Source organism: Gavia stellata, chromosome Z, assembly GCF_030936135.1.
Source record: "Gavia stellata isolate bGavSte3 chromosome Z, bGavSte3.hap2, whole genome shotgun sequence".
Lineage (NCBI taxonomy): Eukaryota > Metazoa > Chordata > Aves > Gaviiformes > Gaviidae > Gavia > Gavia stellata.
Window position 1 is genome coordinate 28,480,476 of NC_082637.1, and position 72,089 is coordinate 28,552,564.

The following is a 72,089-nucleotide window of genomic DNA, read 5'->3' on the forward strand; positions in this document are numbered from 1 at the left end:
AGCACTTTTAGACCTTGCAATCTGCAATACTTCATGTCGTAATCAAACAATATTGTAAAAAGAAATAATCTATGAAACAAATTACTCTTTCATCTGCTCCCTGTTCAGCCATGCTCTCCAGGCTTGCGTATGCCCCCAGGCTCTCTGGAATTTCAGATGTGTCCTGCTGTACGCTGACTGTGTGCTTATCTGCAGACTCTGGAGTCCAGCAATAGGAATACAAGCACCCTCTGCATGTTAATGAATTGCTTGCAGGGCTTTTTTTCACAGGAGAAATTTGGGTGACATTTCATTACGAGGAATGAATGAATTCTCCAAACTATTATATGCAGCTAGGAGTTTCCTGCTGGTGGGAGTAAAACAATTGTTCTTATCTTCCTTGAAGCCTCTTTAGACTAATACCGTTGCTTTAAATAGTACTAGCAAAGGGTAAGTTGGCAATACCTACAATGTTTAGTGTGGTAGCCTGTATTTTTCTTGTAGAGAGCTGCACAATACCATTATGTAAACACCGCTGTTATGTCTAGAAGATGTTTATTTCTGAAATCGACCTTTTGCACAAGTACGTTTTTCTCATAATTTGTTAACTGGTAAATAATTAAAGCCAGGCTTTGTGCCGCTGTGGCACTCCAGTGCGCAGCTACGAAGCGGCAGCTCTGTGAAGGCCTCACGAGGAGCGGCCGCGGGGAGGAGCAGCGCCCGGGAGCGGTGCTCGGTCCCCCGCGGTGCCCGGCGCCCCGGGCCCTCCCGGGCGCTCCTCGGGGCGCTGCGGAGGGGCTCCCCAGCGGCTGCTTTCCTCCGCTCCTCCCCGGGCTCCACCGCCGCAGCTGCCGCGGTCGGCGGGGCACGACGTGCGGGCCAGAGGTAGCGCAGCCCGCGGCCCCCTCCGCGCGGAGCGACGCGCGCTCTCCGCGCGGCTCTGCCGCCCCCGTGCAGTTATTTCGGTGTCTGCAAAGCGGAGCGCGCCCCCTCGGTCACTCCGACCGCTGCGGGTGCTGGCAGCTCGGTCCCCCGCGGAAGACCCGCCTGGCCCCGCGGAGTGCCGCCCCGCCGGCAGCGCTCGCCTTACGGCGCGGGGTGTAGGCGCCGGGAGCGCGCAGCTCGGCGCTAGCTCGCGCAGCGGGCGGCTGCCCGGCTAAACCCGCGGGGCCACCGCGCTGCCTCGGCTCGGCCCGTGCGGGACGCCCGCTGCGCGGCCCGCGGGCAGGAGGGCGCGGCGGCACCCGTCCTGCAGCCCCCGGCAGGGCGGCGCGGGGGCACCTTTGCACCTTCCCTGCCGCCGGCCGGGACGGCAACCCATGTGAGAGCGCTGCCCGCGTCCTCCCGTCCCTCCCCCGCCCGTCACTCACCCGCTTTGCATAAACGCTCCCCCCGCCCCCCAGCCCATATACCCCTTCTCCGCGCCGCCGCCGGGGCAGAGCTGCGGCCGGCGGTGCCAGCAGCAGCCGCCGCCTTCTTCCCTTCCTTCCGTCCCTCTTTCCTACCTCCCGCCCTCCTTCCGCGGCCCGCCTCCCGCCAGCGGCACCAGCTCCGCCCGGCGCTGCGCGGCTCCCGGCAGCGCAGCCTGCCCGGCCGCCTCTACGCGGGACCGCCGCGCCGAGCAGGCAGCCGCGCTCCTCTCCCATGCGCGGCGCTGCGCCGCCCGCGGAGGCACACGGACGTCCGCGCTCGCCGGGGAGCCGCTGCTGTAAGTGGGTGCCCGCCGACCTGTTGCGGCGCCGGCCGCGGTGGAGAGGCGGGTGGGCAGCGCGGGTCCGGGGAGCGGCGGGGGGCAGCCCGGCTTGCCGTGCGCCCGGCGGCGAGCCGGGTGGCGGCGGCCGAGCTGGGAGGCGGAGGTGCCGCATGCTCGGAGAGGGCGCTGCATGGGTCTGCGCTGCCGGCAGCGCGGCGAAGTCCGCGGCCGCGCGGCGCTGCGGTGCCGCTCCGGCTGGAGCCGCGCTGCCCTGCCGGTGCCCGGCACAGCCGGAGCCCGGCCGTCCTCCGCTCTGCCTGGAGCGCCAGGGGCCATCGCCCCTTCTGCGGGCAGCGGGGCGCTGCTCGGCCGGTGGGTAGACACCCGCGGTAGCTGTTGAGTATGCGGCTGTCCTCGGAAAGTGCCGGCTCCTCTTAGGAAGGTGCTAGTCTCCCCGGTGGGCTTCAGCTTCCTCCTCGGGGCCCCGGTGGGGCTGGAGCATCCCTCAGTGGGCGTGAGGCAGGGCAGGAGAATGAGCGAGCGCTTCGCTGCTCCCGGAGCTGGCCGCGACACTGCTTTCCCTGCGCTGGTACAGGAACTTTTGCACGTGGTTATTGCTCTGTAAAGGAAACCAAATGCGTTTTAACTTCTCATACTGTTTCTTTATCAGGTTGGGAAGAAACCCAGCAACTTTCTTTTCAGAGATGGGGTTGTTTCGGCGTTATGATGATGGAGTGAACTGGGGGGAATTTGGCGTTGGGTTTCTTTGTCTGCATGTGGCGAGCAGTAGTGCATTCCTAGCACAAGCAGCATGTTCTGCTTTCCATCTCGCTCCTAGGAAGCCACTGAGTTTGTGTTAGAGGACTTTAGGTAGGGTCAGGATTTGGCTCTCCAAAACTGATAGTATCACTGCAGATTTAGCAATTGAAAGCTGTGTTAGTTAAATCGATGGGACGTTTAGCAGATTTCCTCTCCTTCAGCTAGCTGTTTCACTGGTTCTAAACAAAAACACAACCACCACCATGTAATTATGGAGTCGTATTAAAATGACCCTATATCAGGGATGTGATTCGAAAATACTTATTTTTTCATTTGATTTAGGCTGAGACCTGCATGCTGCCGAGCTGTTAAGAAGTAGGGCAGGGAGTCTGTCGCTTAGTCTTAAAGTAGTGTTTACTACTGATTGCTGTGACAAGTAGCCTGTTGAAGTGTAATTATAAATCAAAGTCTTGGTTCAACCTCTCTTCCTAGATAAAAATCTATATCTGTAATTTACTGACCACTTCTTGTCTTTTACATCCATATATTATTTCTAAGGAAAAATTGCCTGAAGGGAGTTGACTCATATTATTCAAGATGAACATTTGCTCACTGACTGTAGATTAGCCCTGCTGAAGTATTAGAGGCTTACATAATTTCTAACACCAAATAGAGAAATCAGAGATGTCATTTATACATTTTAATATTCTTGTAAGATTCTGGCCTGAACTAGTTGTCAGAAGCTGCAACAGGACATGTTTACAGAAACACTGCCTGTTAGTAAATTAAGATAATTGCTTGTAAGGCTGTTTGTTCGACTAAGCCATGTGTGAACTCATCTCAGCAACCACAGCGGAGGAAAAAGCATCGTATAGATATGTATCTTTTTTATGTTTGGGGAAATATGTTAGCTTATCTTAAATGTGAATTGGCATACTTTGAATTCTTCTCAATAGATGACATTGTGGTGATAAAGGCAATGTTACTCGAACAGTTAAAAACCAGCATATGTGAAATCTGCAAGTGCTTCTAAAGAAATGGCATTGCCTACTGAAAGACCAAGTATTCTGTTTTAGTGGGGTGAAACGCTGAGTGCCTTATTCAGTAGCTGTTTGAGAGCAGCTCTTATAATTTTTCTTCTTTACAGTGGTGTTCGGTACTATGGCTGTGGGTGGGCTTGGGTAACACTCAGTGATCTGTCCCTCCCCTCTGCATATGGTCTGTAGCTCGCTAGCCTGCAACATATGCATAATTGCAGGGTGGGTTTTTTATGTTTGCCTCTATTCTGTTGAGGTTATGGGCTCATTCTGAATGATGCTGAGCAAGTGGCCCTCGCAGGAGTACAGAGCCCACCGCAAGATCTGAACGCCCGTTTGTGACGCTTCTGACGTGAACTTTACCTGTCCTATTTCCGAACTTCATGTGCATGATAAAAGAAAGTTTTCAGTATACTCTGAATTCCCCCTATATGTGGGGGGAAAGGAGAGGAACTGTTTTTCCACAGAGATCTTGACATGCCTAGAGTGTGGTGTCTACACATTCACTTAATTGGCATGGAGAGCAGGGGGCCAATACGCATCTTCATATCCTGGTGACTCTATTGTCTCTGATCAGTGGGTGTTTAGCTCCTGTCCTGCTCCCTGGCAAGGAAACCTTGCAGGAGTAAGTCCTCAGTATGAGGAAAGCCAGTCTGTAGAGATCCATTGAATGCTTTGCACTGCATCATAATAGCATTTAAAATGGTAAAGTGCCTGGAAAAGTTTTAAAATTTTGCAGGGGGTGCTTTGCCAGTAAAGGGTTCACCTTCCCATCTGTGTCTCCAAACTGCTTATGTACTAGTATTTCAGGCCATGACCGTATCTATAATCCTTCAGTTCCAGCAGGTTTCAGCCTGTGGTCAGTATAATCTTTTTGGCTATGTGCATATGTGTATATACATATATATATGGTCCGTATAATCTTTTTGGCTATAGATTAAGTGGGTAATTTTAGTCTCAGATTAGTGCTCAGGATCCTTGAATGCCATCTGAGTCTTTATTTGCTAGACAATACAATTGCATTAAAGGTAATTTAATGTTCCTTTTAAAAGGATTTGTGTTGTGAAAACGTACCAACCTCCTTAAGTTGTTCTATGTTAGTGTTAGTGCATTTAATAGGTTGGTCTAGGGAGCATTGATAAAATAACTTTCCAAACTTTCGCATGGTAGAGTGAGACAGATGCTCTGCCCTGTGGCTCTTATGGGAAGGATTCCTCTCTGTTTTGGAGGATTTTGGATTGAGCACTGTATACTAAGCTGTGTTCCTTGTTCTTTTCAATGCCGGTTAAGTTTCATCAGGAAGTCATGTTCCAGATTAAAGGAAATGGGCTATGGTACTTTTGCAGTAGGTTGTCTCTTTTTTCTTTAATAGATGTTGGTTTGAGGGGCTTTTTTGCTGTGACTGAAAGGAAAGGTGTATCACAAACTTGCTGCTTGATCTGACAAATCAATTATTCTGTACGTTAGCACAGCTAGTGAGGAGGATGGTAGTGGCTATGCTGCAGTTAATCTGCAGGTGTTGTATATTCCGTTTACACAAATCAGTTGTTCTGAAATTGAGTCCACTGCCCAAATTAATTGTACATGGTTTTGATTTTCTTGAAGGTTTTGGTCATATGAATCTAGAAAAATACATGCATTTATTTAAAAAGGCTTTTTTTGAGGCTTGTAAAACTCTTGTGTCATCTTGAAGCATGAAATGTGGGAATAGAATTGTACAGTTCTGTACTGCTTAAACATGCTTAGTAATATGAATATGTTAAAGTCTGTGAGAGAGGGAGGTATATCCACATTAAAAACCTACACAAGTGGCCCCAGGTCATGCTGTGACTTTGAGCATTGGGTGCTTCCCAGGTAGGTGTTTGCCTTGTTCCTTATCTGAAGGTACGGTAAAGGGGACTCTGGGCATGTGAATAGCATAGTAATTAGGGAAGTTCTCTTCTTTCTCCAAGCTTTCTCTGCAGTTTGGAGAGAGAGAAGTACGATTATTACAGTAGCAGTCACAGCTACAGCTTGCACTAGGCTCTGTATGCTTCATCTCCTATTACTTGCACTGTGGCTTTTTGGCCATTCGCTTTATACAGCTGTCAGCATCCCTCCCTTTCCCTATACTCCTTCCATTGACATGACTCTCAATTAAATCTGGGAACCTGCTGCTGTAACCATACATAGACCTGCATATCATGGCAGATAACAGTAACATTAACCTCCAAAGAGGGACCGAACAGCATTGTGTTTGTTAGGAATAGGGTAAGATAGGATATCTGTTGTGTTTTTTGTCTCTGCCAAACCTCGGAATGAACCAATGACTTATTCTCTGAGTACTTGACTCTCCAGGTAGCTTCAGAGGCGATGCCTAGGTGACTTCAGTTGATAGTCAAAACACATGATTCTGCTGACTCTGCCCATGTATATGCTGTATCACTATAACAGGCGGCTGCTGGCGGAGTTCAAGATGTAATCTCTAAAATTCACTTGTGATATTTTTTTAAAGGTTTTGCAAGTGTAAATTTATGATAGTTGCTAGGTTTTTGTTTTAAAGTTCCCTTTTTTCATTCTCTGCTGTTGCATATGGAATCATCATGCCAAAGGGAAGCTTTCTAATAGGATAAGTAGGTTTTTGTACCCGTGCAGCTTTTGACATTCCTTAGGTATTCTGTCTGGTAGCTCTTCCTGCTATGATTCAGTACAGGAGAATGTTTCAAGCATGTGCCTGTGTGCATATGTAATGAATCAGCTGGTTTAGGTTGGGGAAGGGTGAGAAAATCAGTCCTGGTTCCTTTTCTTTCTCCTCTGACTTACTTGCTTACTGTATTGCTATGAAAGTTGGAGATCAAGTTTCCCAAGATAAACCTGCTCTTGGGCAACAAATTTAGTGTATGTCATTTATGAAACTCATCTTACAAAAAAATAAACATATGCCAAACGTAGATGCAATTCTTTGTCCACTCATCTATAAATTAAGGCTTTTTTTCCCATCTTATAGTGAATAATAGATACACTTTTTGGTATGTAAACATGATAATGACTTTAACTGTCTCATTAATCTTACTAATTTTTTTTCTTTGTTTATAGGTGTGAAAGAAAATGTCAGTCAGCATGCATGAAAATCGCAAATCTAGGGCCAGTACTGGCTCCATAAACATATACTTGTTCCACAAGTCATCCTATGCTGATAGTGTCCTTACTCACCTGAACCTTCTGCGTCAGCAGCGTCTCTTTACAGATGTACTTCTCCATGCTGGGAACAGGTCATTCCCCTGCCACAGAGCTGTTCTAGCTGCTTGTAGCCGCTATTTCGAAGCAATGTTCAGCGGAGGACTGAAGGAGAGCCAGGACAGTGAAGTCAACTTTCATAATTCGATCCACCCAGAAGTCTTGGAGCTTCTTCTGGACTATGCGTATTCCTCCAGGGTTATCATCAATGAGGAGAATGCAGAGTCGCTGCTGGAGGCCGGCGACATGCTGGAGTTTCAGGACATTCGGGATGCTTGCGCAGAATTTCTGGAGAAAAACCTTCATCCCACCAACTGTCTCGGCATGCTGCTGCTGTCAGATGCTCACCAGTGCACCAAGCTGTATGAACTCTCTTGGAGGATGTGCCTTAGCAACTTCCAAAGTATCAGTAAAAGCGAAGACTTCCTCCAGCTGCCGAAAGACATGGTAGTGCAGCTCCTTTCCAGTGAAGAATTAGAAACTGAAGATGAAAGGCTAGTATATGAATCAGCTATCAACTGGGTCAGCTATGACCTGAGTAAGCGTCACTGTTATCTGCCCGAGCTATTGCAGACGGTGAGATTGGCCCTCTTGCCAGCCATATACCTTATGGAGAATGTGGCCATGGAAGAACTTATCACCAAGCAAAGGAAAAGCAAAGAGATCGTAGAAGAATCGATAAGATGCAAGTTGAAGATCCTACAGAACGATGGAGTGGTCACTAGTTTGTGTGCCAGACCCCGTAAAACTGGCCACTCGCTTTTTCTTTTGGGTGGCCAAACCTTTATGTGTGACAAGCTGTACCTGGTGGACCAAAAGGCAAAGGAGATCATTCCAAAGGCCGACATACCAAGTCCACGGAAAGAGTTCAGCGCTTGTGCCATAGGCTGCAAAGTGTATATTACCGGGGGACGAGGGTCAGAAAATGGAGTCTCCAAAGACGTGTGGGTGTATGACACCCTTCACGAGGAGTGGTCGAAGGCTGCTCCCATGCTGGTAGCTAGGTTTGGGCACGGCTCTGCTGAACTTAAGCACTGTTTGTATGTAGTAGGAGGACACACCGCAGCAACTGGTTGCCTTCCAGCTTCCCCTTCAGTATCCTTAAAGCAAGTAGAACAATATGACCCTGTGACCAACAAATGGACAATGGTTGCTCCACTGCGAGAGGGAGTAAGCAATGCAGCTGTAGTCAGCGCAAAGCTTAAGCTGTTTGCTTTTGGAGGTACCAGTGTTAGCCATGACAAGCTGCCCAAAGTTCAGTGCTACGATCAGTGCGAAAACAGATGGACAGTACCAGCCACCTGTCCCCAGCCCTGGCGCTACACAGCTGCAGCTGTTTTGGGTAACCAGATTTTTATTATGGGCGGAGATACCGAATTCTCTGCGTGCTCCGCTTATAAATTCAACAGTGAGACATACCAGTGGACTAAGGTGGGAGATGTGACAGCTAAGCGAATGAGCTGCCACGCAGTGGCATCTGGAAACAAATTGTACGTGGTTGGAGGCTACTTTGGTATTCAGAGGTGCAAAACATTGGACTGCTACGATCCCACGTTAGATGTATGGAACAGCATAACAACTGTGCCGTATTCGTTAATTCCCACGGCGTTTGTCAGCACATGGAAGCACCTCCCCTCATAATTGTGTGTATGTTGCAATTACAAATTGTCAGGTAAGAAATAGCACCTTTGAGTTCCACTGTAATAATGCTTTTCACAAAGCTTTTCAGCAGCAGCTCTGAGGAGGGTGAGTATATTCAATCCAATTTTATAGCTGGAGCAACTGAGACATACATATTCACAGGCTGTTGTAAGCCAGGCACCACGTCTGTGACAAAGTCAAAGGCTGGAAGTAGTTTGCCACGTATCTTGCAGCCGCTTGTCTTTACAGGGCCTTTTCCTGCATGATTTAGATGTTGAAAGTCTTATTTTTGCTCAGTCCTTTACTTGTGCGGAAATGCAGATAATTTGGAAATTGAATCCTGCTCTGCGTTTAGATACTAAGCGCACGCTAAACAAGGCTTTGGTGCTGTTTTCCTGATGGCAGAGGCCAGGTCACTCCATGTATCCAGTAACAGTGCCCAAAAAAGATACTGTAAATTCTGGTCTGAAGCCTGATAGTGAATTCACTTGAATTTCCAGGCAGACAGCATGCCTTTTCCATGCAGACAGCCTTTGGGGAAACTTGCTGTCTTATGAAAGGTGTTTTACAGGCACTTCAGGCCTAATTTCACATCTCACCTAGACAGCATGGTTGCACCTGCATGGACTAAGGTTGCATTTGCTCAGCTGATACACTTTAAAATACAGATTTTTTCAAAATAGTTATGGTTATATATGTTGGACTAGATATAGTGTTGGGAAGGCATATAATTAATATTGCTGGCTGAAATAATTACCAGTCTATAGCACACACTGTTCCAAAACAATTTAATTATACATAATGGGCCAAGCTCTTACCAGGTGCAACTTCAGCATTGTATCTTCTCACAAGCAAGTCTGAATTTGGCTTTGCTTGTTTTGGTTGTTGTGAATTTCTGATTTTTAGGAGGAAGGGAGAATAGTTTCCTGAAAAAAACCACTAAAAAATCTGGGTACATACACATATTATTTTTCAAACCTCCATGCTAACTACTCGCTGTTACTTCAGCTATTACTAATTCTTCCTTATTTTTATCTTTTCTAGAGTTACGTCACTTAAAACAAGTTACAGACATTTTCCAGAACTATTAATCTGTGTATTTTGCAACAAATCTGGCAGACTCCCCTAAGTGTTGTGTTGTTTTTTTTCCTCTCTCCCCCCTTGAGACTTTAGTACAGAATCACAGTTACCACCAGCTGACCAAACAAATACAGTGGTGTGCTTAAGCCTAAGTAATCCATACTCTGTGAGTGGTAGTTTCTTTTGGGATTTGAACAGTGCGTAGTGTAACCATGAAGGCAGGTGGGTTGGAAGGAACAAGGCAAATAAATACAGTTGCAGTAATTAAACCAGCTCTGCCTTTGCATCTAAGTTACCTAGAAGTCTGGACTGATGGAGGTTCTCCAGAAAATAGGAAGAACAGCTTGTGTATGAAGACTTCCCTAGGTTCTTCTGTGTTTTTTGGTGTCTTTTGCAGCTGGAGACATTTGCCTAACTTTTGCAGCAAACACGAAACCCAAATTCTTTGAAGCAGAGTAGATAGAAGTATATACCTAGAAATGTAGGGTAGTTGTGAAATTCCTTTCCCTGTGGTACACTGAGGATTCATCTCGTAGTTGTCTTTCAGTTGACTGGGAGCTTTGATTGAGTAAAGAATATGAGGTTGGGCCTGTGCAAAGCAACAGGTCAGCGTGGAAAACTAGTGTGAAATTGGGCTGTGTTGTGCTGTCAGCTGCTCTTGTCTCAGGTGGTTGTTTGTCTTGAAGACACTGCCCTTACTCTTCTCCTTGCTTTGTTTTTCCCAGACTTACTCTTGGGAAGGCAGGGCAAACCCTTGATACTTAACCAGCTCCTGGGTGCTGGGAGTAATCACAGCCCCCAACAGCCAGCAGATGGAAGTCCTGATTTCTGTGTGGTGGCTTCCTCCCTAGTTGGGAAAAATGTCTTGACATCTTCAGTTAATTTCTGTTATAACTGACTTTCAGCAGTTCTCAGTGTTATCAGAGCAGCAGTATTGAATGCCCAGACTAGGGTCTATGCCAAGAAAAATATTGACTTATTCTTCTGAGACTGACTTAATTGTTTTGAAGTTTACAGTACATGAGAGGGAGTGTTTTACTTTTGAAAAAGAGTCCTCGGAATATAACGGTGCAAAAAGCTTTCCTTTGCTCTGCCATATCTTGTTAAAAGCCATTATTTTATCTTCAGCAACATGCAAGATAACTGGCTTAACTAACACATAACTGGCTGAATGCAGCCGTAGACTGAAATCTCTCCAATGCTCTGTGCTCATCCAGCAAGTAGGGTTTTTTCCTGCTGACTCCTGCTGCTTTGTCAGTGGGTGGGCGGGACAAAAAGGAAATTACTTCTGATTACCCTCTGTTTTCATGGCGCTGTGTGGCCCCAGTCTGACAGCTTTTAGGAAGACTTCAGTCTGCTTTGTCCCATTCCTCAAACTTGGGGCTTTTGAGTAGGTTGTGGATTCTTCTTTTTTCCTCTCCATTTTGGAATTGTTCATAATTTTTTTTTAAAGTTCATCCCATGACAGGGAACATTGTTTTGGCTTCAGTGTTGATAGTGTGTTTCAGTGGGAATAGTGGCACACTATGCTGAAGAATGTCTAGAAATCAACACTAAGTGCAGAGACCTTTTTTTAGACATAATGAAGATAGTGTGTTTCAAGCCCACAGTTGCAAAGAGGCTTGATGATCTGGGGTGTTATATAGGCTGTGGTGTTTCCTGTGAGTGTTCCCTGCTGTTCTTGGACATCACAGCTTGAGAGAGATGTGGTGTGTTCAAATGAACTGTGAGTTCACTGGAGCTCCTTTGCATTGTAATGATGTAGGATTTGCCTCCTAAAATTCTAGCAGTGCTGTCAGAAATAACTGTGACGAGCTGATGATGGTTTGGAAGCTGGCATTTTACTACAGCTTCATAGTGAAAAAGCAAAGCACAATCTCAGCATCCAAAGGCTGAATTTCTCATTGAATAATCAATTTTTATAAAGGACTCCGGGATGGAATTATTGATGCATGGTACATTGCTGTATGAAAAGAAATGAGGCAGACTTCTGCTCTAATGAATAGCAGATATGTTTTAAGTAAGGGGATTATATGTTCCTTTCTATACTGTGAATAAATTCAATTGAGAATTCTTCATGGTGAACAGAGGCATTGGGATGAGCCACCTTCACCTCCTCTTCTGCTTTACTCCAACCAGGTTTGCCTTGGCCCAGTGATAGAAAAAACTCTTTGCACTAAGTGTTCATGTGGGTGTTTGTGGAAGAGAAGTTGCACAAGATTATGTTCACTTAAAACAAATCCACAAAGCTTTAAGATTTTCAGGGAACATAGAAATGTTGAAGTACACAGGATGCAGAGCCCATCATGTTGGACCATATCGAGTCAGTTTGATTTAGGTTTCAAATGACTGAATTTATAGCGAAAAGATTAAACAGTCTTTCTGGGGTCAGGAGGATGGTTTGCAGAGTAAGGCTAGTAGAATAATAAAGGCAGAATCTGACCCTAAATAATTATATTCTTGGCTGACTTATTTATCAGTAGTTGGCTATCACACAGGAACACTGAGGTGGGAGGGGGCGGGGGGCGGGGAAGCCTATCAACTGGTTTGTATCCTGAGCGTAGCTTTTAGATTTTCCTTGATATCCAACAAAAACCTTATGATACATTGTCTGAGCAAACCCCTTTAAGTCTTTTATTTTTTTTCTCCCCCTCCCCACCCTTTCCATGCTTTTAGTTTACTCCTTTATTTGGAGAAGAGAATTGGAACCTCAGATCTGGAGAAATGGTTTTAATGAAGAAAAATCATTCAGCGTCTCTTGCATTTGAAGAAAGTCATCCGCACCTTGTAAATTATCTAACCTAGACATGAAGGAATGGGAGGAAAAAAGACTGTCTTCAGTGCTTCAGCACATGGTTTAAATATGAATGGATGAACCTATGATCTAGTCCTTGTGCTAGCAATTGTGGATTAATGCCAATATTCATCAGTCTGTCAAAGGAGAAGAAGAAGAGACAGAACTTCTCTGAGCTGTACAGCACACAGCACTTGATTTCCATGGACTCCGCTGTTTGTATGTGAAATTTGAAATGGTTGTCACTTCTCTTTGTGGTGGTTTGAAGTGCCAGCGCCAGCTGCGGGGGAAGCAGGCCAGGTCTGAAACAGTGAGATGCTGTTGTGAATGAAGATACAGCGGCATTGCTGATGAACTCTGCTAACCAGAGTGTGCTTGTCTGTGGGCAGTGCCTACAACATCTCTTAGATGCCACATTGCATTGTCCTGTGTGCAGTGAGTGACATTCCGCTCGATAAGGAACAGCCCAGTGGTGAAAAGTTTTTACAACAGTGGGGAACGAATGACACCCCCCAAATGCTCCTTGTTCCCTTTCCTCCCTGTATTTATAAGTCATTCAAACTGTCCCATTCCTTTTATGTTACTTGTTGTAGATACAGTTATTTATTGTTCAGTGCTTGCATGCTGAAACAATGCCTGCAATTGTCTTCATGTTGCAAGGGCTTGTGTGAATTGTTGTATGTTTTGCACATTTTGTGATTGCTGACTTGCTCTGCTGCACAAAGAAACTGTTGGGTAACAGTTGGAGGTGGGAGGGAGAGGTGGCTTCCCGGTCGGAAATGGAAGGATTACAAGACAGGATCTTAAATTACACACATACTAAAGGAAGAAGCCATGGAGGTCACTTTCTCAGGCCACGAGCTCCACAGGTTGCATGTGGTGTGTCTTGTAGATGGTGTCCTTGCTACATTTCATTTGTTGGTCATGCCTTTCAGTTTCTAAACTGGAAATAGCCAAAATCTCTTGCAGCTCTCTCTTTGTGCAGCTTCCTGATTGCAACGCAAATACTGTGGAAGAGCTTCTGGATACCAAGCCCAGATGAAGTCATTCTCCAAAGCTATTTATTTATTTATTGGGTTGGAGGAGGGGTACCTACAATATAGCCACATTGACCTGAATGAGTGGAGTATGGTGATTCAAGAATAAAAACAAAAAACCTCAAGATAGGTTGGTGATGAAGTCTTAAAAGCAACAAAAAAAACCGACAAAAAAAAAAGAAAAAAAAAAAAAAAGGAAGAGCAGCAATTTTGCACTGACTGGATTGCCTCATCCATCTGGATTTCAGATGATCATCTGAGTGGCCAGATGTCAAAGACCCAAGTGCTCTAGCAAACTTCTTATGGGGATAGAAAATTAACTTCAAACCTCTTAATTGTAAAAATAACCCTCAAACTCTGCTGCCTTTTATTTTCCTTAGCCAGGTGTGTCTTTGGACACTCGGTTGCTCAGAAGCGTCAGATACAATCCTGAGTAACCAAACATTGATTTTCAAATAAACTTGTTTCTTATCAGTCTGGTCTTGAGACAGAGACAAAGCTACTCTTTTTCTTCTGGATTTCAGAAGCTTATGTTTCACAGGTGCTTTCTTTGCCAGATCCTGCCATGAAGCATGTATTGTATTGTGTTTTTTCCTAAATGTTTCTGGAGCCCAACTTAACTGGCACATTCAGTAATGTGGTTGGTGTGTGCTGTGGTATAAGTAAACAGCTTGCATGCATGCATGCAAAACAAAAATAGTCACATTGGTGATGCTTGCCTTTCTCTGTGTGACAGTGATGTAGCTGTATTTGTGAAAGCTTTGTCATCTGAATGTTTACACTGGTCACTGGAAGTTTCTGTGCTGCCTTACATTTGACTTCCTGTTTGGAGTAGACCCTTACATTTCAGAAATAGAGTATTTGGAGTTCTGTGAATACTGAGAAAACATTGATTAATTAGCAAAGGCTTTAGCAGGTTTTTTTAAAGTGTGAGGCCCAGCTAGATGTGAACAATTATAGTTCCTCTGGTTAAACTGATTTCTTGAAATGATAGATTAAAAAAGTGTTTGAATCCACAGACTCCCCCCCCCCCCCCCCCCATTGGTTCTTTTCTGTTAGATGGCTTTTAAGCAATAGGAAAACGTCTTAGATAGGGTAGGTCTCCTTTGTGTATCCCTGTACTTGCACAGGTTGCCCTGTTCAAGCAAACAGCCTTGAATTGCTGTTGCCTTTCATCTTGTGCATCACTCCTTGGGAATGCGAAGGGAGCCATAAAATCAGACTTCCTGTGCTTTGCATGTCCTTTCCCCAGGCACTAGTGACTGCAGAGGTACATGGAAGCAAAGAACCGGGTCCCCAGGGGCCCCCTTGTAAGAATAAGGGCATATAGGTTCGAGACCTGTTTTCTCCGTCAAGATGATTAGAGTCCAGATGTGAAGCTGCACTGCATCTAACTACTTAGCTTATGAAATCTGTTTTGTAGCACCATGCAGCTTCTGAAAGTGGGATGAATTTTCTGCAGCTGTTTCCAAAGTTGTGGTCTGCTTTCAAGTGCTCGATTAATTCCTGTGTGTAGGCTGAAGGAAGCTGAAGTCAGGGTGGGCCTCTGGCTCTGCAGGGAATATGCTAGGCTCTTGCTCTTTGAATTGATGCGGGAATCCTGGCTAGCAACTTGACCATTCCAGTCCTGCAAAACACCCCGCACTTTGAAGCAAATGCAGTTCACAGCGGAGTGCACACAAAAACCCTGGCATAAGATGGGAAGGTTCCTCTTATTTTGCAGGCTGGTTGCTGTAGAAACATATAACAAAGGACAGCCTTCCTCTTCGGGTATAATTGTGCAGCCCTTTTTCTCTAGGTCTGACACCTGTCTGAATAAGAGTGATTAGAGCAGAATAATGTTCACTTTCCTGGCTATTGAAGATGTGGTTCATGTGCTAAAAGAAAACTGTGCAAGTGAAGAAATAAAATTGTTTCTGTTGTGTCTTTTTATGTTGTGTCTTTTTGTTTGCTACTACATCTTAAGGTTTTGTAAAACTTGCATTTTTTTTCACAATGTGAAACTGAAGGTCAATAAATTATTAGAGATTTTCTCTCCATGGAACATTTATTTCAAGTGTTGTCTCTTCCTGCCCTCCCTCCCCACCCCCCCGCCCAATGTTTTGAATCCCTTATAATGTCCTTTTCATGTTCTCTTAATAAAAGCACATTGACATAATGCAGTTTACTGCTTTGGTTTAAGCTTCTGCTTCAGTTGCACTTCCCTTCCCTTTGTTCTGTTCTGCTGCTGTTACTATGATCTCTATCTCAAAGTTCAGCAGTTAAAACTAGAGAGCCTCAAAACTAAGAACAGGAAATGCAAGTTTGTTGGTGCTTGCAGTACAGTTTAACTAGTGCCTGATACAACTTGGAAGTGGAATTAGGCATCTCGAATCCTTCCTAATTATTTTCAAGGCAAAAAGTGCTGGTTGTGTGCAAAACATTCTAGTTGTTCTAGACAATTCACACATATAGCCAAACTCTTTGATCTTTTAAACTTACTTACATTTTTATGTGTATACAGGGTGGTGGGTGTTTTGTGTTGTTTGGTTTTTTTTTTTTTTTTTTGTAATGCTATTGGTTTTCTATGTTGGCTTAGCACCTCTCTGGCCTTAAGGTGTTGCTGACCACTGTCCAGGTCTAAAATAACATCATGCAGGGGCATTCACGCGCACACCCTGGAGGTTCAGTTGCTCAGGTCTGCTAAGTACTGACCTGCTGTCCTGCCTAGTAGAGGGATTTCCTCAAGTGTGCATCCGTTGCTTTGGAGCAAAGGAACAGGGCCTTTCTTCTTTGCTTGGCTTGTTTTATTACCTACCATCTCACCCCTTTGCCTATACAGCTCTGAAGGAGGAGGTAAAAGAGGGAGGAGACCACAGGTCACAGCAGAGTGCAGCGAGGATGATGATGCTTCACTTGCCATCACTAGCTTGTACAGCGTGACTTGTGTAACTGAGCGCCTGGGTTCCTGGCCCTGGAAATGAAATTGTAGTGCTTGTTTAGCAGAGATGGAGAAAGGCAGGGCAGTAGCAGGAAGTATTGCTTTCTGCAAGAATTCAGTTTTCTGAAATCTAATCTAGCTCTGTTAATGTAGCCGCCCCCTGAAAGTCAGAAGTTTCTTCGGGGTGTTTATTTGCCCCAAAGAGTCAGGGCCACAGTATTAAGTGACTTTCAGGCCTCAGCACTGCTCAGTTAACCTGTGTTTGAGGTGTTTGCAGTCCATCTTGGCTGGGGGAGTGGGACACATCTCGGAGAATCTTGAAATATGAAGGATGCTGGAAGAAATCAGCTTTCCCACAGAACAGGGTAAGGTTAAATCAGTTACAGTGCTCATTGCAAGCTCTTTGCTGGACGGTAACCTGGGTTGGATTTTTTTTTTATTTGGCTTTCACCAGGGCCTGAGATGCTTACAGCAACACTGGGCATGAACAGACTGCTGTAGAGTGACTCACTGGTGTCATTCTAGTTTGTCAGGTTACTTATTGGAGGACTTTTATCTGGTCGTGGAGTCAAACTTCTTTGCTTGGCTCTGAATGTGGAAGACTTCTTATACTGGAGGTCTGATATTTATGGTGAGAATTTAAAATAGGTAATTACATTTAGATTTAAAACAGCTGATAATCTTTAAAATTAGACACCTGCAAGGCATTGGCTCTATTCACGGTAAGTATGAATACTAAATGCCTTGAATTATTAGAAAGGAATCAGCTCATTAGCATTGAGTGTGGCTCCATGAAGCACACCTGGGTGATCAGCCCTGACCTGGGAAAGTCTCAAAGGCTCTGTCTATACTAGTAAATTGAACGTGCCTGGGAACGGTCTCTGGCACCGAGGCCAGCTGGTATGAAACAGCCATGAACTCTTCGAGCAGCCCCCTGTCCTTGTAAGACAGGGTGGCTGCACACAAGCTGCTTGGGGTGGCCACTGGAGTGCTCCTCCCTGCTCAGGAATACTCCAAAGGAGTGCAAGTTTGCATGGGCCAAAAACATGCCGTGACCGCTGAAACAGTTTAGCAGAACCGTTGATCTCCAGTACCTGGAACATTCCTGAGCGCGGTTTAATATATTGCCATCGTCCCAGCCAGGATGTCCGAGTAACATCACGTTTAGGTCCTGGATAACTGTGTGGAAGTTGTCTGACCCAGCATTAGTGACTTAAACGTTGTTGAAGGTGAAGGAAGGAATGCCTTCCCTGAGTCACCCAGACCTTGTTAAGTGGAAAAGATAGATTCCGAAGAGGTGGAGACACACTGCTTCTTCAGATGCTATGACACAAAGCTTTGGAAGTGCAGAGAGAAGAGGGCAGGAGTGTCCACGTCGGTGAAGAACGGTTGGTGTGCCTGAAGGTAGGAGGTGGCAGCACCCTGCGGGCTTGGCAGCAGCAGCATGGTGTCTTCTCCTTCTGGTCTCAAAGAAAATGGAGTGGAGCTCTGTCACAAAGAGGCAGCTCAAGTGTCCATGTGGGAGCGCATACGTGTGCCCATGCCCTTGGCTAGCAAATACCGAATTAGACAGGTTTAAGTCACTTTTGTTTTAAAGGATCACTAGTCCCCTGCTTTACCGGCATATCATCACTTTTGGCCCTTACACCTCTGTAAGACCTGCATAATTTACTCCCTCCGCAGTGTGAAAGGCTGTGATCTGAAATGATAATCTGGTCTATCATCTGTGTATGTGTATGCACATAAACCATACAGAAACATAAATATAATAGGAAAACTACATGTTTATTCAAATCTTTACATTTTTGTGGGGGTGTGGCATGAAGCAAAGTACAAACTCCCTCGGTGGTAACATATGCACATACACAACAGGACCATCTGTCCTCTATGTGTCTTTAATAATGGTCTGTGGATTTTGAAGTGTCACTATTTGTTAGAAACTGTCCATTTAAATATGAGAATTACCCTTAAAACTAAAAATGTACATAAGGCATGACTGCGAATTAAAATGAGTGGTTAAATAAATTACAAATCTCTTTCATAATCATGTTTAGGCTATGCTTCTGGCTCGACAATGCTCTGACAGTCTCCGGAAACCAAATTAGACAATGTGTCCTTTTTTTGTGTGTGTGTGTGTCTAGTTACCCTAGAAACCATAATCTTTATCTCTGAAGCGATGGGGAGCTGAGAAGGAGGCAAAGCCACTGGAATTTCTGCCAGGACCCCTCCTAATCCTATTCTTACGTTGTCAGACATTTAGTAAATTACTTAACGTTTGTGTATTAGATGAAGTTCATTAGATATTTTGTAATCACTGTGTGGAATTTGTGGGTCCTAGCCCGTGCTCTGATTCAGAGGTAAAGTTTATGGTTGACTGTGTTACTTAATTGCAATTATATATTTATATAAACTGAAGCCACAATTACAAACTAAGATTTTACAAATCTGCAGCTCTTTCCATGAGATTTCAACATATCTCATCCCATTTCATCCCAACAACAGTTTCATGAGGGAGCAAAAATATTTAGTCCCAGGCTCAGGCCAGGAAGCCAGGGCACAGGGGATTTGTCGAAGGATGCAACAGGAGTGGGAGCAGAGCCTCCTCAGGTCTGCCGGCACCTTCTCCTGGAGCCACTGTGTGCACTGTGCCAGTCAATGAGACATCAGGCTGCTTTGCAAGGCTAGCTGTGAAAACTTGTCATCTCATTCACGTTGTTAATTGGCTTGAGAAGGGGTTAAACTGTTTACAGAAATGTCTTCCGGGACTAACAGAACTAGGGGGGACTTGCCACAAGGTAAACACAAGCGAGCTGGCTTTTTATATAGCGGTGAGGGACAATAGTTCTTTCAGGCAGACAGTTACTCTTTAGCTAAAGAGTGCTGATAGGAAGCAGACAGGTTTGGGGAGCTGCTGGTAGCAGAGTATTTACACAGACTCAAAACGCGATCCTGCTCCTCGACATCCCTACCAGTATGGAGAGGTACTGAGCAAAAGAAAGATGCAGGTCGGACTTTTTATCTTAAAGGCAATAGGCTTTCTTTTCCATTCCAAAAATAGAAACATCTTGTCTTACAAATACTGGAAAGGGTAGATAAAGCCTGGGGATCTCTGTAAAGGGGTTCAGGCAATGCAGATTTTCTCCTAGGGCAAAATAAAAAGCCAGGCTGGAGTGGCCTGGCTCATGGTATGGGAAGTGGCTGGGTGAGAGGAGGTCAGTGAATTGGTTGAAGTGTTCCTGGGCACACAGGATAGTGGTCCAGATTTCATTTCCATGCCAATTTAGACCTTACTTTCCTTCACACATCCACCCCCTTTGCTCTTTCAGTCCGTTCCTGCCTAAACTCATCCCAGAGCCATTGCCCCAGCCCATACAGTTAGACGAGGAGAGGAGCGAATCTTGCAGATGTTAGGAGGAAGGGAGGTGGAAAGGTTGTGACGGCATTTGCTTACATATTGCTGTTGAATATAGTCCAGGAGTTGTATCCCACAGCTTGATAATCCTGCAGAGGATCTGCCTTTGTCTCTCTCTACCCGAATAGCAGAGCTTTAGCCCCTTTTTCACATGGCTCGATGCTATTAGCTGTTTGCAACCCTGTTTGGCACTGGCCTGTATCTAGCTGTTTCTGGTTAACTTTGCAAAAACCCTGAAAATACTCATGTCATAAGGCAAGATCCGATGTGTTGTGTTAGCTAGTGTTTTGTTAGCTTTAAAAGGGTTAGTCACCAGTGCTGATGTATGTCCTCTTCTGTTCAGCTGAAACATGCCTTTCAACTTTGATCCTGCAAATGGGGTTCTGGAACAGTTGGGCACGTGCAGACGCTCTCGAAGGGACCACCTCGCCCTGCTCATGGGCATCCAAACTCCCTCCCTGTTACCAGAGATATTTTATGTCAGGATTTATTAGCTACTTTGCATTTTCAGCAAATCAGTTTGAGTTGATAGAAACAGTTCCCTTCTCCCCACCTCCCACACAGATGAAAATACCATCCCTTTAGTCACAGAGTAGGTAAGTCTGTCTTTCCTCATCTGATGTTTTTTGCAGATTTGTTTTGCCAATCACCTTGTGATGGACATTTGGTTTGCTTGGTTTTCCATATAAAAGTGGAACTTTTTTTCAATGTGTGGCTTGGCAGCAGCCAGGAAACCCACCTGCTTGTGTCCTGCTTGCCGCTGCATCGCAGCAAGGTGGGCACTATAGGATGTAGAGAGATCTTCTTGGGTAAAAGCAGCTGCTTGTGGGAGATGCTCTGGGTGTGCAGTCCGGGAGGCGGGGGTGGAGGCGTTGCTAGCACAAGTGGTGACTGCGGCACCTTGGGAAATACAGGAGCTTTTTTTCCAGCTGGAGCAGACCTAACACAAAGCCTCCGAGATGCTGAAGGAAGAGATTTTCCTAGGGACTCAGAGGAGATTTTTCTGGGGTTTCTTCAATGCTCACAGCTGCTGGACTACTGGGCAAGACTGCAGGGAAAAATACGTATTTTTCTGTCTCACACTCTTCCTCCAAGAAAACATGGTATTTGTCTCCACCTCCACTTTGTTCGCCTCACACAGTGCATTTGGGTGTTTCTATTTAAAAGTTATTTTATTTGATGCTATAATAAAATATGGCTTTATTGATCAAAAGCCTGTGGGTGTCTATTCTGTCTTGCTTTCAGGAAAGGGTAGGGCACACTCACCTCAAACCTCTGCCTCGTTCAGGGTCGTGTCAAGCTGCCGCTTGGTGTTGCTTGCCCGGAACCACGAACAAAAAATGGGGAGAAATGGCCTTGCTGTAATTGCTGGCCCTGGTGGACAGATGGCTCAGAGCTGATTGCAGCCCTAGAAACTGAGGACGCGGCCCTGAATCCTGAGGGTACGCCAAGGCTCATCTTCAGATAACTACAAATGCAGCTGCCAATAAGCTGAGGCACGTTTTCTCACTCCGTGCAGTTAGTTCGATCCTTGGAGAAACAAGTCATTTCTTTCTCCTGCTTTAATCCATTTCAAAGTTGCAAGGAGGAAAAATATTTATGGTTTAAAAAAAGATTAAAAACTGTGATATGGGCTTTATAAATTCAGAGGTAAACCAGCTGGCTGTTTAGACATTTGTACAGTCAAGCCCCATAACAAGAATATTTAAACAAAAAGGTGTAAGAGTAATTTTTAACTTAGCTGGAATAGCAAACCATAGATTAATTTTGATCTCTAAAATAGATAAAGACTTTTTTTCCTATTTTTCTTGAGCTATTCTGGTTAAAAGCTGGCCTATAAAATGCCTTGGCTTTCCCCCTGTCATCTCAGATACAACTTTTACCCTGCGAGCATGTCTGTGTGTGCTTAACTTCACACTGCCTGAGTGGGCATGGTGGTGTTGGGTTGATGGTTGGACTTGATGATCTTACAGGTCCTTTCCAACCTTAATGATTCTGTGATTCTGTACTCCTGTTGAGTTCAGTGGATTCATTCGGAGACCATAATGTTAGCATGTGTCTGTTGCAGGATTGAGGCCCATGCTAATAGGAAGTAATTTCATGATGGACCACCGCAGGGTACTGATATAAAGAGTTGAGGGATGGCCAAACTGTTTAATTTTTCTATTGAGGACATCATAAAGATTGTTACTGTGACAAACAGAGATTACCTGCTCCTAAGGTGCTTGAACAACACAATAGACAGAAAGCAACTAAGATGGTTTGGCAAATCCTGATACCGAGCTTATAATCAATACAATTTTAATAGTTTTAGATTGTCATTTTTAGAATTTATTTAGCATTCTTTTTTAGTTGTGCTATATTAGTTTCTATACAGGATAAAATGCAGAAACATAATTTGTGTTCACTGAAATTTCCCATCTAAAGAGTGATGTGTGCATTAAAAAAAAAGTATAAAATACTTTCAAGCAGGTTGCCAAGAACTGTATTTTCAGAGAGGGAAATGGCATTACCTTTTCTTCTCCGAATAAATAGGAAGAGACTAGCTACTTAGTGATCATGACAGCCCAGACTGAGAGTTCACAATATTTGTGAAGAATTAGACACAAAAGTCTTAAACTTATTTCTTTCCCCTCTTATGGCCATGACAACTAGTGATCCACACATTCTCTGGTGCCGTTGAACACCAGCAGCACCTCTGACGGAGACGTGCTCCATGAATGCGCTGTTAGCACTGACCATATCTTGGGATCGGGTGAATAGACTAGGGCTACCATCAGACTGGGGCAGACGGTTTTTACTCTAGTTCAGCAACCTGCATGGATTATCCTCCTTATAACATGCATCAGAGCAGTTGCAAGAAACCCTGCAGCAGGCACCTGTGGCATAACTTACCTTCCTGAGAAGTTTCTCTTTGCTTTCCTGATACAAAAGGCTTTCCTTCAAGTCACCTAGACTGAGTATTACCTCTCCCACAGCAGCCTGTGACCAGTCTCAGAGTTACTCTGTCTGCCAGCAGCCCCAGCTCAGGGAAATGCTCTGCCTCCACCTCATTTATCACCTGAGCCTGCAGCAAGGGACAGAAGACCTCAACCCAGGACCTGCGTGCAGGACCTGGAAAATGATGCATATGATAATTTTATAGTTTTATGAGTATGACAAGCTGAAAATGAGTGTCTCTGCAACGTGTTCAAGCATCACACAGTCACCGAATCGCAGAAGGGCTGAGGTTGGAAGGGGCCTCTGGAGACGGTACAGTCCAACCTCCGCCCCAGCTCCCAGCAGGGTCAGCTGCAGCAGGTTGCTCAGGGCCATGTCCAGTCAGGTTTGAATATCTCCAAGGATGGAGATGCTACAACCTCTCTGGGCAACCTGTGCCAGTGTTTTACCACCCTCACAATAAAACATTTTTGCTTATGTTTAAGTGGAATTTCTTACATTTCAGTTTGTGCCCACCGCCTCTTGTGCTGTCACTGGGCACTGCTCTGAAGAGTCTGGATATGTCTCCACACTCTCCCATCAAGTCATTGACTACATCTTTTCAATTCAGCTGTGTTTTAAAAATAGGCAAATGTTTCTCTTTTTTAAATCATCTGCTGAAATGGCATTATAGTAGAAAGGATGTTTTATTGAAGTAATTTACAATGAATTTGTATGGTTTGCATAAGCTAGTAGAGGCTAGCTATGACTCATCTAACCAAGATTTCATACTAAATTAAAATGAGAATGATGTATTATAATATAGCTGCTGAATTTAGAGTCTCTTGCAGAACAGGCAGTATCTATTAAATTACAAACTCCATGTATTGTCTCTGCTTTCACCAGGACTTTTACTATATAAACCCTGAATATATTAACCATGTATACGAGCTTCAGAGATATAGTCTGCTGCTCTGCCACTTAAAATATATTTTCATAACGTAATAAAAGAAGGATCAGTCTTTTTATGATAAGGCAGACACCTAGAAATCATTGTTGTTTTATAGACAGGCTATATCTTTCCAATGGACGAGGTAGATAATCTCTGGGGTGGGGGCTGGCTAGCAAATACATTAAAATATGTAAGGTTTGGAAGGAAAATATTTCTTGTTATTAGCTGGTAAGTGCCCGTTTCTGCCAGCAGCTGAGATCTGGATTCTGTATCTTTTGGGTAACATAGTGCTCACAAAGAAATTAGTAGGAAATGGGTGTGTGGAACAGAGCAAAACTTAAATAGACCTATAGCCAACAAAGTACAAAGCTTGCTAATAGTACATTGTTATGGCACTGGTATATTGTATGCAGAGAAGGTGTTGCTGCAGGTTCTAAAATGACAGTATGAGGGGCTTTGTTAGGAGGAATAAGTTTATTAGCAAGTGAGTAAATAGTGTATTGTGTTTGACATAGAGAATAAGACATGGCTTATTCACCAGCCTAATGTGTAGAGATGAAATGCAAATCATCAACAAACGCATCAGCCCTTATGAAAATAATCATTCCAGACATAAACGTTCCTGTTGTGTTTCAGATCTGCATACGTATGCTTTGGACTCACTCTCAAAAAAACACATGCACACTGTTGTGCAGCTGGAGGGTGGCAATAATGGTGCTGTTGGGATTTTTAAGATCAAAAGACTGTTTTTATTTAACTGGATAGCTGTAGCCAAATACTTTGTATTTCTGTAGGGATCTGGAATGAAATCAGCCTCCACATGTTGTTAGCTAAATCATCAAACTAAAGCTACAAAAACTGTTTGCCATGAAGGCAGGACAGGCCTTCAGATAGTTAACTGCTGGTTTACTAGTAAATTAAAAAGTGGATTAGTTAACCTGTGTTATAGATCAGAAAGAGAACTAGTTGCTTGTTTTGTCTTGACCGTGCTGCTGGCATTGAGTGAATACTTCCAATAATACTCCTGCAAAAAAAATAACCTGGAAAAATGTGGAGTTTGCCTTGACTGTGGCCATTGTCCACAAGCATTCTCTCAAACAGGTCTATGTGGGTAAGGAGATCTCCAGAACAGGGAGAATTTTCTGGAGAACAGCCTTTGCAGATTCAAAACTCAATTTTTTCTTTGTTCCCTCTTCCATGAATTGTAGCCACAACCTTTCACCTATTGTTTTTGTCTCCCCACAGTTTAAAAAATAATTATTTTCAACCAAAAAGTTGAATGTCTTTTCTTCAAGATACCTGCTGTTCAAAACACATGCTTAAAATAGTCTTAGATGTTCACTTTTTGCATTAAAAAACCATGACGACAGTGATATAGGCCATAGCTACAAAGGGATTAATGAGCTGTAGAAATTTGCTAGGTGTATCTGATCAGTGCACATCCAATCCCACTTTCCTCTGATCATACACAGTCTCTCTGCAGTCTTCCCAATAGGGTGCCTTTTGTTCAAAAGATGTTCAGGTACTGGAATATCTCTGCCTCCAATGGAACAATCTTCAACTTACAGGCGATGTTGAATTTGGCATTTAAATTAATTTAAAAATTGGTCTTCATTAGCTTGAGAAACTTGAAAAACTCTTATGCTGCTATTTCTCCCCCAAATACATGTATTTTTACATCTACAGGAATGTCTGCACACTGTGAAAATGTAGCATTATGCAAACCCATGTTCTCTGGTCAGGACTCATTCCTGACTGCAAAGCCAAAGAGATTCAAGGTCTAACTGTTATTGCTGAAAATCTTAAACGAACAGCCAGTAGAATCAAGTCAAAACTGTTCTTTTTTGGTTATGAAGACTAAAAGGGTGGAAGCAACTGACTGTTCTTATCCTATAATCTCTGAAGGATAAGAAGTCATCTCTCCCATATTGAGGCAACCATAACTCTATATAATTTAATCAAATTATCTTGTTTGTATCATACTATTGCCTTCAAATGTTAATCGTTGACAACAATACAGAGAACATATCTCAGGCACTCCCCCCTGTGTTTCCATGGAGATGGAGTTACTTGGGAAACACCAAGTGATGGCTGAGTGTGGCTGGAAACTGAAATTCAGAGCTTAAGACACCCTCCCAAAAAAATACAACTGGTTAGATGTACAGCTAACTTGAAAGGTCACACTGATACATAAGCAAACAAAAGCCTAGAGAAGCCTCTTCCTTTTCTTTGGACCTCTCCATGTTTTAGAGGCAATTTTCTGGACTAGCCTTCACAAATATCCCCCTTTTCCAAGACAGGGATTTTTTCTTTACTTGATGCCTTATGTCTGTTTTTTTCTAAATGCTGAAGACATGCTTACATGCTTTGAGTAGGCTTGTGTTTTCTGTACAGTTCGTGATGGAGCCTTGGCTAAAGAGCGGTTAGTACTGCTTGACTGTACCTGCTGTCAGCGAGGAGGAGTTTGGGCTGTATGTGAGTGCCGCTGCAGGACATGATGGGGTTGTGCAGAGGGGATGCTCTGTTACCTCTGTATGCTCTGCCCTGCGAATAATGGAAGGATGATTTTTCATAACTTTTTGACTGTTTTGGCCACCAGAACGTGATGGGGAACTGTGAAGTGCTCAAAAGGGAAGGTGGGGCTTTGTTAGGCACTGCTGGGAAACATACTTTTTGGGAGAATTTGGGAGCAAAGCAAAAAGGCTGCTTGTTTCCCAGAGAAAGAAAGGGTTGAGACAGTGGTGGGATGAGAAAATGTTTATGAAAGGTGGCTTTTGTCAGCAACTTTCACCTCTTGATTGATGCTGGGCGTTGGAGTGACTTACACAAACAGAGCAAGCTGCATGGCATTGCACTTTGCTGACTTTCACCACAGCAGGATTTGCCTTTTGCAGGTTGTGATCAGTTTTTGATCAGTGAATTGAGACAGATCATTCCTGTTGGAAAGTGTGCAACAAAGAGGTAAAACATCCCATTACAACAACAGAACCTGCTAATCAATCAATAATGTATATAAATCAGTAATATTCAGAGGAATGTGAATTTGCCCTGGCAGAAAGTACACCTAGACCTGTTGTAACAGTTAAGCACAACAGATTAGTGGTTTAATTTACTGGCAAATGTGTAGCCCATGGGTTCTAGTTTGCTCAGCCGTGGGAAAAGGCCAGGTTGTCAGTCCTTCTTCTTGCCAGGGGAGAAGTGATGACAGCTGAAGATTTACTTGTCTGTCACACTTCCTTGCTATGGATGAGAAAGGAGTCCAAAGCGAGGATTAAACAAGCAGAATGACTGAAAGGAGATATGTGGGGAGGGCTGAGGAGGCTGAGGTAGAGCTTTCCAAAAGCTAACCTAGCTGGTAGAGAAAGAAACTTCCTAACAGCCACAACCATACAGAGGAGAGGGAGACAATCAAACCAGCAAAGATAGGAGGCTATGCCTGATGGAAAATAACTGTGAGATGGCAAGAGCCAGGAAAAAGGCAGAGGGCCCTCTGAAGACCAGGAATGTAGTTTTGTGCTGAATTCAGGAGTGTGAACGCAACCAGCATAGGGACTACCGCCATACAACTGCCCTTGTCTCTGGAGACCTTTTATGCAGCCTCTGTTCCAAAATACTCAGCAAGATTTAAGCATATGGAAGAAAGGCAGCTGATTCAGGTACGCAACGCAAGTGGTTAGGATGGTTTTGTATCAGATTTTATCCTGGTTTCATGCCTATCTGCTAAGCTATTACAGTAGTCGAAGGCTGTCTTCATAAAGCTATGTTGTGGTGTATGACTCTTGCAGGGCATGGTGTTTTGTCAACTCACTGAGTGCCACAGGTGCCAAGCTGGGGTCTGCGTCCCTTCCCCAGCACCTCCACAGAAAGGTTAGGACCACCTGGGCAGGAGACAGGACTTTTGTAGGAAGGGAGAACTGGGGTGCGTGAGAGAATAAATAAGAAAAAGGTTTTTAGAAAACTGTGAAATAAACTTCCTTTGAATCATAGACCCATTAAACTGCCTTTATGCTCACACTTCCTCAACTTCTCTAAACCAAAGCGTAGCAGCCTGTGTGTATATGTGCATGTATAAATACAGGTGTATACCTACAACAGCTGTCCTTTGCAACACCCATGTGTGCTCAGCATACAGTTTGAATTTACTCAGTCTTATGCTGATAAAGACGGTGTAAGAAGCTGCGTAAGACAGAACAGACATCTGCATAGGAATGGAATAAATCTTTCTAATCCTGGCTGTGAGGTAGAGAAGTATTATCAAATTAAATGTTATGCAGTAAACTACTGCAAACGTTCAGAGTCCTACATTTATGAGGAAGAATGCTGGAGAATTTTTTTAACAACATACTGGAGAGAATTGTCAAAACCCTACGGTACACTGTGGCTAGACCGCTTTCTGTTCATGGCCTGGACTGACAGAAAGTTGTGTGGGATTAGATAACATTTTTCTAAATCTGAGGAATTAAGCCTTGTATAGGGTCAGAGTGTATTAGCTGAAGCAGTAGCAGCTTGTGCTTGAACTGTACCGACTTGCACACGGTGCTGCTTGTTGGCTTGGGGCAGGAATACTCACTTCTGTCTGACTGAATGACACCCTGCAGAGAATTCAGCATTGAATCTGCAAGAATTTACTTTTAACTGATCAGATGCATTAGCAAAATATTTTAAGATCTTGGCTTTGGAAAATCTGATTTTGCAGTTTAGTGTTAGGATCTAAGAACAGCCCAAACATGCTTCTCTGGCTGAAAACCTATTTTGTGTCCACTGAAGTGGATCCCAGAAACCATATGGTTTCTAGCGTATTCGTTCTTCTAACAGGTCCGTGAAGGGAGGCTCCATGCTGTGCATTGGCAAAGAGGGGCAAAGAGTCTTGTATACATGTGGTAATTTTACTGAGCAATCACATCAGTACAGGGAGTCACAGGAGTATAGCCATGTAAGCTGTAATTTGTACTGTCTTACGGTGTGATAACAAGGGGTTACAAAGGAGCTTTGTGGTGTGGGACGGAAACAAATCCTGATCTTCCAGAGCCTTAAACAGCATCCAGACTGCAGGACCACCCTTACTCTGAAAATTAATGAGCTCAATGGCTAGAATGAAACATAGGAAAGTTTGTTCAAAGGGAAATAATGCTGACATCTAAAGATATCACATATGTACTTTTTCCTTGATCGGTCTGACAGTCATAAAGTTGTGCTAATATTGCAGCTGTGCTAATCTGTCCCTTACTGTCCTTCCTCCTCTCTCGTACAGTATTTCCCTAGACACCCAGAGTACACTCCGTGTCCCCTGCAGCGCTGATAATGGAGTGACCTGCTGTGCAGCCAGTGCATGTGATAGCCCAGGTGTGCCAGCACTGTCACCCATTGCCCATCCCAGCTGGGGCCCGGGGCTCTGGTAAGCTCAGTTGTGCCCATGAAGCTGTTAGGAAACATGTGCCTTCCTTCTCACCCTCAGGTGTATCAAAGGAAACAAGACATTTCAAAACACAGGCACACATGAGCTAGTGCATAAATGTAAATCTTTGCTTTTAGTTAGAGCCTAACCAATAATTTCAGCCTTGCATTCTCACTCTTTTTTTTTTTTCTTTTTTTTTTTTTTTAATGTCTGCACTGAAAGGGCTTAAGAAACAGTCTTTAATTAACGAGTAAATAGAGTCTCTTGCCACTGAGGAGAAGATTTAGAAGCTCCCTTTAATTACTGGAACCAGATTTAAGTTTGATTGCAAATACCAGTTTGCTCCCTGTTCAAGCGAAGTGAGGTGCTGGTAAAGTGTTACGAAAAGCTTTCATTTGCATCATCCCTCCACTCCAACTGTAGCTGCTATTACATAAAGGGAGGACTTGTTTAAATCCACATATGCATGTAGTTCTGTTGTTTGAACTGGAAAGGCAGGTGAAATTGGATTCACACGATGGCTCATGAAATTTAAAGTGGTCTTCTCATGGCTGATTTATCCTTGTTACATGATTAATGCCTCGCAGTGTGCCTTTACAGTCCAACTGTACACACCAGAAGTTGACCAAGAACCTTGTTATATTAAATGGATGCTCTAGGTCAAGGTTTGTAAGTAGTTCCAAGAACTTCCTAACTGACATTTTTCTAGGACCCCAGATAGTGAGCTGCTTGTCTTGTCTTCCAAGTAAGCACTGAAGGCCGTCACTGTGTTGCTGTTTTCCTCCCATGCTTTGTCCCCCCTGCTTAGGTATATAAAATTATGTTAATCCTGCTTCTCTCAATGCCCCTCCTTTTTGGAACCATCTGTTTTAAATTTTGCTTACCTGCTTAGTGTGAAACAAGTCTTCTCTGCCTGACTGCATAAGGAAGTCACAAGTCATTAACAGCTTATGTTAAAGTACCTGGTGGGAATATGCACTCTGCCTACAGTGATATGTTTTTCTAAGGTGGGGAAAAAATGTATTGAATGCTGCAAACTAAGAGTGATGACTGAGTTAGGGAGATAGCTGTAGGATTTTGCCCTGTCCCAAAAATCATTTACAGTTGCCTGGAGAAAGTCCAAACTGGTGTAAAACACTTCCATCTGAAACATCGGATCCCCTCCAGCAGCAGCGTCAGCGGAGTTGCTTGCTCTCAAAGCCAGAAGCTGTTTTTAGAACAGGTTTGACCAGTTACTGCAATTCAGAGAACAGTTTAAATACTTATATACTAGCGTTGCTGGATTAATCTGTGCAAAAGTCTATTGCTCTAGTCACCACCACAATGCACTAGGATGAACCTTTACCTCTGTTTCAAGAGTTACTGAGCAGCATTGGTGCCTGGGGTTAGCCCAATCACTGCATCAGCAGCAGTAATGCCCAAATCCCCAACTCTCCAAGCATGGGATTGAGAAGAGCTAAGGGAGCAGGAGGAAGATGTTTAACTGGAACAGCTGTGGAAGAACACAATGAGGTCCTGTGGCTCTTTCTTCAGGGGAATGCTCTCTCTCCTGCTCTTTCTCTCTCTGTTGCTTCAGGGGATATGTCAGCCAGCTTTGTTTTTGGATGTAATTTGAAAACAGCTAGTAAAGAATGAGCTGTGGAGGAGAAGGCTTTCAGCTCTTACTAATGGCCAAATTATGGAAGGAAAAGACAGGATCAATGGGTATTTTTAGACAGGAAGGGAACAGAGCAGGGCATTGAGTAGTAAATGGTGGGGAACAACACAAAAAGAAGAGATCCAGGCCTGCTGGCTTCACATCATAGCTGGGATTAATGATTGCAGTATCTCTAGCTATTATTAAATACAACAAAAGCAAAACGTAATTTCTTATGGTTGTAATACCATATGTCAGGATATCCCACCCCACACAATGAGATCTGCCTGATGCATGCAGATGTTCCAACGCAGACCAAAAGATGATTCCTATGCCCCGAGCAAGATGTCTAGCATGGGAAACAAACAATGAGTAGTGTTGTAAGGAAACAGTGGAAAGACCAAGTGAAGATACAGTTTGGTGGCTCTGCTGTTATGCTGCTGTGGAGGAGTTATGGACATCAGGCCAGGGCTATTGATTCTTAAATGCTCATTCTGAGGCCTACTGCCATATTTCCAGTTCTTTTATTCTCCTTAGCAGGACGTGATGGGAATATCCTATTTTCTTTGCTTCTCCAAAATCTGCTCAGAACTGGCTAGAGTGAAAGCAGGACAGAGAATATATCAGCCTCTGATTTGGCTTACCAGCCAGGTTGCTGCAACGGCGTCTGTCACTGATTTTATCTCCGAGATCTCTACGACAGCTCTTGAAGTTTTAATATGTTATTCCAGACTTCATATCGCAAATGTTGATGTGAACTTTGGTTTCAAAGGAATTATGACCAAGTTTTCACTGGAGGAAGAAAAAAGGCTAACAGCTGAAACTGATTTTCTTAGCTAAAACAATAGCAGAAAGGTTGGTAGCTTAGGCTCAGGGCTCATAGATTCCTGGTTAGAATTGACTGAAGGCCCTTGATTCTCATATGTGAGCTGAAAATGGATTTCCCAGTTGGCTGGTGTCAATATTGCAGAACTGCATGAGAGTTCTCAAACTGTGGGTATGTGAAGAAATCACTGAAGGTAACAGGTTACTCTACATCAGCTGGTCTGCAGCTTCCTCCGCCTGCTCCTTCTCCATGGGTGAGGTAGTTTGAAATTGTGTGCCCTTTGATGAAAATGGATGGACCAGTTTGCATTTGCCAAGTGGTATTGTGGGATGAAAACACACATGAAGGGGCCATTTCTGTGGGAAAAAAAATCATGACTGCTAGCTTGCTACTCAATGGTTGCATGTTATGTATCCTTGTCCGCAGTATCCACTGGAGCGTAAAGCAGAGGGCAGAAAGTGTTAACGGCTGTGGCAGCTGAGCTGTGTGGCATTGCTCTCTCATGTGAAGGGATCCATAATAGTGGGACCTAAAGCGGCTACTGCTTAAGATACATCTTCTCCTGGCTAGAGGGAAGAGAAGTGCTTCCAGCGCTATTAATCCAGTTTACTTTGAGAATATAATAAAAACAGCAGTCACCATCATGCCTGCTTCTCTCTCATTAGTATATTGGCTGCTAATGGCCTTTAAACATAAACTCCATACAGAGAAAACCACAAAGAATTCCTCAGCTCTTTGAATATTAAAAAAAAATTGCAACTATTTCCATTTAAAAAATTTAGTCTTACTCAGCCCTATCCTAATAGTCATAAGGCTGGCTAGATAAGCTTTTAGTCTTTCATCTATATAATACACTGTTGGCCTGAAGCAAAACTTGAGTTGCTCAGTAATGTCAGGAGAACTGCACTAAAATAAACGTCCACTTCTGATGTAATTTCTCCAAGGCTTTCCTTTGCGTGCAAAATATTCAAAGTCCAGCTGAAAGTTGGGGTAACTTCTTCAGGCAGTGCCTTATTCGTTCCTGTTAGGAAAAGATGATTACAAGGATTATCACTGGAAGGGACAAGGTGCTGATTCTCCTCTCATTTCCACCAGCCTGGATCAGGACTAATTCTACTGACTTCAAGGATTTAGTCGCTGTGAGGGAAGAATGTGGCTGAAAAGGTGCTCATAAAGCTGCAGCAGCAGTTTGGCATCCATTAGCACTGTTAAACACTAGAAATCTGCTGTTGCCAGTGAGTGGCTTTCTAGAATTATCCAGGGTCCTCTGACCACAGCAACAATCAAGAGTTCACTTGCACCAGGGCCAGGCTTTTAATGGGATATTTGATAAAATGTATACCAGAGTCTTTCCCTACTTGTCGTGTATTGACTTTTGAAAATCCACTTCTTCTTTTCTGTTTTGCTTATATGTTTCTCAAGCATTGATCTTTATGGTGGAGTTTAACATTTCACTTCCTATCTCACTTCCATCCTGTCAAATACAGTTTCAAATAACTGGAGCCACTTGTCTTTTATGATCAAAGTGATAGAGAGACTTGGGTTCTCAAGCTTTCCTGGCAACATGTCAAGAACAAACCCTTCTTATGCGTAATATATAATAATATGATTTGTTGCATGGACTGTGTCTGTTTGAAGAAAGGGTAACTGCATAGATTTTAGGATGGTCTCGAGAGATACAGTTTAAGGAATACATGGAAGACTAAAATCAGATACAGAGAGGCTTAGTTTTGCTACAGGCGAACAACAGAGATTCAGGGACTTTGAGGTCAGATAAGACCTTATGATCTCATCATTTGACTGGCTATATAATTTAGGCCACAGAATGTAATTTAGTATTTCTTGCAGTGAGAATTACTTGTGCCATTCGTGAGCTCTCCCGATCAGTGATAATTGCTTAGTAATTTAGTTAAATTCAATGGCAATCAAATAAAATGCAGAGTAAATTTACCAGTCATTTTCATGACTTCATATGCTGTGGGGTTGGTGACCTGCAAACCCCTTTATGATCCCTGTGTTGTGAGAAGAAATCAAGGGCTGAAGTCATGGTGCCCTCTGAGTCTCAAGAAAATCTACAGGTCAATAACCTTTTATTTCTGAACTTTTAACTGGGTCTAGTGGGCCATGAAGACCTAAATGCCAGCTCTTTCAGATTCCTGGGAAGCTTCAAGCCTCTTGAATCTAATTCTCTCTGAGAGTTTTGCTCTCATATATTCAGGTCACTGATATTGCAAAAGCAACTCGCAGCCGTGTGTGAGGGGAACGCTTTGGGGCATTCAGTGTTGTGAAGCTAGCACTACACGACGAATTCAGGGCAGGCATGTAGCTCAGGAATTACACTTCTGCCTGGGAGTAACTCATAGCTATGCCTCACCTAACTGCGCGTTTCCAGGGAGAAGAGCAGTGATGCAGAGTCCTCATGTGTTTTATCTGGATGAGGCCAGCCATTCCACCAGTCACAGAAGAGCTTCTCTCCCACACTGCTGTGTTCTCCATTATAAACTCCACTACCTGCTTTTTAGTCATCCTATCGTTCCTTTTTTTTCTAATGGCTTGTCTAATTATACTAAAATCAACCGGCTCTTCTCCTAACTGTTGTATTAATTTCTATTCTGCCGGCTTCCAAAAATGTTGTAAATTGCCTCAGGGCCATTTTGAAGACAACTGCAAGACATGTTGACTTTGAGAGATGGAGGGTAAAACTCTAATTCTGTTCAACACCACCAGTGTGCAGCCACTCCACTGGTGGAGAGAAAGGCCACATGGAAGAATAAACGTTACCCTTTTTTGGCCAAGGACGTTGAGGAACAACCCTTCTTTTTTTCAGAAAACTGCCTTGAAATCAAATAGGACCTATGTTTTAGAGTTTCTTCCACTCCAGCTAGCAGAATGGAAGTCAGGAGTTATTGGAAAGGCTGAAACTGGCAGTTGACCTTTATGAGACTTGTCTCTTGTTCAGTTTTTTGAACACATGCATACGGATGCACATACACAAAGATCCATACTGAACGGGGAAATGCTGTCATACAGAGTCATATTTTTTATTTTGCTTTTTCCTCCACCATCAGTTAAAGCAACCAGTAGCCTACTGTGGGGTAACTGTCTCCCTCCTGTCTCCCAGAGAAGGGAAGATCCCATGGAAATGGCAGCACCCACCTGCCCTGATTGCTCCTGATGACTTCGCAAGCAAGAGTGTGTGGGAATGTCACACTGGGCCCACCTCGGGGACCTCCCTCAAGACCAATCCCACCAGGCACTGAGGCTGCGAGCCTTGCTGGTGTTGCAGCAAAGCACAGAGGGGCCGATGCACTTGTGCGCACTCAGGTGGATCACAGGTACTTTCCAAGTGCCTGCAGCAGTGTTGGTGCAGAGGGAATAGCATAGTCCAGAGTTATGGCCGTTATTTCAGAGCATATCAGCTGCTGGTCTACACTCCTTTGTTGGCTGCTCTGGAAGGCCTCCTTCTCTGTGTGTGGGATACTGTGCTGTCACCCTTTTATCCATGAGGGCTTTCCTTAAAATCAAGAAGTTAAATCCCATTTGCACATTTAAAAGTTGACGTTCCCCTCATCTTTGTACTTTAAGTAAGTGGTAGATGTGTGGAGCTGAGTTATGGAAGATCAGAAGAAGTTATTTTTACTGCCTAGGGAGGCTGTGGGATGTCTGTCGTTGGGATGTTTTTCAGAACAAGTTAGACAAACATCTGTCAGGAATGGTTTAGGTAGAGCTGAGCTTGCCTTGGGGCAGGGGGATGGATGAGGTGACCCCTTGCAGTCCATTCCAGCCCTATTTTGTATGATCTTCTGCCTCCTTACTGGAATGCAGGCAGTGTCCCGTTTGTGCAGAACAATTCACATGTTCATTGTGGCAGAAAAGCCTGAATTTCCCTCCCCGAGCACTGGTCAGCCACACGGGTTTGGGTGCACTGTGAGACTTGGCGCTCAATGCCGCTCTGGCAGGAGGTTCATTCAGTGTGGTTACCGCCTTCAGTGCAGTTGTTCCTGACGGCTTGTAAGGAAAAAGGCAGTCGGCTTCACTAGAGCTGTTAGGAGCCTGGGGTCAGAATGACAATTCCACATACTGTGAAATTGCCTGCTGTGGTTATTCGGGGACTCACTGGTCGCGAGGTTCAGGCAGACCAAGTTTCTGGGGTCACAGTTCTGGGTCACTGGAGAATGTAGTGGAGTAATTAATTGATCTTTTCAGGTTTGGCTATCTGGGTCACTGGAAACTAGTTACTTTCTAGGGAGTGTTTCAGGGCCATGGGATCCTAAAACATCTATGGCCCTTTTGTGATGGTCCATTGCACTAAAAGCCTAGACAAGTCTCAGCTATGACAGCTCAGCCCCATCTTTCCTCCCTGTTTCGAACTGGGGACATGCTGGGACAGGCCGGTGTGGGCAGCAGTCTGTCCAGTGCTGTCCAGACTTACAATTGCAGTTCTTGGGCCAATTCCAGGATCAGAGGATGATGGGATGCTTGCCAACTTTATCCACCCTCTCCTCATAGGTGCATAGAGCATCACATTAGTTCCCATGAGGAAAAAAATCTATTTTGTTTTCAATGTTGCAACAAGGGCTGGATCTTCTTAGAAATACTCTTGAAATAAGATGGATTTCTTTGAGGGATCCACACAAGTGTCAAGGTAGGATAATCACTAGGTACCGTTTAGTTTTGAATTTTAATATGCCATGATTTTTTTAGTGCAGGTAGGTATATCTTGTACTGGCCTAGCCTGCTGGTTATGCAGAGAGAGCCTAAACCAAAGCCTACTGAAACGTACAGCAATCTTTCCATGGACGTTGGTGGGATGCCAGGAACATTGCTGCCTGAGGCAGACTGCTGCTACATAGGAAAAAGACAGGGCTTTAACTTCAAGGGCTTGCACACACAGTAAGTGAGACTTTATTTGCATGACGAGCTAAATGGTATCAGCCAAGTGTAAGGATAAACTCCTGCCTGTCTCAGAGAAAGCTCTTACTAAGGCTGAGTTGGAAAATTTTCCTGTCATGAGAAACATTATCGTAAATGCTGTTTTGTTGAAAAGGAAACTTTCTTGAGAAAACTTTCTTGAAGTTATGACTGGAAAAGGCTTCTCACAGAGGACTGGGATTTCAGGAGAAGGTGACAGAGAAAAGGGAGAGGATGAAATGGGAAAGCACATACGTCTGATTCTACTGGATCAGACCAACAATCTGCCACTGCTTGGAACTAGATGCCCACAGAAAGAATTTGAGAACGAAGTATGTATGTGGTGATGCCTTTCTTTGCATACTCCCCATTGAAAGGCAAGGGAAAGAGAAAGAAGTTGAGCACATTCAAGCCAGACAGCAGCCCAGTGGTGAGGGATCTCACCTGGAGGTCCCGAGTCCAGCCTTAGATTAGGTATAACAAAAGTTGCAGTCTGGGCTTCCTGGTAGGTGAATGCCCTGGCAGTGCGTATGTACAGATGTAACCTTTCATCAAACATTCGTTCTGATTTAAGAAGAAAATATTTTTAAAACCGCGCAGTTTCCCAGGAAGTAGGATTTGCATGCTGTGGCCAGTTCTGGGCTTGTTCCACCGTTGCTGTCACATGCTGTCTGCTAGAGTCAGAGGCATCTTTCCCACTCTGGTGGCAGGGAGCTTTGTACAGCAGTGCTGTCTCCACCACCTCCCTCTTTGCTCTTCCCATCAAATCATCAGATAAGTTTCTTCCTCGTTGCTCTTGGGTGTGGTGGTACCATATCAAAAGAGGCTATTAGCACCTTTGATACAAAGGCAGTGCAGCAGTGTGATCTACCTGGGTAAGAAAACAGTACCTATTAATAATGGGCAAATGTTAAGAACAACATCTCTCACAGTCTGGGCAAATGAATTGCACGGCTCCTTGATAAGTGGGAACATACTAGGACTGGGAAAACTGGATTTCTCTTCCAAGCTCTGAGGCACGTCCACTTCTGTCGTACCTACCTACCTCTTGGTGATGGCCCACCAAACTGTCTGTTTCCCATCTGAGATTTTGCTCCCTTCCCCAGGGGGTCAGAGAAGACATTTCAATGGCCTGGTGACCTATGCTGGGTGTGACAGCAAGAAAAATAAGATTTTGGAACAAAGAATTTGTGTGAGATTATAGCCATATCATTTTACTCTGGTAGGATACTTTTCTGATATCTTTGAGTACATATTTTCCTCATGAATACTTTTGTGCTACGTTTTATATAACTGAAGGACACAACAAGAAAAAACGTATCCCTTTTTCCATCCTAAATAGCAATTTCTTTTTGCTAACTTGCACTAAAATCTGATGTGTATTCAGCAGCAGAAAAACAGTTTGGAGTGCAAAACTGAAAAGCGATGTGTTGCTAATCATGCAACAGCATGGATCAATATGTCTTTGATTTCTAGCTGGCTTTAGAGTGACACATAGAAACACAATATTGATGGCCTGCAGTTAATTATTTATAGTCTCCAAGTGCAATTTTTTTTTTTTTCTGATATCAAATAATACAAAAAAATGTAATGGGAAAGGTTACAGTCAAAGGTATCCTTGACATGTTTCTGCACATGTTTCTCTCCCTGATAAAATACTTTCATTACCCAGGAGACTTCTCCCTCACTCCAGAAATTTAATACTGAGGTTTAACATAAAGTGGCAGGCAAAGTGTCACAAGGAAAACACAGGCTCAGCAATACAAGAAAAGCCATGAGAAATGCATGTTCTTGTGTGAGAGATCTTATGTGTGATATACATGTTCACACTGTATGGATGACTTGTCAGAGCATTGCAGGCCTGGAGGGAGCAGGGTGGGGTTAAAAGAGGATTGAGAGAGCTGATGCTTGGATATGGCACTTTGGTGGTTTAATATGACAAGGGTAGGAATTTAACCCCAAGATAAGTCTCACAAATTATATATGCCAAATTGGGTCCAAAAAAGAGTGGGATAGAATATGTATGAAAAGGGGTGATGTGGAGTAGGGGAAAAGGAAATTACTTGCTAAGGTTTCTGAGCCATGGTTCCTGCCTGCTTTGGTTGTAGTGGCTAAGGAGATTTCCATATCCCTCTCCAGACCCCCTCTTGACAAAGGGTACCACATTGCACAGCCCTGCCTACTAATTTAAACTAATATCTACTTGGGTTCAAGCTGTTGGGCAATCCATGGGATCTTCTGCCTCTTCTATAGTGGTAACTTTTGACTCAAAGCTCATAAAGGGCAGGGGTTTTACGCTGTCTCAACTACTGCCATTGAAACCAGTAGGAAATGCAAGTAAAAGCTCAACATCATCACGCTGCCAAAAAAAATAAAGCTATCCCTTTTCCATCAAAAAGATAAATAGAATTCTATAATTTTCCTCATGGCTTCGAGTAATCAACATTAACACACTGGAGCTCAACAAACTTCTGAACTGTCTTTTTTATTCTACAGGGTAAACTTGAGACATTCCAACCCAAATTAATTACTGGGAGAATCTCCAGCAAGACTTGTACTATAGAGTCACCATAAGTTACTTTGAATGACAAAATATTTCTTTTGTTCTTGTGAAAAGCCAATAGTTACACAGCCTGCCCTTTCTTCTGAATCACCTGGTATCGTTTAATATGCCACCCTGAAAATTTATTTTTAGTGACAAAGATAGTACCTTGTCATTATCTGTGGAATGCAGGAAGCACAATGACTAATCCTTTAGTCAGTCATTCTTCTACAAATTCTTCAAACCTGTAACAATTTCCCATTATGTCATTCTTACTAAGACAGATGTGGCTGAGAGGTAAGCCTTGGGGAAGAAGGTAAAGGTGCAGAACAATGTTAAATGCGCAGAGTAACCTATAGACATTGGCTCTTACTCATAGTTGTTCTGATTTATAATAACGGACCTCATGCATTAGATCCCATATCCTTAACACATGAGGAATGAAAGAAATGAAAATGTCATTTGTTTCATATGCTGGTGAATTATGTACTTTTAAGTGGGTTCTGCTGCTCAGTGAAACAAGTTTTCTTTGACAGATTGCTCTGCTACTGTATTTGATTTCAGTTTCCCACTGAATAGCGCCAAGTGAAATCTGTTATGCTTTAAGTTGTAACATGACTTTCTCCAGCACTATCCTTATATCAATCATCCCAAGCCTTTTTTCAGCTAGATGCTTAAAAATGAAAGGAAAATAGGGCCCATATTCCAATCGTTTACAGGGCAAACTCTGGGCAAGTACCCCTCTGCCCTTCATGAACACCAACAAGGAGAAATCAGAGAATACAAATTAAAACAATTTCATCATAGGGACCCAACTTTTCTGTGTATCTCAGAGACACACTGCTTGCCCCTTATGAGGCATCTGACTGCATTTACCTCATTGCAACTGAGACCATCCTACCTTCAAAATAGAAACCTACTGTCTGGAGGAACTTGTAGATTGCTGGACTCTTTGCTTGTTCTCTTCAGATTCATTTGTGCATCATTTTGGAGAAAGTTCAGATAACTTTTTACTGGTAGAAAGCAGCGGGAAACCTTCTCCACTTCAGAGAACAGAGCCTGCTGGCTGCTGAAAAGGCTTGTCTTCTTGCAGCTCCAGGGATGCAGAAGTGAGTGATTGTATAAGGCATGGGTTGTTCTTGGCTGCTGTCTGGCTTTGTTCACACTGGGAAATGGATAGGGGGAGCCACAAGGTGAATGTAGTGGGGTCATCCCTGCAGATTTCCTTAGTGCACAATGGGAACAAAACCCGAGGGAGACACATAAACCTGTAGTCATCAGCTGACACAATGCGAAAGGGTCAATCAAAAGCACAGAGCTAAGGAGATGTTATTTTCCTAAGCTCAGATGGACTCTAATCGCTGCAGCTCACCAGGGTAATCCTAGGTAGGAACATCCCACAACCCAGACAAATGCTCTCTGCTTTTCCTCTGATTTCTAGTGACCCATGGTGTGTCCACAGAGAGGTTTTTCTCACATGCAGAGTCAATATTATTGCAGTTGGGCTAGTCAGAGTGGAATTGGAAGTTTCATTTAATGGTATTAATCCTTCCAAAATTTGCCCAAAACTCAGTTCACAAGCCTACTGAAGCAAATGAATAAACACCTCTTGCCATTTGGTAACAATCACATTGAAGATCTTGTGGTAGAACACTTTGTTTATGATTTCAAAGTGTCTTGAAATAGCTAAGGTAGAACAAAAGAGCTTTGGTGGGTTTTTTTAAAGGCATTTTTCTCCCCATTTTTCCTCACCTTTTACCTATGGCGCACTTTGCAATTTTTTATCTGTGGAATATGATAAAGCTGCCACTGGGATCTTTTAAGATGTTTCCTGCAAGGGGCTTATCTGCTCAGCAGTCCTTACCTTCAGCCATGTTTCTTTTTCTATACTCTTTCCATTAGCATAAATTTTTCTTTTACTGTATCTTGCCCCTTCCGTGTTAGTATAAGAATTGCTTACTTTAGAAAGGACTCCGGGCTACCTGTTATTCAGAGAGAGTTGTTACAAAACTTATGTTCCGCACGTCCTCTGTTCCTTTTCTGGCCCTGTTGTTTTGTTGTCTGCTGAGTGAGGTTATTTCCCTAATATTTGTTTTATCCACATGATTGCTTTCCGTGAAACTTTCCTGGAAAAACTTGTTGTGGCTATATTGTCTCCTGCTATGTTTTATCATTTAAATGTGAGTACCTTCCTTTCTTGTATTATCTATTAAATGCCCCATATATTGAGATACTCTTTCTTGTTTGTGTAGTTCTGTGTGTAAGTAGGCAGACTAATGCATTAATCCCTAATAATTCTGGTTCTACAAAGGGCTAATTGAGAGCCAATGTTTGGTAACAATTGTGCTCTAGCATTTATATCACTGTGCTATCTCAGCTCCTTCTGCTGTCAAAGAAATCTGTTGGAATGTCCCCATCAATTCCTGCCATGACAGAGGAGTCTTACTGGACATTTTTTACATAGTGAATGTTTTTCTGAGTTTCGTTTCATCTGCTTTTTTCAACGCAGCTTTTTGTATTTGTAACTCATATATTACCTGCCAGTAAACATGTGATTCAGCAGGATCATGGGTTATGCAAGTAAAAGACAGGGAAGTTTAACCCTAATGATAATTTTGTTTTGTTTTTCTGATGCACAATTCTTTTACTTTTAACAATGTAAGTTTTGTAATGCATGCACTATATGCACAAAGTAACACTATTACTTTGAGAGTTATTCAGTCTAGAATGCTGTTCTGTTTAATTCTGTTCTGTCTTTAGCTTGTCTGTCCCACACATTTTGTGTCACATCGTAACTTTTTGTCAAAACAGAGTCTGAAGAAGAGCAAACCGTTTTTGATGACTGGGTTACATCCTGGTTCCCTTAGAATCAGTAGGAGTTTTGCCGCTGATTCCCTGGAATTAACTGAGCTATCTAAGGAGCAATGTAGCTTATCAAAATATAGCTCTTATACCATTTCTGCCTAAAGAACGACAAAAAATGTTTCATTCTCTTCCTATATATTTTGCTTTCTCTGGTAATCAGGTCAAGAGATCACAGTACTTATGAAGCAATGCTAATTCATGTGGACTCTGCAATCCTCACAGTCCCTTGCTGGTCCGTGTTCTTAACTTGCATCCTTTGCTCTCCTAGCAAACATGAAACTACCTGGAGACAACCAGAGTATCCTGCCCAGGACTAGGAGAACGAATGGATGTGGTCAAACAGCAGCAGCGCATTGTGTGGTTGCACTCAAGTTGGAACAGTTTGTGCCTTTCAACTGTTTTTTTCTTTAGCAGTGGACGTGACCATTATATATAGGAGAGGGCTGGGGGGAAGCTGGAGCAGAAGCACTTATATATGGGACTTCCATATTTCTGTGCTGTAGCCCCAGGCATGAACATAAGCAGGGGCACTGAGCCAGCTGAGACTGCTGTCTGGATTGCACGTGCTCTGCGTAGTTGCTTAATGCAAGCATAGTAAATTTGATGTGTTTAGGAGGTGGGATTTCTGTGCATGACCAGATGAACTGTGTAACACATCTGCTAGAGGCCCAGTGCCTTCTGGTTGCGCTGCACAGTCTATGCATACAAACTGCATATTCAAGTGGACTTTCATGTGGGTCTTCAGGGCATTGGCTGAGTAAGACTTGCTGTTCTGGTGGGGCTGAGGAATATGCAGGGATTCTGGTCAGAGGCAGTGTACCTGGTTTTCAGCCTGTTTTAGATTGCCATTAGCCAATTCTGAATTAATCTGGTAATAGCAAATGAGTGGATTTTGTTGTGTTGGTGCAATTTTTTTGTACAGAACACAGCTGGTGTATCACCTGAGCATTACTTTGTAGTACGGCTTGAAGGTAGATGTAAAAGCTCTTTGTCTCAAAAAGTCAGTGTTCAAACTACATGCTTGGCAATGGTAGTCTGGAAAAAGCTGTATAATCTCCCCTCTTATCAAACAGATTTCCTAAGAATGGGTCCGATCTGAGGCCTCTAGCAGTAGTTAAACTGATTATTCTGCGATCTCCTACATGTTTGTGTAGCTGTGCTGGCTCATGTTATAGATATGGGAGGGGTGATAATCGGCAGGAGGGCAGATAAGAAAAATATTTCCCATCTGAGGATGTCATTCCATATGTTTTCTTCAACAACAAAGTCAGCTTGAGAAATCTCTCTTCCTCCTCAGCCATTCATTCATTCATTCTTTCCAACCCTCCTCCGCAGCCACCACCCTTTCACTGGTGCTGATAGAAGTGCTCATGGGACATTCTGCAAACCAGGTTGCAGACAGGAGTGCGTGGCATGACTGAGGGCACGCAAGGCTGTGGCATAGCAGAGAAATGGACAGCTCTTGGGAGGGATGAACAAGAACTTCTAAACCAGCTTTGCTGAGAAGAAAATGTGTTATGAACTAGAACCTTCAGCATTGCTAATATAGCCATTTCCACGTGTACATGGCTGCATGAGCCATGAAAAAAGACAGCTTTGTCCAAGAAGTGCACGGTATACAAGAGACATATTTTGAATGGACAAGAGAAATGAAGCAAGTTCCATATGGACTTGGAGAAGATGGCAAGGCAGAACACTGGCTAGTTATCTGTTTGCTTGGCATGTCTAGGGCTTGGGATTTATGTAAAAAAAAGGAGTACTTGGGAGGAATTTGATTCACCAGAAAGCCACGTCTGGTGTCTTGCCTATACATAGAGGGTCATGGCAGAATGATTGAAAGGAGTCAGTGAATTGGCATGATTGGAGAGATAAGAGAGCTGTTGTGGTCAATCAGGCAGCATTAACTAGTCCAAATGGGACTTACTGTATGACAGGTGCTGTACTGAAGACCATCATGATCCTGAAATATTTGCACGGTAAGATGCAAGATCCAGTGCAGATGTGATGGGCCACAGAAAGCCTTGAAGATGAAAAGTTTAAAGAGAACTGTGGACCGATGGCTATCCCAGTACAAAGTATTTACCCTAATGAATTCACTTTAAATGCATCCTCTTCAGAGAGTTCATATGCAAACCTCTGAGGTGTGAGAGTGCTCGGCCTCTCAGACTAGCTGTTAGAGGCATATTGGGCAATAGCCTCTCCAGCTTACTCAGAGTTTGGCAGGTAAGTTTTTTCCCATGGGTACCTGAGCTATTTTTAGATAATGTAGCTGGCACCTTTCTAAAGGCCCGATAATGAGTTAGGAATGCTCATCTCAAGCATGTATATTTGTTCCTTCTTCAAGGCAAGCAAAACTGTCAGGGATCAACAGAGAGATTTATGAGCCTTGCTGGAAGCAGTGGGTTTCCCCAGCACTGTTCTCAGGAGGGACAGTGGAGGAAGGGACACGCTCCCCGCCTTGTGTGAGCCCTGAGGGGAAGACTTTTGCAGATAGTGACTATGGGAACCAGTTCTTTAGTGCTTGCCTGTCAAAAAAATATTCAATATCCCCTCTGGAATGCGCCTGCAGACCGTTCCTGGGGATTTAGAAGTGCGGAAGATCATAACAGGAAATAAAAAAGCCACCTCATTTTGGCAAGGGCAGCATGAATTCACCTCTGGGGAGATGGAGGCGTTCCCTACACGCTTTACAGAAAGTTTTGAATCAAGACTTCTTGTCAACAGTTGGAAAAAGGGCTCACTACCCTTTCTCACTGAATGGTCTTTCTTCCCCGTAAGCACTTCACTCGAAGGAAGCGTAAACCCAGAGATCTCCAGTTGAGCGTATGATGGCAAAGCCTGTCCTTTCTTATTTCAGGCACTCATATGTTTGTAAACTGAATGTCTGGTAAGACTTTATTGGATTGTTAACTGAACTATTTTGATGACTGTGATCCTGAGCAGAAGATCAGGATCTCACTGTGTTTGATGCTGTATAAGAACAGGATGAAAAAGCAGTCCCAAAAATCATGTGCACTCTGGATGTTAGACCGCCAGCAGAGGCATACAGATGAACAAATGAGCACAATGGAGATCTTGTGGAAGCACGCTCATAGTGAGAGACAGGGGACTCGGCCCCTCTGCATCTTGATCCCCAGATTGAGATTTTTGTTTGCATCTTGACAAGGGAGACTTCTCCAAAGACAATGAAGTAGGAACTCTGTGGCTGCGCATGGGACATTCCAAGATGCAAGGGCACCAGAGGAGAGTGGGGAGGTGGTGGTTATAAGGCTGCAGTCAAGTTATAAGGATACTATGGGGAGGTGACACCATGGGAGAGGGAGGCTGGCACCCATTCTGTTCTTTGGGATCTGATCCCACTTTCTTGCAAACAGCTGGCAAAACTCCCAGTGAGCTGAATGGGACCCAGTGGGTGCAGCAGAGGCTTGGGGACCAGATGCCATCCTTGAAGCCATTTGTTGGACCTGCCAGGCATCTGGTAGGCAGTGTGTCACACTGGCTGCGTGAGAGGCAGCAGCTGGCAGGCTTGTTGGTGCACACCTTGTTCCCATTCCCAAATTCCTGGGTGGTTGGGCCTATTGCCACATGCTTACCAGCTAGAGCCTGGGTGGCTCCACACCAGCTATGGTGCATACATGCTGCTCCTTGGCGAATGTCATTGTGGAACTGGGGTTGGGGTTGTAGGAGAATAGCGGGGAAGGATCTTGAAGGTGCTGTAGGGAGCACAGGGAGAGAGGGGTAGCTGAGGCTGTCACTGCAGGATGCGGGGAGGAACTGAGGGGGTTGTGGTGTGGTCTAGGCAGGGAAGTTGGGGGACCCTGGGGTGCTGCATTGGGGATGTAGGTGAGGTAGGTTGACTGCAGTCTGAGTGTAACCTGTATTTGATATCTATGGTACCATGTAGGAAAATTCAGTAAACCAAGGACATTGCAACAAAGGGGGAAGGGACATGGGCAAGACGTGTATAAAAAGATGGGGAGGTGGTGATGAAGGATTGGAGAATGTTGCGGAGTGTAGGAGGTATGGAAGGAAAAGCATCTATTATGGAAAGGATCACATGTTGGGAAATAAGGCGCTTCATGGCCTACTCCTTATCGTGAATTGGGGATTCTTCAAGCATTGTCCATACATAACTATATCCAGCCTTGCACTGGATGCTGCCTGTAGAATAAAGTAGGTTTTCTTTCCTTATTTTGAAATAACAGTATGCAGACTAATAGCCATGGCTCAAGCCACAGGCTTTCAGAGAATGGATGAAGTATGCCAGTCAGAACTAATCCAATTATAATTTAATTTTCAAATATTTGTTTTAATTTACCATAATGGTGTAGGCCCCCACTTCGAGCTCCATCTTTTTCATTTGTGCTTTTATCAGAAATGCTGAATTCCCATGCTGGCTGCTCGAAGTACCAGGACACTTGAAAGGAGAAAGCCTGTCCTTACAGATTTTCAGTTGCATATATAACAGGTTTCTGTGCATATCTCCCTGAAAACATGAACACTAGATGGTTATTTCTTAATATTTAGTAATTTTAGTTATGTTAGTACTTTCTGACGAAGAGTGGCTTGAGAGACAGAGTTGCTTCTTCAGCTGAGGAATGGAACAGTGACTAGAAGATCACAGAGGAATAGTTTCCTGAGATACCTGCCATGCCTGTCACTGTGGTGTCTAAGTGACACATAGTGCAACAGCACTTGCAAGAAATTTGAATGCATTGCCACTGCCTTCATAACTGGTTATGCCCTTGTTTACTGCTGCTTTAATCAGGAGTTTTGCTCCAGATTGACTTAGAATATGGAACATGAGTAATTAAAAGTAAGGTTAGGAAAAACGTTTTTCTACAAAGAAGCATCAGTGCTGGTTCAGACTGAAAGTCCTGCAAAGAAGGGTGAGAAGAGGGTCTGATTCAAGTGTGTGTTTGATGCTGAACAGACCCCACACAAGGATTGTTTTCCCACAACCTTTGTGAGTGACACTAAACTATTGTTTACTCTCTCTGAGCCTTAGTTTCCTGCCTCAAATTCCTGCCTTTGTACATGTCCTGGGAGGATGAACCTACCAAAGGCTGTGAAGTTCTTTGCTATGCTACAGGCAGCCATAAAACATATGATTTCCTTGGATTATTTTTTACCAAGTAGGGTAAATCAAGCAAAGAAGCTGAGGATGGAGCATTGCTACCAGAAGACCTATTCTTCAGCAAAGAAAACCCCTTGGTCCCAAGCCCCAGACATGACTGAAATTCCCTGCTAACTTTGACTTTGGCAGAATTATAACAGCAGAAAACTTGTCTCAGTCTCCTCCACTCTACTCCAGGTAATAACGTAATTTTAATTCCCCTCCTTGCTTGTTCATGCTGTAATATGAGCTGCGGGCTTCAAGCACATACCGTGAAGTGCCCAGGTGAGAAAGAAATGCTATGACTGACTTTTTTCAGATGCGTAACTTGCAAAGGGATGTTTATGTAAGATACAGTAGACACCTGTTCTCCCAGCTAAGAATTGCACTTTGAAATCAAAGGTGTTAAACTTCCGCTTGTCATCTGTCATAGCAAGATTTTTACTCTTTTTTAAACACCCATTGCTAAGCCTACATAATCCTGAAATGTAACTTTTAAGTGTGATTTATGGTTATGATTAGATTTATTGTATCAAGTTGCTGTTGTAAACCCCCTTGTTTTCCTAGGAAGGTGGGGCTGTAAATATCCTGGGAACGCAAGAGCTGGGATGATATTACATGGCTTGTTCTAAAAGCTTTTCCATTTCAAAGCCAGCTATAAGAAATAACACCACCACCTGCCCCCCAAACAAAAACCCCAACAACTGTCACATAACAAAATCCCATGTAATGTTTAGTTATCTAGTGGCAGTATATAAAAAAACAAGAAAAGCTGAGCACAAAACAGCCTGTAGGAGCCAGAAAAAGAAGGCACAGATTCAAGTTTTAACTGTGAGAACAAAAACTTTTTCAGAGTGACTGTCAGCTTCCACAGATGTGAAATGCATAGTCTCTAAATTGTAACATCACTGGGAAATCGGACAGATCTTTTGCCCCTTCCCCTTGCTCACAGGGGGCATTGTGATGAAATGGGAATACGCAGATATTTTGCAAAATAAATTTATCAACGCCTCAGACCATGGCTTGCAGCTGCCAAAGGTCTGGATTGTATTCAGGAGATTGTAGGAAGTCATGCAAAGCAAACGTGAAAAAGAAGAACAAATGTTTTTCCAATATAAACTCTCATAGTGGTGTTTTCATTTCAGGGCTGCCATCTTGCTATAACCCTGGGGTAGGAGCTTACAATTGAGTGTGCGTGCATGTGTGTAGCAACTCGCTAAAGCCTTTACTGATAGAAAAGCATCACTATGTGCTCCTGGTTTGAATATGTAGAGCACCGGGGGATCAAGCTCCTTGCTTGTGGCTGAGCAAGAAAAAGCGTTGCCTTTCCCCCAGCCTGGATCCTGTACATAGGTCACCCTATTCCCATCAAGCTTGCTGGACACTGCTTCCTCTCTCACAGCTGATATTCCTTTTCTGAATTCCCATGCTTATGAGGCAGTTTGAGGTGGGTCATGATGATATAATTTTGTTTGCTCATCAACAGGCTTAGAGGTATTCTGCATGCAGGAGAGCACCAGGGAGGCATCGTGTAGCACAGACCATCTACAGACATAATTTGGGGAATACAGACCTATCTTATTTCTCTAGTGGAGAGAAAGGAAGGGCAGCCCTTGGCTGGGGGAAGAAGGGCCATTCTTGGGGAGAGAGGCCCCTCCACATGGGGCTGGGGGAGAGGACAGGCTCTCCGCAGGGAGGCTACACAGATCTTCAAGAGCACTCTTTGCAGGGATGTACCTTAACAGTGGTCGTGCTGCTGTAAATCTACAGCCCTATCCACTGGGAGGAATCAGGAGTTCAGTCAGGGTTCAAGAGTTGTCCTCGGTCAGCCGGGGCTCTCCTGGCATTTTCAGCAGGACTTTTGAAGTGTTTGACTCTGAAGTGCTCTAATCACAGGAAGAGGACAACAGGAAACCTCACCTCGGGAGACCTGGTCAGTGGGAAGGGCTGGCCTAGCAGAAGTAAACAAAAATATTTTAATTGCCTGTGAGAATACCAAACGGGAAAGTGGGAGGGAGAGCTGGCAGTTTCCTCGTCTTTGAGACTGCTGAAATGTCCCTAGGAGGTCGGAAGAGTGCGGTGGGATGTTGGTGTCCTGCGCCATTTCCATGTTTATCTTTTGAGTAACCTTTTGTTGAACAGCCGATTCCTCTGCACCCCAGGAATATGCAAGCTGAGCACCAGAATTACAGTTCTGTCCGGTCCTTTTGTCATTGGACTGAGAAACAGCCCGAGGGCCTGACAAAATCAGTTCCAGTGTCTTCACTCAAATACTCAAATATGTCACTTCTATGTTTTTTGAGAGAGACTTACATGGTGTAGGTGACTGTGACCAGAATTCAGTGGTTATGTTATAAGTAAAGACCCTGTTTGGGTAAGACAAAAAGCAAACAAGCCTAGTTTTCCATTGGGTAATGCTGTAGATGTGTTTGCACACCAAGTGCTTAAAAGCACACCATGTTCCATACAGACAAATAAAATACACAGCCCTGCCTTGAGGAGTAGGGACTGAAGACAGGTTTTGTGCTGGGCTGGTGTTTTGTATCAGGGCTTTGCCATAAAACCAATCCATTTAACAACAAAAAAGCTTTTGAAAACCCAACAGCGCGGTCCAGAATGATGAGCCATTTTCATTAGTTTGAGCTATTTAAGCTTAAGTATTTTCTTCAGTTTAAATTTCTTGGACTGCTGAGCAGGATATGGATCCAAAAATGAAACAGGATAATGCTCCTCCCCAGCTCTGAAATCTCTGTCAGGGCCAAAGGTTTGAGTGAATGTGTTATGTGAATAAACAGCTTTCTTCTCGTACAGAGGTTCTATTGTGCTTCAGAAAGAGTTTTGGAGTCATCTAAATTTTTACTTCTTACCCATGAGTACACAGCTTTAGACGGCTCGTTGTGAAACTAGCAGTCTGTAATCACATCAGGTTGGGCCAGAACCACTCCTCTGACATTGATAGATACTTGGTTTTGCCCCAAATCGTAAGGTGAGCTGAAAAACGAGAACCCTGCCTGAAAGGTTATCAGATCTAATGCACTTTTACTGGGATGAGGAGGAAATACAGTGGTAGTAAACAAATGTAAGAACCTATTGTGACTGCGGCTTAGAATCACCAGGAGACCAATTAACACCTTTTTGTTAGGATTAACCATTATGATGTTTGCAGCAAGAGCCTTAAATTGGTACTTTCTTGTAGTTCAAAGTGTGACTACATTGCAGTTACAAGGGAAGTGGAGATCAAAGCTCCCAGAACAAATAATTACATGAAGGTAAATTCCATCTGATGTAGGAAGCAGCAGAAGCCTCCAAAGAACAGCAAACGGTCTGGCAGGGAGCAGGCTGTAGGAGCGTGAGCAACACAAAAGGCAGGCTTTCAAAGGGAGAAACGCCTCTCCTCGAAATGATGGAGTGAATCGCCGCTCTGAAACCATTTCGTTGCATGGGGCTGCTCGTTGCTGTGTCAGCAGCTCCATTATGAAGCTTTTCTTTTCTGAGGTTCATCACTCAGCTGAACCAGTGCTAATACATAGCATAGAAAGCCTGTGTGGGGTCTCTGTGCTCGGCTGGGAATTTTAAAGGTAATTAAAGAGGAAAAAGCCCATTGTGCTATATTTGGTGACTGTATTATTTTCTTGGTGTTGGTCCTGTGCCCAGGACAGGAGGTTGGAGAGTGGGAATAATGGAATTCCCCTCACTGCCTCCATGTTCCTCTTGAGGCCCTTCAGTGGTAGTTTGCCAATGAGAAACTTGCATTTAAATAAATAACTCTGGAATTAATTGAAGTCTTAGCTTTGATGTAGTGTGCACTTAGATGATATTGTCTCTAATTTAGACTTTGAGCCTCAAGTAGAGATGCCTTTCTTTTTCTTACCTAAAATACAAAAAAAAGACTTCAGGCCATGAGTAAACAGTTACGGTGTTTTAGTGGTTTTCTGAATGAATCCTTGTTTTATTTGTTTCTTTATTTTTGCTGAAAAACACCAATGAAATGGGTAAATGACAGCTGAAGAAGCCATAAATTTGCATGCCTTCAAAGAATAACGGGTGATGCAAGGAGAAAAAAACCCCAACCAAATAAAACAGAAGCAAAACTTCAAAAAACCTCAAATTTTCCATTTTGTCACGTTCAAAGCTTAGTATTTCTTTGTTATTTATTTTTTTTCCCAGCTTGAAAGGTGCTAAAATGCACCTTTAAATAGAGGATTAAAGTGATAGAAAATGCGTAGTGCAAAAAAAGAAAAAAAAATCCTGTCCTGTTTTGTTTGGCATATGAATGAAAATTATACAGCACAAGTGTACCTGTCCCGAAAATGAAATAAATTATTAAGATCTCTATAAATGACACTGCAATTACTCTCCTTCTAATTAGAAGCTAGGAACATTTAATTCCATAGCAGCCTCCTCCTTATTCTCCTGGGTTATAAAAGATGTATTTCTTCAAAGGCTGGGCGTCATGGAATAATAAGCCAACACTTCAGTATGGGGTTGACTCACCTGTTTTCTCTCAGCTTGCGCTCAGCTGACCACCTGTATTCCTGTCAGCCTCCTGAGGCAGATAAAATATTTGTCATACAATTAAATATTTATTGTGTCCTGAGGGTATTCTATGTGAGATGTGCGCTGGGTTAGGAGAAGGTGTGTGTTAGCTGAACTGGTCCAAAAAGCTGCACCAACAGCCTGAGTGCAGCTTGATTTAGCCTCTTTTCAGGTTGACTTAAACTGACAGGAATTAGTGTAAATACAACTATGTACAGTGTGTTTTAATGATAAGAGGTTTGAAGCCATTTAATTAACCTAGTTTAAATAAGATACTAGTAGCGATATTGGAACTTTTTTTTCCCAACATGTTGGTTAAAAGAAAAGGATTTAGGCCAAGATATTTTTCATCCCCTCTCATGGGCAACACAGGGATTAGCTGTCACCTTCTTGATCTAGAAACGACTACCAGAGCCCACTGATTTTACACATACACCATCCATATGGGAACAAGAAAAACTATTCCTACAAAAGCAAAAATATTTCTAGGCAAGTTCCTCTCCATCCCTCCCAGTCCTCCCCCAGTTTTTCTTTTTGCCTACTGGGAAAATCTACTACAATATTGATGGTGAAGTCAGTGTTCATCGAAGTAATTTAACTTTTAGAATGAAATTAACATTTTTCTGGCCGTTCACCCTTTGCCTGCCTCCTTGAGCTACCAGAACGCTGCTGGGGCTGTTGGGGGGCTGGGCAGGTGCCCCTAGCTGGCTGGGGACGGGCTTCCCAAGCCCGCGGGGTTGCAGAGGGCTGCTGCCGAGCAGAAGAGCTGTGCTCCAGCGTGAGGGATGGTGTGTGCCCAAGTCCCTCCTGCTAGGGAAGAATGGGGTGTTTTGTCCCTTGTGTGGCACTGGGGTGTCTAAAGGGGTGCATGAGTGCCACAGGCCAGCCCTGGGACCCCCTCTGCCCCATCAAGCCCCTTCTCTCTCGGGTACTGCAGCAGCCTGGTCCTTCAAACCCAGCCTGTAAACCCGACTCCTGCCCGAAAGAGCTCCTGATGCTCATAAGGTGAAGACAAGGGGAATTTTGGCATGCCTGCAATAAAGATCTTGGGTTTTTTTCTGTAAGGACAAGCCGAACAAATGAGACCATTCGCTACCCAGGAGACACCCCTCAGTGCGTGTGCTGGGAGGCGTCCACCCCGGGAGGCGATGGGTCACCACTGGGACATGCTCTCCATCCCTGGGAGCCAGGGCAGGCACCGTGGCCATGTACCATCCCTCCCTGAAGCCGGGGGAGCCACAGGGGGAAGGTGGGTGTGCCTTTCCCTCTTCCCTGCACGCAAGGCCATTTTTAAACCTGGCAAATCTGGTGTTTAGGTCAGGTCGATGTTTTGACACCGTCTGACAAAAGCCAGGAAGCGCACACTTTGCACTGACCCTGGGCACCTTGCTAACTCCCGCGTGTTTGTTTTCACAACAGCGCGAGCTAAGGGCTGGATTTAACTTAAGAATTTCCTGGCTTTTGTCAGCTTGCCTTACAGCCATAACCTGGTTTGAACGTATTTCTTTCCATATTTAATATTAATGCTGGAAGGACTATTTACAATAGCCATCTTCTAATGAGTGGGAAAGAGTACAAAGCCTTTCTGGAGGGGGAACACAAAGTGTTTGAAATTGGTAACAGGCATGGGGGCTGTTGGCAGAGGATCACTTGTAATAAATGATCTTTTTGTTTTTAGTCATTAAGAGGTCAGTTCCATAAAAAAGAACATGTCTTACTCTTTTAGATGCTTTTATCACAAACAGGGCTATTCTTTTATTTACTGCCTTGCAGAGGCAGAAAGGGAATTACTTGTATCAAAGAATGATTATGAAGCATGTCTTAAAAGACCATTTAAAAATAAAGAGTATGTTTGTTGGAACACGTAAAGCAGGAACTCTTGCTTGGTTCACTTTGATGAATTTGACTGTAGCATCTCTTGATGGCTCTTTTTTTCCTTCTTTTTTCTTTTTTTTCCCTCTGAGGTCTGAGTATAAAAGCTTGAAATCCCCTTGGACGTTAATGGGAGGTTCCTTCTTCCATGAGTTGGGCAAAATTCATGCTTCCCCTGAAACCGGTAGCATTAATCACTGGAGATGACTTCCCAGCAATGTGTTATCACAGAACTCAAGCTGCATTTTATATGCAGTAAATGAGACAGACTTACCTCATCGCTCATTCTGCAGTGATTCTCTTCTGGTACAAATGTGGTTGTCCGGGAATTCAAAAAATTAAAGGGAGCAGGCAGAAACAAAAAAATATATGTAATTAGAAAAATGCTGAAAGAAGACAACTCAGAATGACTCTGAATTATGGTTTCTCAGAAAGAGTCCTGAATGTCACAGCTGCTGAGACCTTCCTCTGTGCTTCTGAACCAGGTCTTGGTGTGTTGTATCAATGGTGGCACATTCACTTCCTTGTGGTCTTTTCTCTCATGTGATGCACTCATAAGATACAGGAGGGCCCATGTGTTAAGAGTTGCTTTCTGTGCAATTCTTCCATCTTGTGATTGAATTAGGTCTTTTTTTTTTTCTTTTTTTCTGTCTTTTTCTTTTTCCATGTTTTCAATGGAGAAGTTTCCTTCTGGCCTTTGCTGAGATGGATTTAATAGAGCCGCTTTACAGAGAAATGATTTCTCCCCTCTCCTCCCAGTCAATCAAGAGAAGTTGCCTGGAAAGCTTAGAGAAGGAGCCCCCTGCAGCTGGTTTAGTTTCTGATGTCAAATGACTTGCCTTAGTGCAGCCATCCAAATCCCTGGTCTTCTCTGGGGTTGTAATGCACTGTGCATATTCAAGTCATGTTATCATTTGGCACAGACCTTACATTATTTTAAAATATAATGACTATTAATACAGAACGTTAAATGATAAACAGAGTTCCCATGGCATGTCCTCGTGCTCTGCTACTGCTGTTATTGGTACTTGATTGTTTCAACACAGCTATAATTCGCCATTATTTAGGCCATCAGCCAGCCTCAGGGGTGCGGAGGGGTACCATGCTGAACGGCCCCTGCCAGGGAACATTGTGCCTGGGAGCTGGCCGAGCCGGTTTCCCGGAGGAGGAAGGTTTTGTTCTCCCAAGCAGACATCCTGACCCATTGTGGAAGGCTGGCAGGGCAGCGAGCTGACACAGGGCTTGACACTGCCTGCAGAGATTGTGCTCAGGCCCTAGAGATAGAAATTGTCATTTGCTTGTTAGCCTCCTGCTGGCAGAAGCTCTATTTCCCTTTGTTTTGAGCTAAAGGCTCCCTTTCCCTCTCTCAGCTCAAACGTTTCTCCATAAGAACAAAATAAGGGGTTTCTCCACAGAAGAAAAGGGTTTTTGGACAATGGGTAGAGTTACAAAGGAGTGAATGACAGGCTTCCTCTGCCTGACAAGCAGCTGGAGTGAGGAGCCTTTGAGGGTGCAAATAGAAATCGTTGTGCTGGGTGTTTGTGGAGTTACTTATTCATTAGATCTCTTTTCACTAAGTTAATGAACTTATGCAGCCTGATCCTGCTTCTAATTTAGTTGGTGTCAGTCACAGTTCTGCTGAGTTTGGGACAGATCACTGGATTTCTAAACTAATCCCACTCAGGCCACTGAATTTTACTTGCATACTGGTGCTTGGCTGGGGTGAGTATCTTTCAGAGTTTGCTTCAGAAAGGCATTCAGGCTTGATTCAAAAGCATGGGGAGAGGAGAATATACCCTTCCTTTGGTAGCTTGTTCCAGAGGTTAGCAAACCACATTGTTAGACTATTTTGAGTATATCTGGCTTCACCTTTTACCTATTGCTTCTTGCTGTGCCTTTCCCAACTAGATAAAAAAATACTTTAGCGTCCAGTACTACTCACTCTATTAGAGTCATCCACAATTGTGCTTTTTTTTTCTTATGACTTTTGTGATTCTTTGCTGCCTCTCTTCCAGTTTTCCAACATCCCCTTAAAAACAGAGAGTAGAACATGGATATTGCTCCCAGCAGCAGTTCATACTCAAAGAAAATTGCTTCTTTTAAAAAAAAAATATTTACTAGCCCCTGTTTATAGAATTGCAATGTGACTGTTAGTTCTTAAGGTAAGCAAAACCTATGTATTTTTGAAAATTTGTACATTTGGCACTCAAGATTACCTTAGTGCTGAAGCTGGGGGTTCGAACACCCTCCTCCTTCCTATCCCAATTGTTGCCTACTGAACCAGGGACTGTCAGAGGTCAGAGGGTGGTGAGTTAAGCAAGAAAATAAAAATAAGACCTCTTTTCTCCAATTTCACAGAGAAATAAACTGGGTTTTGACATTTGGAAGTTTTCGTAGTATTGAAATAACCTGGATACTTAGATACCTCTGCACAAAATGCTTGTGTGATTGCAAAGTGTTGTTAGTTTTAAGAAGGCAAAAATTTTGTCACCCGTACTAGTCTAATTTCCCTTAGGGTTCAGGCACATTCACCTAGGGTTTTCTACTTGGTAGCAAAAGAGAAACCTGTTAGGACCACTTAGGCTTTGTACATGCTGGGAAGTCTTACTGATCACACTGTGATGGTTAAATTTCTGTAGTCATATGCATTTAAAAAGTAGTTGCCTCCGTCCCAACAATTATTAATATTATTGGAGGGATATTATATTTCTAAAATAATATAAACTAAAACTAGAAGAAAGAAGTTTGTATGAGAATAGGGTTGCCCAGCAAGAGACTTATCAGTGTGTATTAAAATTCAGCTTATATTGATACGAATTTCCAGTGTAGAAAAGCCAACTGAGTTGTTTTACAAAAAAGCTTGTGGAAAACAACCACCAGAGCTGATGATCGTCATTCTGTTTTCTCAATATTTCAAACATGGAGAAATACAACAAAATACTCATTTTGGAATTGGAGGAAACAGAAAAGTCTCTCTGAAATAACACAGCAGTTATACTATCAATCCGGTTTTGACAGCAATTGTCTCAGCACAGTGTGTGTAAAGTTTTCTTAGTACTAGAAATATCCAAGCTGATAATGAAATGCTTAGACTCCTGTATTTTGTAATGTCAATTGATCCATTAGTTGAACTGAGAAGGTTTTGATTCCCATGGTGTCCGAAGGGGAAGGATTATAAAGTGTAGATAATAGAGGGTTTATAACATCTAAAGGTATGGTGTGTACAAAACCCGTGCTGGCCAGGGAAGGGTCACCAAAAGCCAGTAAATGACGTGTGAATGCAGCTCAGCTGAGGGCAGATTGAGATGGGGGGTAGGTCACCCTCGGGCTGCTGGTGGGAGAAACTGGTATTGAGAAGTTGAGGTAGTCTGTGGTTTATCAGGACCTCTCTGTGACAACATAGTCCTGGAGCACAGGAATCTTGTTTGCAACACCTTGCTTGTTGGTGCTGTGAGATGGAGTTTCCAGCTGTGAAATGCTCTGAAAGGTATGAGGGTTGGGAGTAACTGGGCTGACACTGAGTATTACAGATGACCTAATATGAGAGCTACTGAAAGAGAAGGGCTTCTTCCTCTTTATGTCTGTCGTGGCTATTTACTTTCTATCCTCACTTTGGTTTTGTCCCTTACATTCCCCATGAGTTGGTTTAATTCACTCATCCTGCAGAACATTAGCTTAGTCATTCCTCACCTACCCCAGAAAGAAAAAAGAAAACAGTTTTCCACTGGGTTAGCAACATGAATCAGCTCAGGAAGTACTCTAACATGTGCTGAGGGAGTGTGAACCAGTGGACAAAAGCAGGAGTGGGAGAAGGAGGGTGGAAAAAGAAAGTGGGGTGACAGAGTGCTGAGATTCACTCAGCTGGAATTGCTGCTTGAGAGTCCTGATGAGTGTTTCTGAGAAGTATATGTGCTGAGCAAAAGGACAGGGTCCAACTCTGATTTCAATTATGTTTTATTTCAGAAGTTGGCACCTGGAAGGTCTCAGCCAGAGATCTGCATCTGCAGGCATGGTTGTTGGTGACTGAACTGAGGTAAGGAAAACTGAGGTAAGGTGACTAAAACCATGGAAACACAACGGGACTTTATAGAGGGTGAACTTCTTGTATCCAGGCACCTGAGCTTACCAGATGCTTGATGGAGGTCTTGACTCTCCAGGAGATGAGCTGATAGGTTCTGCTAAGGCCGTTGCATGTGGCTAATGCCTTTTTCTCTAAGGAGTTTTAACTTTGCTAGAAATAGTACTGCTCCTCTTATTTAAATAATAAGTATGGCTGAGTAACTTCTGAATATTTAAAAATATAATTATAGGATCACTTCTAATGTCTAGATGTACAGAAATGTTTGGTGTTGAAGACCCAGCGTCCACACTATGTGCATTTTGTGCCTGATCTGTGTATATCAATCTGTATGTGTGTATATATATATTACACTTTCAAGAAGTTCCAGTCTGGTCCTGTGAGCTGAAAGTCCATTGGTGCTTAAAGAGTACTACCTGTGCTCTCAGGGTGTATCCTCTGGTTTAGTTTCATCCAAAAGGAATCTGGTTTTATGCTCTGAGACCACCTGCAGTGCAAATCAAAATACTGGTAGTAGGGACTATCACGAGATGGGTTTCAGAAGTGCGTCTCTCATCCAAAGTAAAATGCTAATATAAGCACTCTCTTCTTTTCTTGATGATGATGTAACTTTGGAAATGAGCATCAGAATACATGGTTAAAATAAAACTGCTTTCTTTTCCTGATGAATTGCAATGCTTTGTTTTGGACACTGCCAGGAGGCCTGGATCTGTTTTGCAAAGTATGTAGATCATGGCAGTGGAAGATTAATATTTGTTCCTACAAACTTCAGGCAGCATTTGGGATTTGTTGTAGTACGTGGTAACTAATCACATGTAAGAAGGTCTCCAGGCTTGGCTCCCAACAGATAAACTAGACTGAGCAGGGACGAAATTGAGTTTAATCATCACTTTAAATACAAGGAACTGAAATACAGCTCTGAAAGATCTTCTCTAAAGTCAGCTAGGAAGCCTGCAGCAAAGCAGGTCAATTGTCCTGGTACTGTGCAATACTGCATATTGATATAACCATACAATCCCTGACGGAACACAGTGGGATGGTCTGCGATGACTTGAATCACAGTATGGGCTGGCTGATGAGCCAGGAGTCAAAAGGGACTTCCTGTTAAAGAAGTTTCAGTAGAAGAACTCTATTTATAGTCATTACAAGCAAATTCTCCTTTCCTTTTTAAAGTCCTCAAAGAAGAAATTGAGGGCATCACACAAGAATTTGAGGCTACTACGATCAGGGTGTAGGCTGCTCATTCTTGGTTATGGCTCTCTGGACTTCACTGCTTGTACAGCAGATATATTTGCATCAGCAATTTCGATATAGGCCTCAATGTATTTTTTTTGTCTAGAACAAGAGCATAAGAATACAATTATGTAATCTGCTTACCATCTTGGCATAAACAGTTAGCTTTCCAGGGTCTAGTTTTTCTGCAGTATGACATACCGTTGTTGTCTTCAGGGTATCTCATAAATTCATCATCATTGGCATTAGTGCAACTAACTGAGCTTAATTTTGTTATTTTCTATTCTCATTTTAAGTGCTACACTGTTTTCTCTCCTCTCAGGCTGACATTAATCACTTCAGGAAACACTTTGCTTTGTAGCCGGAGGCCCTCAGTCTTGCAAGTGTTCAGCCAGTAGTGATCTGATAAGCTTAGTGCTGAAAGTACTTTGTGAAGAGAGATTTCATTTATCTTGAATATTGGGTAACAAACTGTCAAGATTTCTTTTCCTTTTTAATACATCATTTCTATACAACTTAGACATCAGACAGAACAAATATCCAGACCAGGAAAGTGAAAAGGTGCAGTTGAATGAAACACATTACTGAACTCATAATTTTTTTGCCTGGAAAATGTGAAGGAAATCCCATATCACAGAATCACAGAATCACTAAGGTTAGAAAGACCTGTAAGATCATCAAGTCCAACCATTCAACCCAACACCACCATGCCCACTAAACCATGTCCCGCAGTGCCACGTCTATAGGTTTTTTGAACACCTCCAGGGATGGTGACTTCCCCACCTCCCTGAGCAGCCTGTCCCAGTGTTTCACCAGTCTCTCAGTAAAGACATTTTTCCTAATATCCAGTCTGAATCTCCCTTGGCGCAACTTGCGGCCATTTACTCTTGTCCTACCACTTGTCACTTGGGAGAAGAGACCAACACCCACCTCTCTGCAACCCCCTTTCAGGTAATTGTAGAGAGCGATAAGGTCTCCCCTCAGCCTCCTCTTCTCCACACTGAACAGCCCCAGTTCCCTCAGCTGCGCCTCATAAGACTTGTGCTCCAAACCTCTCACTGGCTTCGTTGCCCTTCTCTCAATACGCGCCAGCACCTCAATGTCCTTCTTGTAGTGAGGGCCCACTATAATTAGGTTTTCATGTTTGACTCACACCATCCAGTTTGTACATCAAATCGTCCAAACAATGCATTAATATGTGACTTCCTTAGTTTGAAGTTCTGTGTACCAGCATCATACTAGAATGAAACTCAGTTGTTAGTTACGATATCAAAGCAGAGGTAAAGGTGTTTTTTTAAAAAAAGCAAAAAAAAGCAACAAAAAAGCAACACAGCTTGAATTCAGGCATGGCGTCAGTTCAGATAAAACTAACAAGGCCCAAGGAAAAATTAAATGGAAAAGAGATTACAAAATAATTAAAAAGCACAAGCAGCCTTTGCCAACCAGGCATATGAAAATCTATGAATTTTGATTATTTGGGTTCCCAAACCTTGAAGCTATTTAAAAGGCTCAGACTTTGAGGTAGTGGCTACTTGTTTAAGGAGTTCCAAATCAGGCACCTGAAGCTCTGGTTCTTTTCATTTAAATAACGAACCCCTGTTTTGTTCTGGTTTTAATTCACTTTTACATTAAATGTACTCATTGGGAGATACTTGACTCACTTCTGGATCCCTGTCCTTGCCCAACAGAACCCATATTGGGTATGGGTGGAAGGGCTGTTGTGTGACTCAGCCTAGAGGAGTGGGGAGCTCAGAGCTATAATCCTGCCTTAGTCAGAGGTGTTCCCATGAAACCTGGTTTCATTAATTAACTAGACTGGTGTTTAAATGGGATTAATTACACGGTCTAACTTCTAAAGCTTGCTGAATGTGAGAAATAATATGGTGGGTTATGGGAAATGCATCAGGGGGCAGTAGTTTAGGATGTTCATGAACCTTTCTCTGGGCTACAAAGCAACTTGCTTCTGAGAAATGTTAACACAGCACTGTGCAGCTCCTTTTATGTCTTAGTTTATCAATAAATGGGCTGGCTTGTTATGGCCTTTATTTTCTGCCTAGAGCCTGAAGCTTCATATTTGTGTATCAGTAGAAATAGTACGAAACATATTCATTGTGGAATTGGCAGCAGTATAGGTGGAAATAATGAAAATACAAATATAAGGCAAAAAATGACAGGTATATGGCATACTTTCGAAACAAAACCTCAACTTGAGGTATGCGAAAGGGATTAATTTGGTGGGCTTTGTACTTCTTCATTAACAGAAGTTATTCTACAAATAACTTCTTTGTTATTCTGGATTTATTTGCTGGAAATTTGTTCTGAAAGGCATTTAGATAACCAGGCCATCTCATTAAGGCAAGCATATATCACAGTGTGCTAATAAGTGTCTTTAGGGTGCTTAACACCTCTTGTACGATGTTATCAGATTTAACTTATTTTACTGTATACACAGTGTGTCCTGTCCTCGACTTGCATTATAGCAATTTACTGGTTGTTGTTCAATTAGTATTCACCTCCTGTTTTGACTGTACTAATGTATAAATTGGGAATCAAGAGGAACATTAACCAAACAGCTTCCAAAATCTGACCATCACATTCTTACTTCACCTTTCTGTTGTAGGCTTCAATGCTGATTGCAACAGGTGATTGCAAGCTACAGTTCAGTCCTCTGATGACAGTAAAAAAAGTGGGACCTATAAAGTGTGTGCTGATGGTAGTACATTAGGCTAGAGGGATAAAGAGGAAACTGAAATAGTCTGCTAGGATTTTCCAAGCAAAATACCTTACTTGGGAAAAGGAATTTTGTAATTAGCAGTATTGTCATTCTGTTTCAGTTTTAGTTCTGCAATCATTATTGACATTGAGGAACTACATAGACAATGTAGAAAAAGTGTGAGAATCTTAATATTTATTGATCTCTGCTTCTAGTTTCTCCTACAGTAAGATGTGTGGCTGTAGGTTCCAGTTTGTTCTTAAAAGACCTGTCTTTCCCATCCATGAGAAAATGCAATATTTAGACAAACAGGTCCTATTCCCTAGATGGTACCTTTAAGTGTTACTGTGGTACAAACAAACAATACCACTGGGCATACAGCTCACAAATCTTGCTCTCAGCTGGGCCAGTTGAGGGATTACTCGCCTACTGATGCAGAAAGAGCCGTGTATTGCAGAGTTTTAATAAAGGCTTTCTTCACTTTGTAAAGCAGTCTCTGTGCAATTGGTTAATGATCTTGCAAAGCAGGCAGCTGGCTGACAGTATTTCATTGAGCTTTAATGGAGAAAAGGCAGGTCTGAAGAAAATTAGTGTAGTAGTCGCAAATATTTTAATAAGATATAGACTTTCTATGAGCTCAGTCTTACTATTTGGTTTAAAACTTCTTTTTAAAAAGAAGTGTCAAAGAAAACTCCTAACAGTCTGGGAAAAATCTCTTGAGCGAAGCAGGCTGTAATCTTGTTTTACTCTAAACTCAAATATGGCATAGTTTAGGAAGTTATTTACTGAGGCCAAATAGCCAAAAAGCTAAAGAACATGGAATATGCAACTAGTGCTAGTCCTTTTCATTGATTTTTTTTAAGGGAATAAAAATACATGTTCCCCTAATGAAAACAATCCATATGTCTTTCACAAGCCTACTGCCTTTGCAGTTATTTGGTGCTACATCATTTAGAGACTTGCTCTGGGGGTTATGCTCTCCTTTTGAATGAATAAACCTGACCAGTCTTTATTTGGTTAATATTAAGCCTAAACTGGGCAATGTTTCTTTACCTGTATTTACCTGGACATTTTACTGCTTCTGTTTCGGACCTGAGAAACTATTTTTGTTTAACATTTGTCCATTTTCTTCCCCCAACAGTAGCAGTAAGGCTAATACGTTATTGCTGCTTCTTGTAAATCTTGCTGGGCTTTTCTTTGTAAATTATTTACTTTAGGAATATAAGATTATTACAAGATGAAAGATAAACACTATTTTTTGAAGTATTCTTTTGGAGCAATATGCTTAGGTTTAATGTTTTCATTATTTGATTTGAACTAGAGGAAATAGATTTGACACAAGGCAAATCTTGCCTGTCAAAGAAGCTGTTAGTTTTCAGTGAAGAGAGCACCATCCCAAGGTCTTGAACATTAAGACCTGTTTAATTGCCCTGGGGAAAGGTGCTTTTCTCAGGACCGCCATGCTATGCTTTATTTTGTTCAGTGTGTGAGAAAGGCATGAACAGATGGATTGGACTACTTCTTAATTCAGGGGCTTAGCTGAACTGCAGTCTAGATGATTTGTGTATATTTTGAACCGTTAGAAATCTTCTCAGCTTGCTAGTCAACGAATACCAGGAATACATTCTGAATGCTATTGGTTCCTGCACGTATTTATTTCTAAGTTTAAAATCTGTAATTTATCAATACAGCTATTTCCCACTGAGAAAACCACTCTTTAGTTTATTGAGAAGTTTTTTGGCTCACACAGTCTGGGACCGTTGGAAGCTAGTGGTTGGCATGTCTCCCTGTGGTGCACAGATGAGGCATAGGCAGCAGAGGGTAAGTCTGTCAGGAAGGAAGATGCCAAAAATGTGGTGTGCGTGAAATTGCTGGACAGGACAAAGAAATACAGTATTTGAATGAGTGATGGGAGGGATGAGTTTGCTGTAAGCATGTTTATAAGAACAGCATGCACGTAAATTACAAGCCAACTTAATTTCCCTAATCTGTTTATGTACTCTTCTAGAGTCCAACTCTACTTGGTGCCAGCCAAAGGCAGTGTGAGTGACACCTCCCAGAATTCTTCATCCTGGGAAGGATTTCACTTCATCTGTGGCTTTACAAAATTGGAAGATAATAGCCATCTCTGAGTTATGCTGTTATCAAATCTTGTGGCCCATGATCTTTAGACTATCCGTTGGTACTGATGTTTGCAAGTATCTTTGTAAGAGAGTGACCAGAACAACTTCTTGGAGTCTAAATGGCCTTTGTACATGGCTCAGGTTGTCTTGGTTTTAATGAGCTGCTGTCTTACACAGCTTGTAGTTTTGACATATACTTTTGTACTATAAAGGGATACATTTTATCTTGCTTTTTTGAATATTGGGTCCTTAACTAAAAAAGATTTCGTCACAAAAAATGTCTTAAGTATACATACAACTCCCATTGCCTTTCTCAGTTTATTTTTATATTTCTGTATGGTAGCATGATGCTTATTTTCCTCATGTAGCCAAGGGGCAAGGAGTAAGTGACTTGCCCAAGGTCATTCATGGTAGTTTTAGGTAGTCAACATGCATCTTCCAAGTCCTGGGCAGATCCCCTGGTTACTGGACAGCTTTCACCTTTACTGATGCTTTTTGTTGTTAACAGTAACTCAGATCTGCTAGAATGGGCCCTGCTGGGGTTGTATTATAAGCAAGAGAGTAACTACTCATTTTAATCCTCCAAACCAGTCCCTTTAATCCTTTAAACCTGTTCAAATTAGGCTCAATGGACAAGGTGCTAGAAACAGCTCTGGGAGTCAGAAATCTGCCTATGGGAAGAGGGGGTCCCTCTGTGCAACAGTGAAATCGGAAATGGTGACTGTGACCCCTGGAATAAGATGTTTCCCCTCTTACCACCTTCCATGGTGCTTGTATTTACATTGCTCAGGGTAGAAGCCAGGTACTCAGCGCTGTCATTTGGCCTGCCTGTGTGTATTAGGTTGTATCTTGGCTCTATAGACTCTAAGTTGACTGTACTATTACTTCATTCTATTACTTGTGCTATTAAGTGTTGTAGTTTGTAGTGAGTAGGCAAGATACTACTTGGTCTTTTCAAACATCTCATCACCTGAGTCAAAAATATTCTGGAAAACCCTTGCCCCCAATGGCAAAGGAGGAGCTAGTTCAGAATGCAGAAGTGTGGAGAAGATTTTCTTCAACAAGAGACTGTTTAGATTTTTAGCACTATGTTTCCAGAATGCTGGAGTACAGTTTGACGGTATTGCTGAATGTAGTTTAGGCTTTGACTAAATGCTGGCAGCGATGGGTGTTCTTTAACAGCAAATAAATACATCTACTTTGTTTTAACCATGGAACTATCCAGGCCAAACCATTCTCAGCAAAACCTGGTCAGGCTGATGGCTTTCCTCTAAAAACTGAAGTTGGATGCGAAGTTTGGATTCAGAAAGAGCTTTTCAAGGTTGCTAGGTCTTGTCTTACTGCAGAAAATGCAGAAATGGTGCAGATAGGATTTAGTCCAGATTTCAGGAGACAATAGTATTTTGAATTATGACAGTTATGCCAAGTAGAAGCAGCAGGCTTCACAGAAGTTAATTTTAATAGATCTATGCTAGTATTTGGCATTTCATAAAATTTTAGGTTATTGTCCATAGTTTGCCTGACATTTTTTGACAGTGGTTACATATTCCCCAAACTAAGTATCTTGAAAGAGAAAACCATAAAATTCTCTTGGACAGGGTACTTAAAGAGGGGGAAAAATTATATTTCAAAGCTTAAGGAATGTCTGAAAGTTTGATGGTGTGGATGAAGTACCAAACTTTTAACTCTTCTATATACACAAAGGCTCTTCTTTGCAAACCTGTCTAGAATAAGGCTGCTCGAATGATGGACTCTAATCTACATTCAGACCAGGCATAAACTTTGTTTGGACATTGCCATGATATTGTCTACTGCATCCCTGGAGGAAACCCTCGATTTCTTAGCAGTCTGTAGGGATCAGCAGTAGGCTGCTGATGGCACGCAGTGCTTGGCTGGTCTAATGGTTGTCTTCTGGATGAGAAAATTTTGATTAAAAAAAATCAGCTGTTCAGCTTCTACTCTGACTGAGGTCAGTGGTGCTGCTTACTTGGCATTCAGTGTGAATCATCTCTAGTCAACAAAACTAAGGTAATTGAGAGGTCACAATTTGGGAGAAAGATTTATTAAGAATTCATGCTCCAGTGATCCTGAGTTCTTGTGAATTTTGAACATAATATTGACTTCCAGTTGCAGAGAATGGAGCACTGTTCACTATCAACTCAGACATTTGAATGTTCCAGTTAAGAAGTTTGCCTGGGTGTTGTGAAAGTTCTCATTAAATTCTTGGCTGAGGGTGGTGTCTTCTTTAATGAGCTAAGTCTGCTCAGACTGTCTAGACCAAGACTATTTCCATAGGATGACATGGCTTTGCGCTTTGATCAGTATTCATAGTGTCACTTCTTTTAATATGGCACAGAGTTAAAATGTATTTCTATTGCATCATTGTACCACAAAGTGTGTACTTTGGGTTCCTCCCCAATGTCTATGTTTATATGTGTCATACCATAATCCTTGAAACTAATGAAGCCTGATTTCCCAAAGGATTTGTGTTGCGTGTGCCTGAAACACTACTAACCCTCTCTTTATAACATCTCATCTTCTTCCCATGGCCTTGACATTGCTCTCTGCAGTGCTGTTCCCCCACCCCAGTGCCTTCCCCATTCCCCTCATGCTGGTACAGATGTGTACATTACCGCTGACTGGAAGCTGGGCATGTGCAGATCAGCTGGCCAGCACTTGTGTGCTTATGGGCCAACTGAATCTTCTCTGCTTTGATAAGGGAAAGGCGGCTTTAATTCACCCCCTCAAAAGGTGATTTAATCAGTCTTCTATCCAAACGTGAATTCTCACAACATTTATTGGAGATTTTTATTTCTGAGCCTTCAACCACATTTGACAGACAGATAGAAGATGGACAGGATTGAAGAAGCTGTTATACATTAAGGAGAGAGACAAGCAGATGGACAATTAGAGGTGTTGAATAGGTCTCACTTCCCCAGGAAACAGTGGCTTGAAGCAGCTGAAACCTACTTGTGTGTGTTCCTTGAACTACTTGTTACTGAAGGCTATCAAAGTCGTATGACGGGAATCGAATGGGCCAGTGAAGGGTGGACTCCTGCTGTGTCAAGCACTGTTCAAACACCAAGGAGTGCTACAGAGTCATGTCAGAGAATTTGGAAATCAAATAGTGCTCCTCTCTGAGCCTGCAAGTAATGGATGCTGACAAAAAGAGAGGTGGTTGGATGTTTCAAATAATTCTTGATTAGTTTCTCTAATTTATGTCTTTTGAGTTACTGGAGAAACTTGAGAACTGTGTTTTTTCCTAAGTGAAATTTAAGAAATATGACTTTAGGTAGACCGCAGAAAAGATAACAAAAGCATAAGGCACAGATGTACAGTGAGGTGCGTGGCAGACCCACTTGTTATTGTGCAGCACATACAGGCAATGTTAATTCTGATCCCAAAAGCTGTACTGGTGTGTCGTCATGACACTAGGCAAATACTGTGGCCTCCCAGGTTATTGCAGCCAGTCTGAGCGTATGGGTGGCATCCTCCGTGGCACACTGCAGACCAGGGAAGTTCTGCTTGATCCTGGAGACTCAGAATTACCCCCGTTAAAACAACTGGCATTTGCCTTAGCAAAAGACATCGCCTAACCCTGAAGGTGCTTGAATGTCAGACTTGACTGAGAAGCCAAAATTTGACAAGAAGAGACCTGAAGCAGAAAGGCCTGTGGCTTCTGCAGCTGCTCCTTTTCTCTGGAGTTTCTGGCTCATTCCTCTTTTTTCAGTCTTTCCCCAAGGTGATAATTTTGTGCAGCAGATTGAATCCCTGCCCTGCCCTGAATTGCATCTGTCTATGTCTACTGGGCTGAACTGCAGCAAGTCAAACTTGAAATCCAGGTAAATATCAGCTAAAGATACGGTTTCACACTTAACCTGGGCAGCCTAGTCCCACCTATATATGCAATACACAGCTGTAGCTGGATAATAAAAATTTCACTCACAACTGGACATGTATGCCCATACCAGAGAGGTTGCTGATGACTTCAGCTAGCCTTCCAGACCGCTAACATCTTCTCACAGTGAATACACACTGAAATCTACTCTCAAGAGCTCTCTTTCTTCTTTCTTTCTTTCCGCGGCACCCCCCCCCCCCCAAGTTGCATTGTCAGGATAAGTAATAGTTCAGTCCGCTCATTTAGTTATCTGCAAGGACAAAAACTGAATGCCTGCACCCTTGGAGGGATATGATCTTCATGGAGACAGAAACATATCCTCTGCCTTTAGACTGTACTAAGATGCTAGACTAATTTTGTGACAAAATGTTGTTCTGCACAAACCATATGTCAAGCTGGTTTTGGAGTAACTTTGAAATGCCTCTTGAGAAATGTGCTAGTATTGCCATGTTTTCTGTTTAAATGCATCAGAATTGATCCTGCTGGAATTGAGGTTATTTAAAAAAAAAAAAAAACAACAAGAAAACCAAATCAAACACCCTCCTTCCCCACCCACAACCCAAAACCTGATGACTTTTTCTTAAGTACTGGTGCCCAGTCAGAAATTAGACTTATGTAATTGCAAGACTCCAGGAATTTGCTTTCAAGAAAAATGTCAGATACTGTTGCAAACAGCACTTTCCCGTATTCTTTGAGACAGTGACTTGGCAGGTAAAAGAAAGTAAAGCCTGGTACCAATACAGGTCTCAACTCTGCTTAGCTCATCAGTGGCATCCTCATTATTGCTAATGCCATTTCAAACTCATGCCATAGAATTTTTATTTTACAGTGGTTTTTATATCATACTATATAGCATACAATTTATTGCATACACTTGTGTGATGAAGATATCAATGCAAGTATAATTAGAATTGCTTGTAATTTCCCATATGTTTAAAAATGCCATTTCTACTCCTGGATAAAAATAAAATTCTGCATATTTTGCACTCTGCAAGATTTAAAGTCTTTCAGTTAGGAAACACTGAAACTTACTAATGATTTCCCCAAGGAAGCTACTCTAAAAAACTGCTTCGTCTAAAATCTTGAATGTCTCCCTAGAATAACATAACTCGTGCAGCCAGTTGGATTTTTAAACATGGTGATTTATAGCACAGTGAACAAAACTTCATAATTAATCTTTCAACATCTTTTTGAGTGGCAGGTTAATAAACATTATTCCCACCAATGCCACACCTGACTAGCTCAAACAGTAAAAAACAACCACAATGTATCTCTTCTTTTCCTGCCAAAAAAAGACCAGCTTGTAAACCTAGAAGGCTGGGAGATTTGATATTAAGATACCATTGTATGCGTGTTTACCTGAATTGGGTGGGGATGTCTATTTAATTCTAAAGATAGCAATGTAACATTAGGTGGTAAAAAGCAAACCTGATTTTTTTTTTTTTTTTTAATTGCCAAACTTTGTCTCGACAGTAGAGTTTAGGTGGATTTCAGAGAGTAGCATAATGCTCTCTAGCTATAAGCGATGCCCAGAAGAGCAAAGAATTGCATCACACAGCAAAAAAAAATGGTGGTTGCTACAGATACGCAGCTCCATGAGAACCACAGGCTGTTACAGGCGAAACCGATGTGACAGGTGACAGCCAACTGCAAAAATTGCCATGCTAGCCTTGTGCACCAGCAGCAACCATGGCAGAGTTGAGCTTTACACCACTTTTTACATTGCGTAATACTTACTTGTGTCTGGCTTGCTGTGACCTGGAGAAAGGCTGGTGGCTGGGCAGGCTACCAGGAGCCCAGTGGGGTGTCAGCCTGGTGTGCTGATGAGCTGATGAGGATGGACAACAGGTCTGGAGAAGTGCCATGAGAGAACAATTTCAGAGAAGCTGAAAGCCCTTCTCTAATTCATTCATTCTGATTTCTGTGGCTCCCACTCCCTTAAGGCAACAGACAGTACCACACACTTATAGTTAGTGAAATGTAAGACCTTTTAAATGTTAATATTTCTTGGGGCCTCTGGGTAGGTTCACCACCTGCTACCTCATATAGCAGCTGTCTAAAGTGGTTTTAGTCACTCACTTTTTCTATTTTAAAACTTTCATTTTGCTGAACTCCTCTTCACAGGCTGATAAGACTTTAAGGGACTAAAAGCTACGCAGCTGCCCCACTGCCAAGTATTGTGAGCCCTAGGCTGTACTCGTGTATATGCTTCATATGTCATCTGTGCAGCTTTGAACCGGACAGTTAAACACAATAAATCTGCACAAGGGCACTGGAGCCCCAGATTATGTTGCAGTGGCACACCAAATCCACTTCTTTCTATCTGTATCTATCCTGGATCTTTTCAAAACACCCAGGTGTCTCACGGTGTTTTTTGTCACAGAGGCAAGGGGGTCTGGCTGCTCCCAAATTATAGGGGAGCTGGACACTAGCAAAGGCTGTACAAGGAGTGTCTGAGTATCTTGTAAAAGTTTCTATAGTTCAATTTTGTGAAGATTTCAGTTAGAAGTGAAATATGAACAGTTCCATCTACTAATTAAATTAGCTGGCTGAATATGAGCCAGCAGTGTGCCCAGGTGGCCAAGAAGGCCAACAGCATCCTGGCCTGTATCAGAAATAGTGTGGCCAGCAGGAGCAGGGAGGTGATCGTGCCTCTGTACTCGGCGCTGGTGAGGCCGCACCTCGAATCCTGTGTTCAGTTTTGGGCCCCTCACTACAAGAAGGACATTGAGGTGCTGGAGCGTGTCCAGAGAAGGGCGACGAAGCTGGTGAGGGGTCTGGAGCACAAGTCTTATGAGGAGCGGCTGAGGGAACTGGGGTTGTTCAGTCTGGAGAAGAGGAGGCTGAGGGGAGACCTTTTGCTCTCTACAATTACCTGGAAGGGGGTTGTAGTGAGGTGGGTGTTGGTCTCTTCTCCCAAGTGACTTGCTACAGGACAAGAGGAAATGGCCTCAAGTTGCACCAAGGGAGATTTAGGCTGGATATTAGGAAAAATGTCTTTACTGAGAGAGTGGTGAAACACTGGAACAGGCTGCCCAGGGAGGTGGGGAAGTCACCATCACTGGAGGTGTTCAAAAAACATGTAGATGTGGCACTGCGGGACATGGTTTAGTGGGCATGGTGGTGTTGGGTTGAATGGTTGGACTTGATGATCTTACAGGTCTTTTCCAACCTTAGTGATTCTGTGAAAGCCAAGCTGTTGCTGTAAACAGCTACATGACCCTGCCGTAACAGCTTCTTTTAGGTGTAGCTGGAAGAAGTTTTCTTAAGACATAACTTCAGTCTAGCTTTGGTACTGGCATCACTATAAAGCAAAAATTTGGAACACGGATTGTAACTGCTGTATCTCCTACAAGAAATACCATCCAGCTATTTCACCTATTATTTCATGTACATGCCTTGGCTTAATCATTGTTAGCATGTTAGCGGTGAGAAATGTGGAAGCTCCATTCAGACTGGGAATAAAACCTCTGTAATAAGCTAAATAACACTGCCCAAAACGTGGAGGCACTAGGTCATCTGTTGCTTCCCAGGTTTTTCTCAGTATATGAAGTTATTTACTATTGCATACACAGCTATCATTTTAAAATGGCATCCTTGGTTCTTAAAAGTCATCAAGAGGACAGAGGTTTTTCTTGGACATAAGCTTTTGACTTGCTGAAGATTCTATATGAAGAGCAGAGCGTTAAAGAGAAATCCCCAGCCTTTTGCTCTTAAAAGAGACCAGGTGGCTGTGTGGTTATGGAAAATAGTACCGAAAATCAGGTATGTGCAGCACAGCATGGCTTTGAAATGCTGAGGGTGGTCTGGAGAGACTCGCACCAGTGCCTAACTTTCCTTCCATGCCTCAGTGACTTATCACCAGGATAACTGGTAGTTTCTAGTTAAAAACAGGCTTCCTTTCATAGTGAGAGGTATAAATGCAAAACCACTTACGGAAAGACCAATAAAAAGGACAAATAACTAGACTAACGTCACTGTGCTCTGAAAGTGCATGTCAATGGAGCCTTTCAGAGCACCACATGAAACCACAGACAACGAGTCTTTCTAAAACATCACAGGCGGTTCTTCCCTAAGAGCCTGGGAAACCCTTGCCACCCCTCTAGTACCCTTTACTCCCTTTGTGGAAAACAAAAACTGGCACTCCTAATGCCACAGGACATTAACACCTTTTGATAAAATGCCCGCCAAAACTCCATGTAATTTGGGGATTTACCACAATTAGTTAAAAGTATTTATTCATCAATCTGAATGCTGTCTGTAACTTAGTTGGGGAAGTGGCTTTTTCTGTGGCCTCAGGATTTGGTCCTAATGAAGTGAGTTGGGGGTATTGAATGAGAAGCCCGTAAATGAAACCATTGCTTTCTTTTATGGCATTTCACTGCCTTGCTGCTCTGTAATGACTGTGAAGGGGTGTGTGGCAGCCTAAAGCATCATTTAGTCTTTCTTAAGATAGCTCCAAATAAAAGTCTGAATATCCCTGCTTACAGGAACCTAGCTTCTTACTGTGGGCTTGATGATTCTTATCCATGTTTCAAATTACTGCTTTGCTTAACATAAACATATTAAAGGCACCTAACCTCACTCATGACTAAAATCATTGCAGTTGTGAAAGGTGAAAGCCAGCCCTTTGAGCTTAGTACAACACAGCCTTCTCTAAAGGGCCAAAGGTACTGGGGGGGCAAGGGGGGTGGTTTTTTTTTCTTTTTTTTTTTTCTTCTACACTGTCTCTGTGCTTTGATTTTATTGAAAATTTTAAAATAAAACTGTGCTTTCAAGTGACAGTTTCCAGCTCAAATGAACACAGAAGGGAAAAGAGAGGCAACTGAAGTTTCAGCTTATTCTTACAATGTCAGTTTAACAACAACAACAACAGAAAAGGAATAAACTCTAAATGCCTTGGAAT

The 72,089-nt window shown here is 43.0% G+C and overlaps 1 protein-coding gene across 1 annotated transcript; it reads left to right on the plus strand.

Annotated features, from left to right (window-relative positions):
* Positions 1–6,555: 6,555 nt before the first annotated feature.
* Positions 6,556–14,273, plus strand: ENC1 (ectodermal-neural cortex 1). Its single transcript, XM_009807082.2, has 2 exons — positions 6,556–8,356; positions 12,082–14,273. The coding sequence occupies exon 1, from the start codon at positions 6,556–6,558 to the stop codon at positions 8,323–8,325; it is 1,770 nt and encodes a 589-aa protein (XP_009805384.1). The 3' UTR covers positions 8,326–8,356; positions 12,082–14,273.
* Positions 14,274–72,089: the final 57,816 nt, after the last annotated feature.

What these genes read in the sequence shown, in the direction of transcription:
- ENC1 (XM_009807082.2), top strand. Translation starts at nt 6,556, where the DNA reads ATGTCAGTCAGCATGCATGAAAATCGCAAATCTAGGGCCAGTACTGGC.